General features: G+C 44.5%; 2 protein-coding genes and 1 long non-coding RNA gene across 3 annotated transcripts; 2 read left to right on the top strand and 1 right to left on the bottom strand.

Moving 5' to 3' along the window:
• Nucleotides 1-4,681: 4,681 nt before the first annotated feature.
• Nucleotides 4,682-7,795, top strand: GPR3 (G protein-coupled receptor 3). Its single transcript, XM_028512852.2, has 2 exons — nt 4,682-4,784; nt 5,784-7,795. The coding sequence occupies exon 2, from the start codon at nt 5,789-5,791 to the stop codon at nt 6,779-6,781; it is 993 nt and encodes a 330-aa protein (XP_028368653.1). The 5' UTR covers nt 4,682-4,784; nt 5,784-5,788; the 3' UTR covers nt 6,782-7,795.
• A 7,432-nt stretch (nt 7,796-15,227) lies between these two features.
• Nucleotides 15,228-37,120, bottom strand: WASF2 (WASP family member 2). The gene is given in 10 exon segments (XM_036025579.1): nt 15,228-19,163; nt 20,115-20,271; nt 20,273-20,630; nt 22,548-22,700; nt 25,353-25,483; nt 26,480-26,597; nt 28,729-28,882; nt 29,398-29,532; nt 35,501-35,676; nt 36,829-37,120. Coding segments are annotated over 9 exon segments (1,497 nt in total). The 5' UTR covers nt 35,634-35,676; nt 36,829-37,120; the 3' UTR covers nt 15,228-19,005.
• An 11,495-nt stretch (nt 37,121-48,615) lies between these two features.
• Nucleotides 48,616-68,598, top strand: LOC118500546. The gene is made up of 3 exons (XR_004903112.1): nt 48,616-48,627; nt 58,136-58,146; nt 68,460-68,598. It is a non-coding gene; the product is annotated as an uncharacterized LOC118500546 (long non-coding RNA).
• Nucleotides 68,599-72,089: the final 3,491 nt, after the last annotated feature.

The raw sequence follows: 72,089 nt of genomic DNA on the forward strand, positions 1-72,089 counted from the left end.
TCATTTCTCCCCTGACTCCATCTGTCCGACAAACTAATCCTTCGTGACACCACACTAAAGGGCCACCTCCTGCAGGAAGCCCTCTGTCACTGTCTCAGAGCAAGGCTGAGCTGCTGCAGCACTTGTCCCAGCTGGTGGATCTGAAGCCATCTGCTTCCCCGCAGCAGAGCCCTCCCCTCCTCACCATCTCTTGTCTGGGTGACTGCAGGATTCCTGGTCACGCTCCTGCCTCTGCTCCCCCCTCTACTCCCCCTTCGGTCTGTTTCCCACTCAGCAGGCAGAGCAAACCTTTGCAAATGGAAGTCAAGTCACATGACTCTCCTGCTTAAGCCCCCCCAGTGGCTCCCATCTCCCTGCTTTCCACGACTTGCATGGTCTTGCCCCGCCTCCCTCTCCGAGCTCGCTCCCCACCCCTTTGGCTGCAGCCTCCTCTCTGTTCCTCAAACACGTCAACTCTGCCCCCTCAGGGACTGTGCGCTTCCTGTGCCCCTTCCCGGAAACTCTTCTACTCTCTCTCCAAATGACTCACCCCATGGGCTCCCTCCGTACAAGGGGTCTCTGGGTTATTCTACATCATGATACCTTTTTTTCCTTTAGAACTCGTATCAGACTACTCTTTTGTTTCCTAGGCTGCACATGCCATGAAGGCAGAAGCAATGTTTACCTTCTCCCACCGTTAACTTGCTGCACACACAGGGCTGAGTAGGTGTTTATGAAATAACCACTCCGGCCCGTGCCGTGACTGTTTGTGCACGTGCTTGTCTGTCTCGCTGGTCTGTGAGACCCTCCAGGGCTCCTGCTCAATAATAAATTAAATGTGTATTTTTGGATTATCCATCTCTCCCCATTCGAATGGAAGCTCCATGAAGACAGGGACTTCTGTTGATTGCTGTATTCTCTGTGCCTAGAACAATGCCTGGAAAATAGCAGTTGCTCAATAAATATTTACTGAATGCTGAAACACAGGAGTGTGGCCAGATTCTCTCTGTCCACAGCGCCCGCCCAGATCCAAGCCCAGGGGAACTCTCAGTGAACATGAGCAACGGGTGTGTGCTAAGAATGTGTGCACTGATGGTGCCCAGATTTCTGGGGCTTGGACAAGGAGTTCATGTGGATCTTATCTGTGTCTCATATACACAAACCTCCCTTGAGAGCCTACTAGAGGTGTCCAACCTTTTGGCGTCTCTGGGCCACACTGGAAGAAGAATTGTCTTGGGCCACACATTAAATACATTGTGACACGTGGTCACAAAAAAATCTCATCATGTTTTAAGTAAATGTACGCTTTTGTGTTAGGCCACATTCACAGCCATGCTGGTGGCCGGCAGTCCGCAGGTTGGACGCTCCTGGCCCTTGATCTACAGGAAAGAAGTCTTACCTGGAAGTGATCGCTCACAGCCATCTGGTGGTCACCTAGGGAAGTGCAGGTACTGTCAGCACTGGGATGGTGGTGACTTCTCCGTTAGAAGGGGAAGGCCCCCTGGACTTGGTTACAGATAGCCCTGGCTTCAGATCCCAGTTCTGTCACTTACTGTGTGATTTGGGGCAACACTTTCTGCTTCTCCGGGCTTCACCTATGAAGTTGGAACGCAGGGCTGTTGTAAGCACTGGGCTCTGGTTTGGCCCCTGGAGGTGGGACTGGGGAGGGTGTTGACAGTGGGGAGAAGCAAGGAGGCAGGGCAGAGGGCATGAGGAAAAGCGAGAAGGAAGGGCTTCCCCTTCCTCCAGAAAGCAAATCTCTGGGGAGGAGAGGCCTGGCTGGCAGTGACGGCCTCAGCTGCCCTGCTGGCATGGGGCGGTTTTGGAGCGCGAGAGTGCGTGTGTGAAAACCCGCAGGCTCGCCGAGTCTCTTGGATCTCAGGGTTTCTCAGGGTTAGAAATATCACTGTGCTCTTTTCCTCCCTGGCTGTCTGAGGATCAACCTCCACCAAGAATGACACAGTCACTGTCGAGATCAGCAGGTTCTAGAAACCATGGTCTTCACTGTCCTTCCCCCTGGGAAGGCAGCTGTACCTGAGACAGAAATGTGGGACAAGCGAGCCAAAATGTCCAAGACCGCACCAGATGTCATCTTTATATTTAGAGTTAGAACTTATTTTGGTGGTGGTAAAAAAAAGTGGCCTTGACATAATTTGCGATTTCTTCATTTATGTAAAGAAAAATGAACCCAAACACAAGCTCGCAACCATGGCCTGTATGCGGAGAAAAAGACCTCAAGAAAACGGCGGATGGGACATGTGAACAGAAGGAAGGCGGTCAGGGCTACGGGAAAGGCCGATGTTGGTGCAAAAAGAAGTGAAGACTCTGCAATGACTTCATCTCTTGTCATTGTGCAGATTTTTTGTGAGATAATTAGTAAACTATGAAAACGTTTCAAAAACGTTCACTGCTACTCAATACAGCAGAAGATAGTCTACTATACACCCCTTCCCTGCCAGGCTCCCAGCAGCGCTCACCCCTCTCGGAGACCATCTGCACAGCTGTTGGGACCCAGCTCTGACCCGGGAGAAGGTGGATTCCTAAGTCCTGGCGCACCGAGACCCCTGTGTTCTCTCTCTTGGACACACCCCCTTCCTCGACACCGTGGGTACTACTACCTACTCCCTGTTTTCCTTCTCTTTCCATAGATGTTGCTTTTTTAGTTGAATTATCCAGACAACCAATATTTGTTGAGCATCCACTACATGCCAGGCACTGTAGGAGAGTGCTAATCTAGGAGAGAGCTCAGGGAAGCCTGCTTTGGAAGAAATAACTTGGGTGCAGAGACCTTAACGAGGGGAAGTGTTCTATTGTAGACAGAACAGCCAGTGCAAAGGTCCAGGGACAGGAACGCTGTCATCCACAGTCTGTGCCCTCCATGCTGGGGTCCCCTAAGGCCCTTCACTCTCTGCTCCCTCCCCTAAGCGATGCCATCTACCCTAGAACTTCAGTTGCTCCCTGTGTATGTATGTCTCCTGGGTGTCCTCCTCCTGCCAGACACACCATCGGTGCCCACACGGCCAGTGCTGCGGACATGCCAGGCCCCTCCCAACAATCCTGTGAGGTAGATACTAACACTATCCCTTTCTTCCTGATGAGAAAACAGGCACAAAGGGTCTAAGAAACCCGCCCAAAGTCACACCGCTAGGAAACGGAGGAGTTGGGGTTTGAGTCCAGTCTACACCCCTGACCGCCTCCACCTGCTAAGCACCCCTACACTCACTGTATCCAACCTAAAAGTGCCTTATCTTCCTTAGCCCAGTCCCCTCCTCTTCCCATGTACCCTGCCACTAGCTGGTCACCCCCTTCCTCCTTCCCCACCCTGACTGTGGGGACTACAGTGGTGCTGTGTTGGGGGAGAAGTCAGGTGGGACCTGGGGACCTGGGTCCCTCTGGTTTCCTAACCTGATCCCTGCCCCCTGCCCCCATTCCACAGGGCCTGGGTGATGCCAATGAGGATCAAAGCTAGAGACAGGGAGGAAGGGCAGCCCCCTCCTCTCCCCGAGGACTGGCCACATCTGACCCATCTGGAGAAGCCTGGGGCTAAGGACAGACAGGGTCGGGAAGATGGAGCTCCATCTCCATGACCAACCTGCCAGGATGCCTGTGATGGGAAGTTGAGAGGGGCCTGCCCTGGGGTTGAGCTGCCAGGTTTCTGCTTCCAAGTTCTTCCTGGCTTCCCCTCTCCAGCTGCTTCGGGGAAGCGACCCCCATATCCGTGCACGCTGCCGGCTCTCTAGATCCTTGAATGAATAAATAATTCAGGTTTTGAAATCTGGCCAGGCGCTGTTAGGGTGCCATCGGCTGCCATGAGTGAGGTCACCCAGCTGCTTATCTCAGCCTCCGCATCACAAAGACCTGCCCTGGCAGCAACTGCCTGCCTGGTCACCGTCAGGCCAACCCTCTACCCTGTCCCCTCACCCTGAGGCCCTCTCCCCACAACCACCTGGTATCTCCATTCCAGGATCCCACAGTCCTCGTCACTTAGGTAGCTTTGTCACCTCAGTACCTCAGCACTTGTGGCAGGGTTAGGGTGTCCTGACATCCCATCACCCGCACCATCCGTCTTCCCTTGCCACTACCTCTGCCAGCCTGGGATCTCTAAATCCCGTCATGCCAGAGTCACTGTCACACCGGTATGGTTGCCTGGGGGCTCCCCTGTCTACGTCAGCATCCCTCAGCCACCATCCCCCAAGATCCTGTCACCATGCTCATACCGTCACTGCCACCCACCTCCCTGCTCCCTTGTGTCCCTGTCACCATCACCTCAGAGTTCTGTCATCTTCACCAGGGACACCCATTCAGCCCCATGACTCCGTCTCCATCACCTGAATTTCATCAGCCTGCTTTACCACTCGAGGGTCCCACCACCCCCACAGCTTATCCGGGTCCCCTTTTCGTTTCCCGCCCCCCACATCCCCCACAGCCTCTCAGACTTTTCCAAGACTCGTCCACCTGTGCCCCTAAAACCCCCGGCCCGCAGAGGGCGCCGCGTCAAGGACAGCGCAGGCCGAGTCGGAAGGGGCGGGGCCGCGGCCACGGTCGCTTTTTATGAATGGGGGAGCAGGCGGTGCGAGGCCTTATTACTATGCCGCGCAACACGCTCTGCGCCCCAATGAGACGCGCCCATTGGTTAGCCGAGGCGCTGACGTCACTGAACCGGTGGTCGGGGGCGGGGCGAGGCGGGGTGACTCACGCCGCTTCTCCCCTGGCTGCGGGGGTTTGTCGGGGTCCGCTCACACCCTGCGCTGCCCAGACCTGAGTGGAACCTTCTCGCGCGGCCTGGCCGCGCCCAGTCCCTAGAGGTGAGTAGTGGTCCCTGACACGGTCACCGGGCGTCCGGGAGGTCATGCAGTTGCTGAGGAGCTGGGCCGATGGTCAGGCTCCCAGCGACGGGCCAGGGTCGGAGGTCAAAACCTGGAACCCAGATTCTGGACTAGCAGGTGGGACCCAGCGTGCCAGTACAGAGCTCCATCAGCGGGGTGACCCGGCGCGGGGTGAGCACTTCTACAGGAACCCGAGGCCCTGGAGGGACTGATGGTTATCTGAGGTTGGGCCAGCAGGAGGCGGCTGGGACAGGGACCTAGGCGTCGGAGAAGGAGGAGGAGGTGTCTTACTTAAGGGATCCAGACATCCAGGCAGGAGGGGTCTGACTCAGGTATCCAGGCTTCCTGCAGAGGATATGTGTTCCAAAGACCCAGAGGTGTAGCCGGAAAGAGGGGTCTGGCCGGGCATAAGTCTGGGCGGGTTTGTGTTGCAGGGACGGGGCGCTGAATTTCAAGGTGTTGGTATCCCCAGGAGTGCAGGGTGGGAGCGGCGGGAGCTTCACGCGCACTCCCTGGGGGCGGGGTCTGGGGCTGGCATTTCTAAGAATCCCGAAGGGTCTGCTGAGCCTCAGAAACTGAGCATCATCCTTCCTGCTAGGCAGGGAGCAGAGCTGCCCTCAGCCTTAAGATGTTTCCCTTCCCCAGTCCTGGCCTTTCCCTGCATTTCCTGGATCTTACTAGCCCCATCCCTTCATCTGGTGCTCTTCTGGTCACACACGTGGGAGGAAGAGGCCTGCAGGACCCAGGGAGTTGGAAGGGAGATGTAGAGACCTAGGACAGGGATCCGCTGGGGACATGGGAGAGGACAAATGTCCTCTGGGAAGGAGCCCTGGGGCATAAGTTGGGGACAAGACATTGGGACCCAGCTAGCTATACTGAGAGACTCCCACCAAGTATCCAGATATGCACTTCAGCTCTTGCAGACCCCTCTACCCAGCACCTAACCCTGCAGCTTCTCACAGGGCCTTTCTCCTACAGGTACCATGCTGTGGGGTGCAGGCACCCCCCTGGCCTGGCTCTCCACTGGACCAGACAACATGAACGTGAGCAGCATGGGCTCAGCAGAGGGGCCCACAGGCCCAGCCGCACTGCTGCCCTCACCCAGGGCTTGGGATGTGGTGCTGTGCATCTCAGGCACCCTGGTGTCCTGCGAGAACGCGCTGGTGGTTGCTATCATTGTGGGCACTCCTGCCTTCCGTGCCCCCATGTTTCTGCTTGTGGGCAGCCTGGCCATCGCAGACCTGCTGGCAGGCCTGGGCCTGGTCCTGCACTTTGCTGCTGTCTTCTGCATTGGCTCGGTAGAGATGAGCCTGGTGCTGGTTGGTGTCCTGGCGATGGCCTTTACCGCCAGCATTGGCAGCCTACTGGCCATCACTGTAGATCGCTACCTTTCTCTGTACAATGCCCTTACCTACTACTCAGAGACAACGGTGACACGGACCTATGTGATGCTGGCCCTGGTGTGGGGGGTTGCGCTGGGCCTGGGGCTGCTGCCTGTGCTGGCTTGGAACTGCTTGGACACCCGGGTCACGTGCGGTGTGGTGTATCCACTCTCCAAGAACCATCTGGTGGTCCTGGCTGTTGCCTTCTTCATGGTGTTTGGCATCATGCTGCAACTCTATGCCCAGATCTGCCGCATCGTCTGCCGCCATGCCCAGCAGATTGCCCTCCAGCGGCACCTTCTGCCTGCCTCCCACTACGTGGCCACCCGAAAGGGCATTGCCACACTGGCTGTGGTGCTTGGCGCCTTTGCTGCCTGCTGGCTGCCCTTCACCGTCTACTGCCTCCTGGGCGATGCCCACTCCCCATCCCTCTACACCTATCTCACCCTGCTCCCTGCCACCTACAACTCCATGATCAACCCCATCATCTACGCCTTCCGCAACCAGGACGTGCAGAAGGTGCTGTGGGCCGCCTGCTGCTGCTGTTCCTCTTCCAAGATCCCCTTCCGGTCGCGTTCTCCCAGTGACGTCTAGTCGCAAACTGGCGAACCTTCCACCCTGACCACTACAGAGTTCCAGAAGGTTAGGTCCTCCAGGACTGTGTTCCAACCTCCCCAGCTCCACACCCCCGAGACCCAGCTGGTTCTGGAGCTCTAGGACATTGGGTGTTTCACAGGATTCTGTTCAGATCCCTGCAGGGCCCAGCTGGCTCCATGGTTCTAGAATGTTCAGACGGTCAGGGTTCCACTCAGAAATGTCCCACAGCCCAGCTGGCTTGGAGTTCCAGAATGCTGCTGGGTGTTTTACCGTGCCATTCAAGTCCCTGGGCTTCTCCCTCCCTTGACCTTGACCATGTCACTTTTTAGTTTCTGAGCTAGAGTCAGAATGTTAGCCACTCAGTTGCCTAGATAGGAGAAAGAGAAAAGATTTATCTATATATATGTGCACATACAGAGAAAGTATCTATTTATTATTTATTTATTTGTGAATTTATTTATGGGTATAAGGGGAAAAAAGAGACCAACACCTTGAAATCCAGGCCATACCAGGGTACCCCCAGTCCCCACACCCCCATTTCTGACCTCAGTTCCTAGACGGGGGAAAGGGAGAAAGAGAAACCACGTATTTTGTTAATTTTGCTTATTTTTTATTGAGAGATCATAGAAACCAGAGCCTTCTCCCCAGACCTGCCCCTCTGGGGTTTGTGAGGGGAACACACCAGCCTCTGGTTTTTTATTTTTTTAAGAAGCCATCTCACCTGAGCAACCGAGAATTCCTCTGCGCTAGGGGCCTGCTGCCCTCTGGTGGCGGTTTGGGGGAAACCAACCTGGCCAAGCAGCCAGGACCAAACGTGGCAACCCCAACTCCACTCCAGCCTGGCATCCAGCGCCACAGCCATTGCCTGGGAGCCAGGCCTCACCCCGAGGTGCCCTAGAGGAGGCAGGATGTGAACCAACACCTGACCCCTCTGCCAATCTGGGTACAGCCCCCAGTGCATTCCCTATTCCTGTATCTGACCCAACCCTCAATAAAAAATAATTTTGTAATGTTTCTTTCTGTGTGTGTGGAGAGAGTGGAGTGGGGCCTGACATGAGAAAGCATGGAATGGGGGGACTAACCCACACTGGTGCCTGTTGGGGGACATGGGAAGCTGGAGATCCAGAGTGGAGTGTGGCTGGCAGGTGACACAAGTGACACTCCCATCCCAGGATGGCAATCTGATGGGCCCCACTGCTCAGACGAGGGCACTGCCAGATAAGCACCCTCATCTGCCCCTGGGGGACAGGAGCCAGGAGGCTGGACCCTTCTTGAGGTCACCCACATTCTGCCCACTAGCTTTAGCTTTAGTTTGGGGCTTTGGCATGAAGTACGTGCTCAAAGCATGTCAATTTCCTGAGCAACAGCCCCTTCTAATCATGGGTACGTACCATGTGCTAGGCCCTGTGCCAAGTTACAACGTGCGTTACCCCATTTACGCCTCTCCAGCCTCCTAGGGCACCGGCAGTATCTTGTCCGTTTTACAGGTAAGAAAACAGAGGCTGAGAGAGTATTGGTGACTAGCCCAAGGGAACGTGTTTCCAGGACCTAAGCTCTGGCCACTGGCCAATGGCCTCTCATCTCCTTTTCTCCCAAGCCTGGGGCCTAGGACATTCTGGACTCTGCTTTGTGTTGGGGTTCTTTCTCAGAGTCAGTGCCCACATTTGGGAGGTGGTTGGACAGGGTCTAATTCTGAAGTTGAAATAGCTTATTTTTTATGCAGAGTGGAGTGACAGTAAGTATGTACATTTGAAGACATAAGTGTGCAGGACCCTGAGTTAGGAGTTTTGGGATCAGAAATGATGTGTTTGAAGGATAAAAAAGAAAGAAAAGAGCACTGGCTGGTGTAGCTCCATGGATTGAGTGCGGGCCTGCGGACCAAAGGGTCGCTGGTTCAATCCCCAGTCAGGGCACATGCCTGGGTTGGGGGTGCCCAGGGGGCATCCACATATCGATGTTTCTCTTCCTGTCCTTCTCCTTCCTTTCTTCTCTCTCTAAAAATAAATAAAATATTTAAAAAGAGCCCTGGACAGGGGCTGCGAACCAAAGAGTCATCAGTTCAATTCCCAGTCAGGGCACATGCCTGGGTTGCAAGCCAGGTCCCCAGTGGGGGCCACGTGAGAGGCAACCACACATTGATGTTTCCCTCTCTTTCTCCCTCCTTTCCCCCCTCTCTAAAAATAAATAAGTAAAATCTAAAAAAAAATCTATTTAAAAAGAAAAGAAAAGAAACAATGTGTTCACCAGGCCAGGGCAAGAGCAGGTTTGGGGTGTGGCTGAAGAGGAAGAGTTGGTGCAGAGGTGGCGAGCAGGCCTGGCCCAGCTACACAGGGCTCCAGTCTGGGCACAAAGCGGGGAGGCTCCACCAGGGCAGAATCAGCCGTATCTTCTTTCCCCGCCTTCCTGGAAGGTCCCTAGGAAAAGACCCCCACTCATCAAGCTTTGGGGCAAACATTTCACACAATATCACAGGACCCATTGGGTGGTACTGTTGCTCTCCCCATTTTAAGAAGAGTAAGTTGAGGCTCTGAGAGTCATGGGTGTTCGTTCATATACTGCTATCCTTGTGGACAGCTTAAATTCTAGCTGGGGAAGACAGTAATAAAGAGCTAAATTTAAAAATATGGTACTAGCCCTGGCTGGTGTAGCTCAGTGGATTGAGCGCGGGCTGCGAACCAAAGTGTCGCAGGTTCAATTCCCAGTCAGGGCACATGCCTGGGTTGCAGGCCATGACCCCCAGCAACAGCACATTGATGTTTCTCTCTCTCTCTCTCTCCCTCCATTCCCTCTCTAAAAATAAATAAATAAAATCTTAAAAAATATATATGGTACTATCAGAGAGTGATAAGTCCTCTGAGAAAACTGAAGTAGGGAAGGGACACGGGGAATACGTGTCATCTTTAAACGAGGGTGCCCAGAAAGACCTTACTGAAACTGACATTCGATTTACCTAAAGTTACACAGCTCATAAGAAGTTGAGCTGGGATTTGAACCCAGGTCCATTTTACTTCAGATCTGTTCCTTTCCTGGGTGAGGGAGTGGGTTTCAGGAGCAGCTCAGAAACAGCACATAAGGAAAAAACAGTGCAGGGAGCCCTGTCTCTGGGTTGGGGAAGAGCTGGGGGTCTGCAGGATACCCCCACGCCTTTGAGAAGAGTGGTGGAGGGAAGGGCCTCCTTACTGCCTCCCCATGCTCCCCAGGAGACCCCACCAAGACCAGAAGGAGAGGGACCAGTGGCCAGCCTACCCTGGGTGGGCTCTGCCCTTGGCTTCAGCATTCCAGCTTCTGGCTCGAGGGCTCAACAAGCTTAAGGCTGGCCAGCCTCCTATCTTGGGGTGGGGCTGTGGCGGGCCCCAAGCTGTGAATCCCCTGCTGTCTGTCTGGGTATAGTTGTGTAGATACGAGGTATTTCTGGGGGCCTGCATCTGGAGTCTCTGCTTGGGATCCCCGGCCCACCCTGAGGGGTGTCCGAGTCTACCTGGGGGTTGAAGCTTGTGTGCCCATGTGATGGCTCCTCCCTCCTCCCAGGTTCTTCAGCTACATCTCCGGATCTCCCTGTATACCACCAGGAAGCGTCCTTGGCTACGCTCTCATGCAGCTGTGAAGATGTGGTTTCTACAACAACACACCATGCTCCACTTCCCTTGAGTAGCCATTTATAGAAGAGTCTTGCCTTCTTTGTGAGAATGGGGGCCCCTGAGGTAAGGCCGTGCATCCTCCCTGCAACCTAGGGTCCCTGAGGGAAGGGCCATGTCTGCACCCTTAAACTGAAGGCTTCTATGTCTCTTTCAGCCTTAGACTCACCTGGTGCCCAGCCTGGGGCTGCTCAGGACAGCATGCTCGTGTGTGTGCACGCGTGCATTTTGGGGATGAGTAGCTAAGACCTCCAGCCTCTGCCTCTGCCAGGGAGCCCGCATGCGCAGCTGGGCTGGGGCAAAGGCTGGGCAAAGGCTGGGGCCCAGAGCCCTGCCTTCTTGCTGGAGTAGGCCCTGGGGTGGAGGTGGGGACCATATCTCCTCCCCTTCTTACCAGGTCCTGTGTGGGGAAGGGGGGCAGCCCCCGAGTGCTGAGCCCCTGCTGGGGCCATGACCGCCTCTCCCTGCATTAAGTGAGGAGACAGCAGCTATTAATATAAGATGAGTTCACGGGCTCACAGCTTCCACAGGCTGGAAAACAGGCTCTCGGGGCCGGGGGCTGCAGCAAGTCTTGTCTGTCAGATTCTCTCCTGGAGCCTGCAGCTCTCCAGCCCCGCATCCCCCTGCTCCCTACATGCTGAGACCTGTGTGTACACAGGCACACACACGGGCACGTACAAGACACACACAGGCAACACACACAGGCATACACGTGGGGGTCCAGGCCCCTGACTGTTCAGAGAACACACACATGCATACTCACCCAAACGTGCATGTATAACCATATGTATCTGCACAGTGGTACAACATTTGTGCACACCAATATATCGCTGCACACATGATTGCTTGCAGGAACACACACTTGCCCTTGTACATGTGTGTACATGCACAGATTTAGACTTGTATACATGTGTGCATATGTGTTTGGACATACATACCTAGACCCATTTGCACACCATTGCACATCCAACATATATACAGATACGAAACTGCACCTGTATATACAGATGGCATCCATAGTCATGTACACACACTTGCATACAGGGCATTTAATGACTTGAAGGCCTGTACGTAACCTTTTGCACACAGTGTACACAGTTGCACAGGCTTCCCACTGCTGGCAACACTCAGCAATCATGAATTCACAGGCGGACCCTTGATTTCTAGCACCACCGAGCTGGTTCAGCCTCCTCTCCCTGCCTCTCCCCTCCCCCAGCCTCATGACAGGCAGCTCCAGCTCCTGCCAACCCCAATGCCTGCCTTCTGGCTTCCCGTCCCCCGGGGGTCCCCAGATCCCTGATTAACCCCTTCGCTAATTGGCCACCAGCCCCTTGACTTTGCTGCAGGCCTTCTCAGGAGCTGGGAGCGAGAGGCTGCAAATTGGCCAAGCAGGATGGATCTGGGGAATAGAGTGCAGGGGCAGGGTGGGGGTGCTGTAAGCCCAGTGCATGGCTGCAGCCAGGCAGGCCACCCCCTACAACAGGGCTGGGGGAAACACTGACATATTTTCTTGGGAGGTCACATGTATACAGTCCCAAGAAGCCATCCCTTCATGCGCATCTAAACACACACCAGTCGTGTGCATGGACATGCCCCACCCAGTTCTTCACACAAATGAACGTGAACATTTGCACATGCCCCAGTACACTCATGAACACACCCAGTAGGCATACATGCAAAATCTTACATGTACATGAATGCACCTGGCCAGATATGCCTAGACCATTCATATATGTGTATACAAACACACTTCACCTAAATGCACAAATGCAGTCACATGTACAGCTTGCAAAGATATCCTTACATGTAACACATGCCTATGAATGTGCTCCTTAGTTGCAGGCAGGCACCATACACCCACATGTGAGTGCACACCGTGGAGTCCAGGCACACATGTGCGCCCCACTCACGTGTATAAATACTTGGGTGAACAAGCTACCAGGTGACCACAGCTAGGGGAAACCCCTGTAGCCCGCCTCTGGCTTTGCAGAGGGAAAGTTTAAGGTTGGTGCAGTCTACTTGAAGGGGTGGCAGGGTGGCGCCCACCCAGATTCCAAGTTGCCTTCCCTACCTCCATGTTAACGCCTAAGCCTGGGACTTCCTCTGAGTTCCCCTCAGCCTTCTCAGCTTCTAGACAGAAGGGCAGAGCTTCTGGCTTTAGCCTCTACAGTTCCTATCTCCTTGGCTCTGGGCCCGAGCCCACAGTGGGTTCTACTCTCACACAGCCAGCCTGCTCATTGGAAAGGTTTCTATTTCCATGCCTGATGCCAACTTGCTGTGTGACTTTGGGTAAGTTGTGCCTCTCTGTGCCTCATTTCCTCAACTGTAAAATAGCAATAAAAGCTTTGGGTTGGTAATCCTCCAATGGACTGGTCTGAGGAGTCCATGGGGTTGTGTTTATGGGTGCCTTACTCAGGCACACGAACCTAGGGGGAGGCGTCAGTCCCCAAGATGGTGAGGTGCCAGAGTGGACGGAGCTGCCTACATCATCATGATCAACTCCTCGTTGAACAGGCGAGGAAGCTGAGGCCTAGAGAGGGAGTGGTAAGGTGGGAGCTTCAAGACCTGACCTCTGACCTCAGCCAGTCTGCTCCTCTTTCTAATATAGTGTGTCCACAGTTTCAGAGGTACAGTAACGACGATTCCATCATGAGATTTCTTTGGGTGTGAAAGGTTTTTATTTTTTTTCTGGTCCTCCAGCTTCAGAACCCCCTCTATACACCCCCCTCCCCTGGGGCAGAGGGGCAGTCCATGGTGAGCACCTGAAAGTGCTCTCAGCCTCCTGATCTAGGAGGGAACTAGCTGACAGCCAGCCTCAGAACTAACGGAGAGAGCCAGGTTGCCCTGGCCACCGGGCGGCCAGGAGGGGGCAGTGAGGAACTGGCAGTGCAAAGGGTGGGGGGGGCTCCCCAGCACTTTGCCTGCAATTATGTATATTCCTGTAACTGTGTGCAGATCTGTGTCCTTGTCGGCACAAGACCAGGGCTCTGCGTGCAGTGTGCAAGAGTCCCTGGGCCTGGGTTCTCAAGTGTGCCCACTGATGTGCTTGTTTGCATACACATATGTGCATGAATGCGTGCATCTGAACAGGTGTGTGTGCTGTACTAAGCAGGGTGTGTCTGTGGGAAGCCCCAGGCTAGGGAAAGATACCTTGGGAAAGATTCGGGTACTTTCAACTCCGAAGGTCTACAATGGCCAGGCCCTCAGTCCAGACAGACCGCTTGATTTTAAATCGAAAGCTAAATGAACCATTACTTGTAAAACTGGGCACCAGGAAGTGGGTAGACAAGGAGGGATAACCTTTACTATGCCCCTTGCAACACCAAGGACCATGATTCCGGATGGAGAGCTTCTGAAAGCTGGTGCAGTTGCATGGTGAACAGAGCACTAGTTCTGGCTGGAGACCCACGTCCGACTGTGGCTCTGCTCCTGGCCAGGTACATGATCTTAGGAGGCAAGGTCACTTGACCTCTTTGAACCTGTTTTTCTCAAGTGTAAAATGGGGGGCCCTTGCCTCAAAAGGCTGAAATAAAGTGGGTGCAGTTTGGGACAGGTAGTAAGTACTCAGGAAATGCTCATTCTTCTCAAGATTAGCCCAGGAGGGGAAGCCACTTGCATGGATAGGGTCACAGCTCCAAGTGGAGAAGCCAGAATCTAAGCGCAGGCCTCCCGCTTCCCAGAGCACATTCCTTCCCTCCAGCTCCCCAGCAAGGGCGGCTCCAGACACCACCATTTTGTCCTCTCCCAGGGCGGGCGTCTGGCTGCCTGTCAGTCACCGGCCTTGGGAAGCCAAGTGCTGACTAAACACAGGCCTGAGCAGGAGGGTGGAGCGAGGGGCTCCACAGGGGTGAGCTGGCTCCCGCGCCCCCTCCCCTGCACCCCCACCTCCAGCGATGAGCTCAGAGCGGCTGGCGCAGCAGTTGCTGACAACTCAAAACTTCTGCTCCCTCTCCTGGGACGCCAGTGGGTGACTCGCGGAACAGACCTGACCAGCAGTCACCAACCCCACTCCCGCCCCTCTCCCGGACCACCTCACTGCTTCTGCTTGGGCCCGGAACTGGGTGTCTCTTTGTAAATTACCCCCAGGGACAGTTACCCGCAGCAGCTGTGCTCAGAACAAACACAACCGTTGCTTCCTGGGTAGGTCATTTTTGGGGGTCAGAATGTAAACCCAGCTCCCTTACCTGGGAGAGGGGCTTGGGCAGCCTAAACCTTTTCTTGGATTCCATTGTAAATTGCTCTATTTAAGGGAAGTTGTTTGGGTCTGAGAGGCAGACAAGATGCTGGCCAGATGCTGGGAGGCAGCATCAGCATTCCGCCTGACCCAAGGAGTTCCCAGCAGCTCACTTCTCCTGGTCCCAGCACACTCCTCTCAGCAGAGGGGAGTCTGGGGATCTGCGCCTCTAGGTCCCTCAGTTTGGGCTTCCTCCTAAATCAGAATGGCTTCTGGCCTTCATCCCCACCTTCCGAATAGGGTGCACCATCCACACCCAGAGGCCTTCTGAGCCCGCCCACACTGGACCTCCCTCTAGAGCTCTGGCCACCACCTGTGACTCGCAACAGGCCCCCTTCTCATCACTTCTCCCATTAAAAAACACACACACCACAGCCCTGGCTGGCATAGCTCAGTGGATTGTGCGTGGGCTTCGAACCAAAGTATTGCAGGTTCGATTCCGTCAGGGCACATTCCTGGGTTGCAGGCCACGGCCCCCAGCAACCGCACATTGATGTTTCTCTGTTTCTCCTTCCCTTCCCTCTCTAAAAATAAATAAATAAAATCTTAAAAAATACACACACACCAGAGGTGGTTGAGTGGCTACAAAGATTTTATCAAATTATTTAAAATATTGGCTTGTATACAGTTACATGGAATCTTCGGGTCACTGGGGAGCTGATGTGGTAGGCACATGAGCCTGGCTCGGAAGCGAGACCAGGCTGGGAGCCACAGGGCTTTAAAAAACTGGACATGCTTCTGAGGACCTGAGTAGTAGGGCAAAGGGAAAGGGCCGCTTTGGGGTTTGGCTGAAGCCCACTGCTCAGATCCCCACTTGAAGCTCCTTCTCCATCCTTGGGGAAAAGGGACCCATTTTCAGACTGTGTCCCCACTACATGTGTGCTCGCTCCCAAACACCTCGATGTGGCAAACACACCCAAGAATCCACTGGAATAGGTCCTTACAAATATGTTTATATCAGAGAAAAGAAGGCACTTTGGGAGCATTATGGCTCACTCTCCTACATGTACATCATTCTAGACAATAAGTGAAAACTGGTTAGTTTCTCAAGTGAGTTAACTGAGTAAAGTTAATAACATTGTTCCCTAGCACTCACTGAGGCAAGGTGTGTCTCTGAGCAACACCTGGTCCCCAGGTCAGCAGGACCCCAGTAGAGCTCAAAGCCTGATGCCCCTAGGAAGGCTGACTCGTCTCCTGAGCACAAGCCCCTGGCTTTGGGGCACTGTCCCATCCCCAGGCCTTCGAGTCAGGTGAGGGGTTTGCAGTGGGAGGCATGCTGAGAGCAGAGCCAGGACACGATGGGAATGCTTAAGCAGGGTCACCAAAGCCACAGAGACCTCAGTCTGTCCAAGCTGGCGCTGCAGAGCCGGAGGATCGGCGCCACGGGAAGAGATTTCACATTAGCCCTGACAACACCGCCTCAGCTCTGCGGTGACATTGGCCAGGGTCGTTTCTGAGGGCGCTCAAGCTTCCGGAGGCAAGCTGGAGCTTGGGGTGGCTGCTCTGAGCTTCCAAGGGATCAAGGGCCTGCCCCCTCCCAGAGGCTGCTCCTTTGGAATGTACTCGTCTCATAACTGGGGCAAAGCCACCAGTCACTCCTAACACGGCCTGTCCGTTGGAAGCTGGGCCCCAGGGCCATAGGAATGGGGGCGGGTCCCCTGGGCTGAGCAGACCAGGAAAGGAGGTGGCTCGTTGGCTTCAGTGCTTGAGTCCTTACGGGCCCAGTATAAATAATCACTAAACTTTGCATTCTACAATTACAAGAGTCCAAAGACACATGATTACCTGCATAGAGTCCTTTATCATCTTAAAGGACTCCAGGTTTAAAGAAGCATTTGGGGGGGGGGATTTGCACATATGCGTAAGCAGAGCCCAGAGGGCCTCTCAGCTGACTGGGCCCCAGCCCACCCCCCAGCTGAGGAGGCTTCCCAAGGCCGGCTGCTACAAAGCTCCGAGCTTGGCTGCATAGATTTTAATGAGAGCGTCAGGCAGAGCTGTGCTGTTGCTCTCCGGGACTTGCAGATCATTACCAAACCAGCTGTAGGATGAGAACACAGCACATCGAAACCCTAGGAGGTCACTGAGCTAATGATCTAATCCTACCTTCTGCAAGCAGTGCCCCCCCCACCCCGCCCCCAGACCTTTCCATCCTGGACTGTCCATTCCAGAAGCCAGGCCAACACCGCCCCCTTCAAGGTCAGGAATGGCACTGGCTCCCCCTTTTTCCGGAAAGGAGGGGGGTGGGGGTGATTTAGTCAAAGCCATTAGGCCCAAACCCTGGCCTGGCCAGGCCCCAGGACTCCTATTTGGGAGAACCACTGCCCTCTGCCTGTCTCTCCAACCCCTCCTGGGCTGCAGCCAGGGGCACCTTCAACGGCCATTTTAGGGTTCTGAAAAATGTACCTTCAGCTTCCGAAGTGCAAGGTGGGAAGCGAGGGAGGGGCACACATAGCCCAGCATGCTCAGCACCAGAGCCAGGTGCTGGCCCCGTGCCAGGGACACCTGACCTGGGGAGAGGGAGGAGGGCACACTCCAGAGCAGTCCCAACAGGAGGGCACGCTGGCCCTACACGCTCAGTCTCGGCCCTAGTTCAAGGGAAAAAGGCAGAGGGGGAGCGTTCAGCCAGGGCACAGCGGCAGTACCCGTGATTACACACTCTCCTCGAGCCGGAGGGGTTTATGAAGGCTTTGGCAATTACTACAACCATTTGCTGTGCTGGGTAGAGGCAGATCCTGTTTCTCTTTGTTTCAGGGCTCTGAAAGCAGGAGAAGCCAGGAGAAGCCGGTTTCAGCAGAAGAGGCTGCACAATAGTTAGGGCAGAAGAGAAGAAGCCTCACTGCCGGCCAAAGCTGACCAGTTTTTTCTGAATAACAGCACCTGTGTATTAGCTCTGGGAAAAAAGGGGAGGGAGGGAACATTCCCGTGTGTAGTGAGGAGGGGAGCTGGAAACAAGACCCAGAGCCCCTCTGCTTTTCAGCCCTCCTCACGGCTGCCAGGCCCCCCAGGCAGCTACCTGCGGTGGTTGCCAGCTCGAGAGACTGAAGTTTCTACAGTTGGCAGAACCTACGCTTAAATTGGGGAAATAAAAGGGGGAGGAGTTGCAGAGGAATTGAAAACAGCACCTGTCAAAGCTGCCCACCCCCTTCCTTCTCTCACTACCTCTAGTTCCCCAGAGGGGCAGCTCCCAAGGCCATGTGGGTGGCTAGTGGTCGCAAAGAGGAAGCAAAGATTTCCGAGGCTACACAGAAGGGTCTGAGAAGCACTGACGAGCCCGGCACAGGCCCTGGGCCCTCCTGCCGGGACCCCCACCTACGGTGAGGTCTGGAGCAGCACAGAGTCAAGGCTGCTCTGCCCAGGCTCCAGCAGGTGTCCACTATTTGGTCCCAGAAAGCACAGGTGACTTGGAATCAGAAACCCTGGGCTCTAGCCCTGTCACAATCCAACTGTGTGACCTTGAGCAAGTCAGTTCCCATCTCTAGACTTTAGCATCATTAAAAAGGCAGGACCGAGTAGTCCCCCCATCTTCCCCGCCCTGCAGTCCCAAGTCTTAAGCTCGGCTCCTGACATCCAGCAGAGGCCCAGATCCCTGTGTGTCAGGGCCAGTTTGGTCATAGGTATTAAGAGGTCATAACTGGGCTACAGTGTCCAGAGGCATCTGACGGTGAGAAAAGGGCATATAAAGGACACCCAAACACCACACTCAGGAGAGGCAGCCTGGGAGGGAGGCAGCCACCTCAGTCTTCAGAAAGGTGTCATTTCTGGGCAGAGGGGTTGAGACTTTCTTTAGGGGCACGATGGCTCCTGGAATAAGGGGGATCCAGACACACAAACAGCCTAGCAAAAGGCAGCCTCCCCCTGCTGACCGGGGCAGAAGGGTGCGGCAGTCTGGCTGTCGGGGCACGCAGCCTGCGCTGACCTCTCAGTGCACGGGAAAGGGGCCAGCTGTGTCCATGCAGGCTTTAGGGTCAGAAGGTAACTGGCATTATTCGAAGTGGCTGAGGGCAAGGATTTTGGGAGGAGACCACAGTTGAAAATGGCTCCTAGGGAAAGGCACCAACTCCACTTCAAACCTACTCAAAAGGATCAGCTTTGGGGTTTTCCCTTCTCTCCAATATGCAATAGTCACTTGAAGGGAAGAGGGAACACCTCAGGGCCCCGTGGGGCCTGGCCATGGGAGGTGGGAGATGCATGCTGATTTGGAGGAAGCACTTGGATATATCTTTGGTAGCTTCAGGGAAGGCTTTGGCCCCTTGATATTCTCTTTTTTCCTCCCCTTTCCCCCCAGGGGACTGCTGGGGTAGGCATCGAGGAAGGCAGGTAGGAAGAAAAGAGGTGGGAGCAGGCAGAAAGACTTAATCCGACCAGTCGTCCTCATCAAACTCGGAGGAGTCATCTTCTGAGTCACTGTACTCAACAGCAATACGACGGGACAAGATGGTGGCCACATCATTGCCCACAACATCCCGCTTCTCTTGCTCCTGCTGTTCCTCAACCTTGCGCAGCTGAAAGCCTAGTGGGAGAGAGAGAAGGGTTATGAAGAAGGTGAGTCAGTCTCAGAACCCATGCAGGGCTAAGAGGGGGGAGAATGGCCGCTGACTGGTAGAACATGGGAAGGGACAGCAAAAGAGAAGGATCCTCAGGAAAGGAGGAAGAAGGAAAAAACAAAAATGAAGGTTTATGAAATGGTGGCCCTGGTGCCACAGGTACGACTGAAAGACAGCCTGTCGTCCTTCCCCGTTTCCAGCACTAGGGCTGGTGAGGGTGGCAGCCCTCACGAGGCTCCGAGTGGGGACTGGCCACCACAGCCCCCTGAGCAGGCACACAGCCTGCCCGACTCGCTGACGCCCACAGAGCCCCGGGCTGTCCCCTTCAGACAGTGCTCTCATTCCCTGAGGCTCGCAAACAGGAAGCCACTCTAGCCCCCGGTACCCGGCCTGGACTCTGACAGAAAGAAAAAAATGCTCCATGAGGGTCAGAGGATGATGAGAGGAGGAAGGAGGGGAGAAAAGGAGACGGAGGAGGGACAGGGTTGGGGAAAAAATAGGGAGAAGGGAATGAGTGGGAAAGAGGGAAAGCGAGTAGAAAGGAAGGATATGAAAGGCAAAAAAGTGAACAACAAGGACTGGGTTCAGCTGAAGAAGTACCTGTTATGACAGTGATTCTTGTTTTTCTCTGGGGCACAAAATGGACACAAACAGGCACAAAGCACAATTTTCAAGGAGTTCAAAGATCCCAGGTTAAGAATTCTTTACTTTAAACCAGGGTGGAAAAAATCTAAATCCCCATATTTTTAGAGTAAAGTCTTTCTTCAGGCTGATCCGAGGCCTGAGGTCCCCACCTCTCTCCCTCCAATGAAAGCTATTCCCTGGGAAGGGAACAGAACCCCTCGCCCACCCTCCAACCAGTCACTCAGTTGCAGAAAGACAATGCTTCATGGTCCCGGACCACCACTGGGATTTACCTTGACGGATGGCTGAAAGCAAGTCGCTGCGGGCATCACTCACAGGAGGCAAGGAGGACTTGGACTTGGGTGTATCAGAAAGTGGTAGTGGTGGTGCAGCAGGCTGGCCATCTGGATCATAGCAAAGGTGAGGAGGTGGCCCAGGAGGAGGGGGGGGGAGGGGGAGGAGGAGGAGCCCCTCCTGTTGGTTGGGATGAGGGAAGTGGTGTGAGGGTTGGGTAGTCAGCTGCCGGTGGCGGGGGAGGAGGTGGAGGGGCAGCAAAATCAGGGTGAGGTGGGAAAGAGGGTGGTGAAGGTGGTGGTGGGGTCACTGGGGATCTAAATTCTCCAAGTGGCGGTGGGGGTGGGACATTTATCATTGGAGGTGGAGGTGGAGGGGCAGAGGGTGGAGCAAAGCCAGGCTTGGGGCCTGGTGGAGTGCCCAGAGGAGGAGCTGGTGGTGGATGGCTTGGGCTGACCAAACTGGATCTTTTGGGTCCAGCTAAGCCAGAACCCCTTTGGTTGTCTGCTGGGTAGCTAAAAAGAAAAAAAAAAAAAAGGCCCACCATTACTTTCAGGATGCAAATATCCACCTGTAGGCAAGTTAGTTAATCTACAAGCCTAAATTCACTGTGATTGACTATATCATTTCATTTTCGATCGAATGGAAAGAATAACCTGGAAATGGTCAGAACAGACTAACAATGAAATGGGCAGCCCTGTAAGGTAATGAGCTTCTCATCAGCAGAGGAGTCTAAGCAGAAATTGAGAACAACTACCTGAAGCAGTAGAGAGGGGCTGGTCAAGATCATCACCTAGGTTTCAGCTCTCTAAGAGAAGGTCCTCTCCTTAACCCTTCCTCTAAAAGGAACAGTTAGGCTTTCAAATTAAAAAAAGAAATTATTTATTTTTAGAGAGAGGGAAAGGGAGGGAGAAAGAGGGAGAAAAGCATCAACGTGTGAGAGACACATTAATCACTTGCCTCTCGCAAGGTCCCAAGCAGGCACCTTGCCTGCAACCCAGGCATGTGCCCTGACCAGGAACTGACCCGGTGACCCTTTGGTCTGGTCCAACCCACTGAGCCACACCAGTCAGGGCAGGAATAGTCAGTTTAATCCAGGAGCCGGGAATATGAAGACATGCAAGGTAGAGCCACCACCCACCCACCTTCTGTTCCTCAGGCTATTAACATTCACTAGATCGTACAAGGGCAGGAAACCCTAGCCAAGCTGACCAAACCTGAGCGGGGTACAGATTTAGGCAAGGTATTTTCCGAGTTCATGTGTAAAAACCTGGGAAAGAATGGAGGGTCTGAGGTCAGCAGAGACAGGAAATGGATGTGCCACCAGACTTGAGCTGGGCTGAGAGGATTACGGTGCACCTCTGCGGGGTCAGGCATGCTCAGCTGCAAGGTCTCAGGCCATGTGTGAGGCCGAGGGCTTCTTTTTCCAAATTTGTATCTGCCCTGCACTAACAGCTGCTCCTTAGAAAAGCATCCATCTTGGAATTTTCCACAGACCTTTGAGCCTTAGCTGCATCTGACACAAAAACCGGCAGGAAGTGATTTGGGAGGCAGAAGGAGATTTGGGATTAGTGGTTTCAAGAGCCAAGAAAAATGGGTTGGGGGGTAGGAGGGATGTGTGGAGCACTGCTTTGGGTTTCCAGCTGAGGGGTCCCCAACATATCCAACCTCTGACAGAACAGTGTCCAAGGAGAACAGGGTACCTGGCACCAGAAAGTTAAAAGTGACTGTGAGGAAACCGAAATACGAACACACCTAACGGCCCTTGCCGGCCAGCACTTGCTAACTCTTTTCCCTGTGTACCCCTGCCAGGGACACTGACAAATATCAAAATAAACAGGTTCTCAATTCATCTCTCCTTTCTCTTTGTTTCATTCTTTCTGGAGAGTCTATCCAACAGGGAAATGAACCAGGAGCAACAGGAGAAAAAGGTGACTGTCTGCTAGGTTCCTAGATAATTGGACAAGGTGTCATAAATATTTTACGGATAGTAAATTATACCGCTTCAGTTCGTGCTGAGTTAAAGCTAAGTAAAATACAAGACACTAGTTTGGTGACTTCTATTTTTTCGGGTGTAGCTCGCAGTACAGAACACAGGCTCTGGAGTCACAGAGCTGCTTTCCAATCACCCGGATTCTGCCTCTTACTGGCTCTGTGCCACAGGTAAGTTCACTGAACTCTCTGTGTCTTGCCATTTACTCATCTGTAAAATGGGTACCTATCTCAAAAGGACTCTTGTGAGAATTTAGTAACATATATACCATTTGGCACAATGCCTGGCACCTTAGAAACACTTGATAAATATTAATTATTTCTATTATCTAGACAGAGTTGCTTGACATTATGTTAGTGGTCCTGGCCTAGATCTGGAGCTCTGGTTTGTTCTTGAGTTTTTAACTACCCAGAGTAGATGGAAAGGTACCATCGTTTACCTGAATTCCACGGGAGGCGGAGGCAAGCTGTCTTCTGAGAAGGAAGAAGGTGGAGAGGTGGAGTCTGACAGTGGTGGTGGTGGGTAGTTGCTTGCATCCATATTTTCAACAGAGCCGATGCTGCCATTCTGGTACACCAAGGTGGGTGGGTACCTGACAGTGGACCCAACATGAAGACTGTCATTTAAAAGGTCAGTGATACTTTCATTTTTTTCTTTTTCTTTTAAAGATTTTATTTATTATTTTTAGAGAGGGGAAAGGAGGGAGAAAGAAAGGGTGAGAAACATCAGTGTGTGGTTGCCTCCTGTGCTCCCCCTACTGGGGAGCTGGTCCACAACCCAGGCATGTGCCCTAACTGGGAATCGAACTGGCAACCCTTTGCTTCGCAGCCCGGCACTCAATCCACTGAGCAACACCAGCCAGGGTTCTCATTTTCTTAAGAGACCCCTCAAAAATGTATCTGGTACAAAAGCTATCAGGGGGAAATAAAGTAAGTATATTCCCCATAGTTTTTGTTATACTAAAATTTTATACTAAGACTAAATATGCTATTGTTACCATCTCCCAGGTATTTCTGCTGGATTATTTGTAGGAATGGGATTCAGCCCAGACTACCAAAATTATGCTAATCCTTTCTCAGTGTTGGCTTCATCAAAAACCCAGCAGTTCTGCCCTGGCTGGTGTGGCTCAGTGGCTGGAGTATCATCCTGTACACCAAAAGGTCACAGGCTCCATCCCAGTTAGGGCACATAACTACCCTGGGTTGAAGGTTTGGTCACCAGTCAGGCAATGTATGGCAGGCAACTGATTGATGTTTCTCTCTCTTTCCTCCCCCCCACCCCCTGCCTCTCTCTCTAAAACCAATGAATAAATATATCCCCAGGTGAGGATTAAAAACAAAAATAAAAAAACCCAGCAGTTCTTTTAACTCCTCTCCCAAATGTTAGCCTTTGGGTAGGAGTAGCCTAACCCCAAATCCCAATGTCTGTCTGGTGGCAAAGGGCTAAGCCAAGCCCCAAGGCTAGTGAGGCTAGTGAGCTACAGTCACGTGACTGGTGCACAGCCTGGTTCTGAGGCCGGCAAGCCTCCGGAGTGCTCAAAGGCCAAGGAGGCATCTGACCGCAAAACCAAACTGAGGACGAGTGCAAGGTGCTGTGTGGTAGTCAGACACTGCCTCTGTGTCAGGACTCGTATCAGTAATGAGCTGCTGATTAGAGCAGGGTGCTAAGGCATGGTGCTGGGGCTTGCCTCGTGAAAACCTGCCCCTCAGAGCACTGGGCCCTGGATGAATTTGCTCTGGGTGAACAATAAACTTCCAAATAAACAAAAACAAACAAACAAACAAATGCCAAGCAGCAGCTAGCAAAATGTGGCCTGTCACACCCCACCTCCTTCTTGCCACCATTGTGAGGTTCTAAGGAACGCGTTTAAAATAGACCCCAGGGAGAGGAGAGTTGGAGGGAACTAACGGAATCGAAGGATGCACTGATGCGGAAAACCCCCACGGCCGGGGCCCTGCGAGCCTGGCACATCTCTTCACAGGTTCATCTCAAGCACAACCCGGCAGACAGCCATGGAGCCCGATCCCAAATCTCTTTGACAACAGGGAAATGGGAGGCAAAGTCCTTATTTTTACCATCCCCATTCCATAAAAAATGTAAAAAATTAAAAATAATTTTTAAAAAGCAACCCCACAAAATAGTTGGCATATACTAAATATGCAAGCTTCTGGCTTTGGAGTCACTAAACCTACGACAAGGGCCTGCCTGAGCAGGACGGGACCCCACAGAATCAAAACGGCCCTTTCACTGGGAGGCGAAGGTAACCGAGGCGCCCTCAGGGCCGATTCCCTGTAGAGAGAAAGGCTCGTTTTCCCTCTCGCCATCTTCCTCGCTCTTTAGAACAAACCTCTTAATCCAGGAAGAACAAGTGTCAGAAGTGTCAAGATTTTTAAAAGTCAAGATTTTCATGGTAGAGTTATTTCTAAAAGCAAGAACAACTCAACTCTTTCCTTTCATCATTCCTAGACACCCGGCACCAGCTGGCACGGTTCTCTGACAGTCAGGAGGCAATGTATTTAGGGGAAAAGCCAGGACGACACTCCACCAAGCAGTCGTGGTGACTTGACTGTGGATGTCACACAGGTTGGACACTAGCATAAGCATCAAACCGAGTTTTAAAACCATCCCCCGCCCTTTTAAACCTCTAGTGGGGCCTGGTATTGGGAAATGGGCTCAGACTGACACCCACCATGTCTCTGTGGAGATACACGGCCTCAGTGCCGGCTGAGTGACCTCTGCCACACTGCCTTGAGGTCCGCTTCCAGTCCCTCGGCCCGCCTCTCTCCCGAGACGGGCAAAGGCTGACGGAGAAGCTGCTTCAGAGATGTGCACGGATTCTCCGCCTGGCCGTCCCCCACTCCGGTGGAAGGCCCGGCTCTCAGGCACTACTTTCAAGCCAAATGCTCTGGAGGCCAAGGGCTCCCAGGACCGCTTTTCTTTCCTTTCCAGTATTTCCTCTGAGGCCCTTGGACAACCATCGTCTGGCAGAGTCAGGGACTAGAAGCCACAAACTCTCTTTTCCAGACCACTTCGGTCACCTCATTTAAACTGTGGAGCCTTGATTTATTTACCAAATTTTAGTCACCAGATGGGTGCACTTCAAAGTAGCTGATTAACAGTGGTATCGAGTGGAGCCACACAGCCAGACACCAGGAGCTGTGAAAGGCGTCCCACCACAGCAGTCCGACTGGCGTTTTCCAGCCCCTTCAAAGACTGCCACCGACAGAACAGAAGCATCACCTACCCCGAAGGCCCCAGCTTTTCTTTGGATTCCACAAATTCTTGTCCCATCTTCATCTTCTCCCACTCTTCCTTACGTGTCTTGATTTTACGTGGGTTTACGTTCCCTCTATTTGGATTATCCTTCTTTTCTTTCTATGATGAAAAGAAATAGAACATCCTTTGTAAAACATTTTCCAAAGTTCTCTAAATTCCACCCACCCTCACGGATGCACCCCCCGCCCCAGATGACTTGCCTAGACAACATATAGTAACTACAGAATTTACTGGGTTTCGAGTGACACAGAAGTCACTTAATCCAAACTACCTTCTGGGCTCAAACACCTCTAGTGATGAGAAACTCACTACCTTTTTGCGTAACTCATTCATGTTTTTGAGCAGCTCTAATTGTTAGGAAGTTAGTAAATAGCTCCTTGTTACTGACTCTGCCACTAACGTTAGTCAAGAGAAATGAGAAGTAATGATAGCTGTAGGTATCTGAGGCAGGTATAAAGAAATAGTTAAAACAAAACAAAACAGTCAAGGAGGGATTCTTCAGCCTGTGTGGCTGACTAGCCCCTGGCACTCTCTTGGGCCTCCTGTCAGCCATGCTAATGGGATTGTGAGGTTGTAACTGGTAGGTCATATATGCTTATATACATCACTGGGGGTCCAAGGGGAGAGGAGCATCTCCTGAAACTAGGCCTATGTCCCTCCCCTGCCCCACCCACCAGTAGTGAAGGTGTTAAGTGCTCCTGTTGCAAATCAAACACTGTACAGCCTTGTGCTGATCTCTGAGAAATGAGCTGCAAAACTGGCAGGGAAGGGACCAGCCTAGCTTGAATGTCCAGCAGAGCCAGGTGCAAATTGCAAGAGAAATAAATGGTGAATAGAAAAGTCAATTTCTAAAACTCAGCCTGAATATACTCAATTGTTAATAGCGCTGGGGGGAACAAACACATTTTTGGTGTGATTTATACTTTCATCTTGGTTGTGCTTGGAGTGGACACATTTTTTTTTTAAAGAGTTTCACCTGGCATCCAAGCAAGCAACCACTTGGAATGATTACTTCACATAAGACTGGCTTCCTTTTTATCCCCCCTCCACAATCGTGCCTACTGATGTGTAGAACAGAGGCCCCTTTCCCCTCACCCTATGCTTTCTCTTCTCTTTCATGATATCCTTGGTGTCCTGCAGCATCTTCTCCTTCCAAAGATCAAAGAAGTACGAAGGGTCTGTGTAGAATTTGAGTGCCTCTTTCCCATCGTCCCTGGGATAGAAATGAAGATAAGTAGCTGTCAGTAGACAGATGAGCTCCTAACCAAATCCAATATTCCAAATACCTACCAGTTAGCAGTTTTTACACTAAGGAATCAAGAAGTCATTCAAATTGATTGCACACTTCCTCTCCCATACCAGCATTCCAATGCCTCTTGAATGCCACCTCTGTATTTATCTGGGTTTTAAAGAACCTTAGCCTTACTTTCAATTCCTGGTAGAGGAATATGCATGGTCAGGACAAAGAATGGGCTACAGCAACAGGGAATCCTGATTATTTCTAATGATCTGCATGGCTACAGCCATCTTCCTGAGGATATCTGGATACCCTGGCACATCAGAGGGGGTTTCTGCCATTGGTTCTCTTCCCTCGCACCAATTTCCCTGGACCCTTTAGAAAGCATTTGTGGCTTCCCACCCACCTGAAACCTGTGCACACGCGTAGGTTCACATTTGTACACATGTATACATATATACACATCAATGTATATAAGTGGGCAGCTGTTATTCCTCTGAAAAGGGATAACCACAGCACTCCACCTTCTTGTTCTCTTCTAGCATAGCTCAGCACCTGCCCCCAGCTCCCCAACCACTAGGGGGCCCCATTGAGAAGATGGCCAGATGTTTTAGATGGACAAGCCACAAGATTTAATTACCATCTTTTAGTGGCTGTGACAGAATAGAGTGAGTTACTGAGTGTTAGGGTAGGAGTTACCTTTTAGACTCGATCATACTGGTTAGAATCCTGCACTTTGGCACCAGTCTCTTTCACTTTTGAGAAAGCATATGCTTAGGGGTGGACATTTATTTTAATACTATTCTGAACTCAAAGAATTAGAAAGGCAATTCTATGCCCTGGCTTCCAATCCTATCACAACACACAGAAAGCAGGTCCAAATCAAACACTAATGATTTTTATATTAAATCTTGTTGATTTAGCTACACCTTTTCTCATTTCTGTTAGGCAAAATTCAGATAACTGAAAGGAGAAAGTTAAAAAGGAAAACACCATTACCTAAAAAACAAACCTGTTTTATATCACTTGCTCATCCTACCCTACAGCACCCTACCACACTCCCTTCAGTATTAATCAAGTGTGTGCTCCCTTCTGCCCCACAACTCCTCTGCCCGAAAGCAAGCAAACGATAAAGGCTGCAGAGTCAAATCTCTGTCCAACTATGCCAGCTAGCCCCTTCGAAAGCCAAGAGACACAGTTTTACACAATAATAATATAGGAGAGATGCCATAGACGTTCTCGGTATCTGGGTGAGAAGCCACCATGCTCCCATCCCAGGCTCTCCGGATCGGGTGCGTGTCCTTGAATCTCCCCCCATAAGCTCTACTTTGCTGTATACCCATGTATCACAGAAGATACCTGCCTTCAGTTATCTGTAATTACTTTTTACCCATTCCAAAGATATTTATGGATGCAAGCAAGATAAATATTTGCTTTCTGCCCCTGCTTGGTGGTTATTTGCAGGATGGTAACACTACCAGACCATGAGAGGGGAAAGGCTTGAAGGTGTCTATAAGGCTACCTTCTTTTTTTAACATCCAGCCAGCAGTATAGGTCCTTTCAGAGGGGAATGCTGAAAGGATGTTCAGAAAGTGAACAATACTCATTTGGAAGAATGCCAGTCACTCCTTAAGCTCTGGAAGGACCCACAGGGCCCAGAGCAGCCAGTCCACAAGGCTGGCCCCACTAACGCGCCCAAACATCTGGTAATCTAGTGGTTTCCGGGTAAGTGGGAGCCTTGCTCGAATGTTGCCCCTGGGATGCATGCTACAGGACTGTCTTATAACAAAGTCCTTTTGGTTCTGTAATAAGTAAATTCCTTGGATGGAATCCAAGATGGACCTGGCCACACCAAATTAAACTCTGCAGCATGCAATACTACAGCAAACTTTCAAAATATATTACATTTACTATGAATTTCAGAAACCTGACAATAACAGGTCACAATGTTTATGTGGTAAATGTTAGCTTCCACTGCCACAAGCAACTCTGGGGTAGGTAATAAGCTTTTTGATACAATTCTCTGATGAAAACAATATCTTTAAATAAAAAGACAATCTAATATTTTAACCACAGGCCAAAAAAAGGGAGGAGCTAGCCAGGTTACCTGTAAGGGGTAAGGTTGTTGAGAGGTGGAGGGGCATCGCAGGTGTTGTATGTTTCCAACACAGGCACTGGGAGAGAGTTTCTGTCAAAAAGCTTCTGGTCTTGCGTGGTAGAGCTTCGGAAGGCCTTCCGGGTGTTGATTCCCTGCAGCGACACTGAGAGGGGAGGGGAGGCATCAGAAAGTGGACGGCAGGCTTTCGGAGCAAGCACTGAGTCACACCAGCCGGAGAGGCCTCAGCTGCTCCGTTTCTTGGCTGCGGCTGTCTGCAGCCAGGTTTTTTTCTCGGCCTCTGGGGAAGCCCCACAAGGCTGTCAGCAGCCCAGCCATTTCACGACCGAGCAAAAATGAGGCAACACAAAGGTTTACTATGTGGCCAGATCGCCCAGGCCTCTCCTGAGGAGAAATGAATCTTCCAAGTACTTTTATGGTAGCAAAGTAAGACTGGGGGAAGGGGGATTTGAGAAAGGGAATTGGGGGAATGGGAGAGGGAGTGTGTGGGAGTGTGGCAGAGCTAAAAAGGTTTCTCTGCCCCACCCAGACTGGTGTCATTTCAAAGCAGAACTCCATAGGTTTCTGCGATTTTTCCCCTCACTTTTCTTTATAAATCAGGAAAAAAATTCTAAGCAACTGTTCAACAGAGCCTGCAAATGCTGAGCTCAGCTTCCTTACCTTCTTCTTCCTTGGGATCCAGCTGAGTGACTTTAACTTGTAGGCGGTCAACCCTCTCAGCAAGGGAGCTTACCCGAGAGGCGAAGGTATTTGCCTGAGTAAAGAGCTCTCCAAAAATATCCTCTGCATATTTACCTGAAAGAAGAGAGAAACCAAGTCATTAGTGGATAAAAGTGACATAAATGGTCAAAAAACTGGCTATTAAAGATCATATTGCCCACCCCTCCCCACGCCCCACCTCAAGATGGGTTGGGTTATATGCAGGTGCTTGGTCTCGGAGGCGGGGACAGATCCTCCAGAACATGGACACTGCACATGTCCTATAACTAAGGGTCTTCTTGGCAAACTCTGTTTCTGAGCAGTCAGAAACCTCAAAGCAGGCTGCACAGGAAGGTGTAATACAAAAAAATGAATCCTGGAAGGGGAGATAATATGTCTACACGTTTACCTATAGCCCTAAGCCCCTTGCTACTCTGTAAAAGCACCTTGTAAAATGGTTCTGGAAAACAGATTGGTAGTTAGAAGGACCTTCTAGCTGTCTACAATTAACATGAAAAATAAGAAATTATACCCTCAGTGAAGCCTTAAAAGTATATTGAACAACCATGATGAGTAATGCTATCTTCAAGGAGCCTCAAACTAACTTATGAGCAACTCACAGCAAAGACTTACAACTTCTTCTAAGGAGTGAAAAGCTTATTTTATGTTTTATAAGCTACAACTTTGGAAGTCTTGCTCTATAGTCCTTCAAATCTACATCTCAGGGAAAAAGAGAAGCTAAACCTCCCTGAAAAACAACATACCAGTGCTCTCTTTCCACAATGTCTTTTTTTTTTTTTTTTTTTTTTTTAAGGAAAAGAAGAGTTCCGTAGATTTCTGTATTTTCAACCCTGGAATGTAAGGAGAATTTGCAGCCAAAGAAACATAATAGCAATTTGATGCTACCTTCATATTGTCATTCCAAGCCACAAAGCACATTCTTGCTAGGAATGAAAAGTGGTTCATACAAACATACCATCTGAGTTTTTTACTTGCACGGTGAAGGTAGGCTTAAGTGACTGTGCTCAACCAAAAGATAATTTCTTTGAGAACTATTTAACGTGGGCTCTGGTTTTTAGCTTCTAAACTTCTTTTATGCTTAATCCACACTTGACAAAAATTAGTCCAAAAGGCCAAAACCCCGCCATCTCAGGCGAACTGCAGCTCACCTTCCTAGTGTCACCTGAGAGTAAGGATAAGACCAATCAACTACATATTTTGAACTGCTGGTACATTTCGTCAATAAGGAGTTCCTATTCAAGGAAAGGAGCAAGTCTTTGTACGCTGAATGGTTTTGTTACTGAAACAACCATGGGAAGCTCCTGGGCTCAAAGGACTCAAATTGGCTAACAAGCTGCACTTCTACTGGTCAGGCTGAGGATCCTACCTGATCTCTGTCCATAATATGGCAAAGTTCCTGTAAAAACCACATTGCACCATGCTCGTCCAGGTAACAGAAAACTATGAGTGTAAGGTTAAAGCAGAGAAACATGCAACATTACTTGTGGAAAATAAACCAGGCTCAAAAATATCTGTTGCCCATATAGCTGTTCTGGAGGAAAAGAAAAACCCAAATTAATTTACCTTTAGGTCACCAAGAGAGCACCCAGAATTTCCTGCTGCTCGGGGAAGGGAGAAGTGACAGTGGAAGTAGAGACTTACTATGGCACAGGGATTTTCAAGATAAAAATCTCACAAAGAAACCCAACGTATAAAAACAGTAACATGGAGAATGCTATTGGAAAGAGAAAGTGGAGTGGTGTGAAGGTTTCCCCACCATCACATTGTACCGTGCCCTAGGCATACTTAGAACTACAAGATGATACATGGAGAAGCCATGGACTTCAAAATATAGATTTAAGTCTCAGTTTTTTCTATTTACACTTGTGTGCTCTTCAGCAAATCACAACCTCTCAGCTTCAGTTTCCTCATCGGTAAAACAAGGATGACTGAATCTACCTCACCGAGTTGCTGTTAAGATTAAATGAACTAAAAATGTAAGCTGTTACAATGAGATTCTTCCTTATATTGCTCAACCATATCAAATGACTTTTAAAAGTGGGAATTAACTAAATATCCCAAGTTGTATGCTTAGAGGAAATTTTAAATACAATTCCAGTCAGTAATTTGATAGTCCCTATTCTTCAAGTATTAAAAATTAGTCTGACCTCAGGAGAAAACCAGAGTGCCTTGTTCTGAGTTAAATTTCACTCATTCAGGTTACAAGATGGATCCACTATGACATCAGGACATTCATAATAGATACCACACTTTGCAAAAGATTTTGGAAGCAGTAATCAATTTTTTTTCCCTTTGCAGTAGAACTCTTCAAACAAAATCTTATGTTGAACTAGAACAGGTGAAACTGATTTAAAAAAGGTGAAGCTCTCTTGTTGAAGTCTGAGTAGGAGCCTTGGAGCATGCCCCTCCCCCCCCACGTGCACACACGCATGTGCACACACACACACACACACGCACACCATGTCATGGCCCACTACACATGGTTAGAAAACCCAATATCAGAGCATGATTTCTTAATGACCCTTGTGGGGGTCCCACTCACCTAGGTGGTTAACAGTGTTTGCTGACTGGCTGTGCCTTTATTGCTAAGATATGGCAACCTAGTATGTGAAATACCAATCTCACTGCACTAAGGGAAAATAAGAATTCTGGATATGCTATCACGAAGCAATCCACAGCTGTGGAATTTTCAGTTTTGCGCTTTATCCATTCCATAATCACACTTTCTTTACTAGCCCGAGCACTTGTGGTTCCAGTACAGTGCATGAGGCCAAGACCATGACCTCGAAGCACATGTGAGCCCATTCCTGTGCCCCTCTCTGCTAGATGAAACCCTAGCATCTTTCAAAACCTGGTTCAAATGTAACCTTTTCTATGCGGCCTGCCATGACCTTCCTTATTCGCACCTGGGCTCCCACTCCCTATAAACAGTATTCATTCCTTCCTCTTCTGTGTTCGCTGTGCACCAACAGCATGAAATGCTGAAGGGAATACAGGTATGACATTCACAAACATTTACTGAACTCCAACAATACACGATTTCTGCCTTCAAAGAACTTTTAAGAGATATAGATAATTTTCAATATAACATGGGAAGTAATAATATACGAATGTAACAGGAGCTCAGAGGAACACTCAGTACAATTTTAAGGAGAAAATCCCTAAGCTGGGCCTTAAAGATCAGCTATAAGGATGGCAAGGGCTCTCCAGGCAGGGGGAACAGCAAGGGCCCTGCGTGGAGGCATGAGAGTATGCGCTGAGAGGAATCTCATGTAGCTGATAATTCATTCTTTCTTCTTCCCTTTTCCTCCCCTCTCTTTTTTCCTTTTAAAAAAGTCTTTTTAAAGACTATAAAATGGAAGAAGGCATATTGCAGAAAATGAGGCTGGAAAGGAAGGCCGGTCTTGAAGGGTCTTGAATGCCAGACCAAGAAGCTTAAATAATTCCATAATGAACAGGGGAGATAGTTACTAACATTTGCACTCTTAGTTTAAAAACACTTTTTAAATGACAAAAGTAAGCACAGTCTTAACTTTTAAAAATTCAAACAATTCAGAGTCATAAAAATAGAAAGTGAGATTTGTGTTTTGGGCAGACCATTGTGGCAGGGGTACAGGTTTAGGATTTTTAAGATATTTAGATTTCTAGATTTAAGGGGGTTGATCAGAGAAAGGAAGGCCAGAGGGAGGCTAGGGTAATAGATTAGGAGAGAGTCAACAAAGGCCTGAACCAGGGCCCTACTGACAGAGACGGAAGAGGACTGAGATGAGAAATCCTTAGGAAGTCTGACCTGCCTCTCACTGGCTGTTGTCTCTTTAGGCCAGTTACTTATTTTTTTGAGCCTTCATTTCTTCATCTGAAAAATGGGAATACTACCACCTACCCTCACAGAATTATTGAGGATTAAATGAAATACGTTATGCCAAGATCCTATTTAAGCCTGGCATAAGGTAGGCAATTACCAAATATGAGTTCCCATCTCACCCTCTGCCCATTCTCCCCTGAGGAACTGTTTATTTCTGTCTCTTCTGGTAGATTATAAGCTGCTGGAAAGCACAGATCATTTCTTTTTTTTTCTTTCTTTTTTTAATTTCTTGATCTTAGGGAGAGAGGAAGGGAAGGAGAGGGAAAGGAAAAAAGAGGGAGGAAAAGGGAGAGAGAGAGAGAGAGAGAGAGAGAGAGAGGGAGGGAGGGAGGGAGGGAGAGAGAGAGAGATCGGTTTGTTGTTCCACTTATTTATGCATTTATTGGTTGCTTCTTGTATGTGCCCTGACCAGGGATCAAACCTGCAACCTTAGTGTATCCAGACAATGCTTTAACCAACTAACCAACAGAGCTACCCAGCCAGGGGCAGAAATACCATTTCTTATTATGGCTGTATCCCTCAGCATTTGGCACATAAAATACGTTCAGTACATGTTTATAGGATGAATAAAGGGTTGGTCAGCTGCAGGATGTAAAGAAATCTTGTTTCTGTAGGCACAAGCTGACCCTGGCCCTCAGATCAGCTTCCTTCAGATGGAAGTGGTCTGATCACAAGTGGAAGAGTGAGAATGGCATCCATCACCACTATCCTGAAAAAAACACCTGAGAGAGAGCATAACTCCTGCTGAGTGAGAATAAGAAGCATCATTAGCTAGCTGTCCTTTGTCTTATGGAGAAGGAACCAGTGTGTGATTGACTTCCACCCATTTGGCCTTCTCAGGGTGACAGAAGCAGAAATGATGCTTTTAAGAAGCAGTGAGGCTCTCTGCAGCCTTCATGTGCTTCCTTGTCAGCCGCACTGCTGTTGTACTGCTGTCAATGTTCCTTTGTGTAAGACAGGCATCGACAGGGTTTCATTTCTTCATGACACCCCTCCAGGTTTCCCTAAGCCCCAGATCAACCAAGATGGTCTCTGAGCTGGGTGAAGGCTTAGGAATCTTGGACCCCGTATATCATCTGGTCACTGAGCTCTGTCTCCTCAGGCCCCCATTTTAAAGGCAGGGCCTATTACCATCTGGGGGAATGCAGGCTTTCTTGATATTCCACTGCCTTCACTAAGGGCAGTGATGCGACAGCAGGGGTGAATGTCTGAAATAATTCACACGAAGATGCCTTTGCGAAAAAAGATCACTAAAATGGCATTTTGACGGAAGTTCTTATGGGGAGCTGGAGTGGCACTAGATAAATGCACAGCCTATCCAAGCATCTGTCCTCCCCATACCTCAACTTCAGGCAAACAAATTCAGCTTGATTCAGAATGAAATCCAAACCACATGCATGTACCCCACCCAACACAGTCTCATTCATTCTTGCCAATTAAAAAATAAATTACAGTTAAGCTGGCTTTCCCTCAGCTCCAAAACAGACTGGGCTACTCCCCCATCTTCCTCCTAGAGAATGGCTACAGCTACAATTTGTGTCACTGTGTGCTCACGCAGCTTGCAAAACTCCCAATACCTCAGAGACTGCAGAAGTAATTTGTACCCTGAACTTGGACCTGGGGGCTTGCAGCACAATTAAATGTGTACCATGGTAGACAAGTCTGCCAGAATCTCTCTGAGTGCATGTTTGCTTTACTCCTCTTTGGGAAGAAAGGGGAGGGGGTGTGGAATGTCGGGTAGATAAAGCCTATTGGCACATTTGAGGCTTCAACAAAAGTCAGGCTACATCGAACAGCTCGTGCAATTACAGACACATTCCCTAACCCAAGATACTGTTCTGTGAACCTCCCACTTTACACACAGAGAATTCTGCTCTGTCATTCCATCTGCAGTTTCTGCTGCAGCCCTTCCTGCCACCCTTCCCACAGATTTCTTCTGAAGCAGGTGGAGAGGGAGGTGGAGGGAGCCTAGAGGGTGGTAGCAGATGAAGACAAGGTTGAGGGGAAGAATCTGTACCAAAAAGGAGTCTCTCTTTGGGGAAAGGGAAGTGGGATGCATTTTTGCATTACCTAGGGAAGGCAGATGGGGGAGAAATAGGAACACGGGAGGAGAGGGAAACTAAATAAAGAGCACCAACGACCCCTGAGGGCAAAGCACAGGCTCTCTGCGGCACTCACTCAGGCTGCCCAGCTGTCGGATGACATTTGCCAGGCTGATGTTGGTCACGCATTCCAGCTCCTCGCTTCTAACGCTAGGCAACGTCTGACGGCACAGGTGCCTTGGCTCGATGTTCCTCGTTACTAACGGCATGGTGGACCTGCTTCAGGCAATGTTCTAAATGATGAAAAACAACCTAAAAAAGAAATAACAGGAAAGTATTACTCAACCACAAATTCCAGGCACACAGGGCTGTGTGAGTCTCTTTCTCTTTTGTCTTGATATGATCTAAAACAGCTTTTAAAAAAAATCTTCTCTTTTGTTCTCTCTTTTTTAAGACCCATCCTCTATTCTCCCCTGCCCCCCTTTTAAGGTTTGCTAATAGAAGGCTTGCTAGATAAGTTTAGAAATTCTGAACTGGAGAGTGCTGGCTAAGGTACCACAGCAGCATAAAAAACCTAAAAACCTTAAAATAACAACAATGCTTCAACCAACAAGAATCTCCAGAGGCAAGGAGGCATGTTCAGAAAACAGCCCATTCAGCAGATTCTAGATGTTACAGATCCTGTCCTTGGGGAGTCCATAGCAGGACAGAGCGGATTCCAGATGATCAATTACAAGGATCAAAAAAGAGCTTCTGTCATCTGATGATTTCCACAATGACTAATAGTGATTCCACTAATCTACATGAGGACGTAACTTCTCCAGTTCTTCCCTAATGAATGACTGTTAATATACGACTAAATACTAGCTGCCAGTATCCATTAACACTACTAAAGTTTAGTCTGTAAATTGACAGAAAGAATATCAAGGAAAATTTTACATGTTCAATGTCAAACATGACGCTGAGCAAACCGTGCTTTAAGATTCCTTAGTCCTTTCTCTTCTGCCCAACAGCTCCCTTTCTCCCTCCCATCCGGTCCAACACACCTGGGCCAAAAGGCTCTTGAGACAGCAGGAAGTGTCTGGAGCAGATCCGGAAACCTTCTAGTTACTGTTTCTTCTCCTGTCAGCTGAACCTTTCCCCCAGGAAATCCCCCAGCACTTCAGGTTCACGCTGAGCTATTGTTTTAGAGTTAATTAACAAATTCCTAGCTTTACAAGGATAGGGACGGGTTTTAGTCTCAACAAAATGGCTATGACTCCAGCCAAGGCACACTGGGCTGTGGTCCTGTTTCCCTATCTTGTGAAACTAAAGACATCCAAAACATCTAGTGATTTTCGTGCTAGGGGAAATGGCAGATTCGCTTCAGACAAAAGAGGTGAAACATTAAGGTAACACACCCAAGTCCCCAATATTCCAAATTCTTCTTAAGCAACAAAAAAAGCAAAACAGAGGTTTACTTACATCAAATCTTATAACACCAGTTCATCACCAAAAGTTGATTGTGGATACAAAATGCTTACACCAAGCTAAATACCATAGATCTTAAAAGCGAACCAACATACTACCAGACCAACGTTTTTTAAAAAGCCCTTCAGCCTCCAAGAAGGAGTAGAACCCCTTTGAACAGACTGCTCCTTGTTATGGACATTCTGATCTGCTAAGAATAAAAATAAAACAGGAAGCTAGCAGCTTGGGGAAGAAGATTTCCTGTCACCAAGAGCAACAGCCCAAGAACCAAGAGAATCAGCTGTTTGCTCATAACTTTGAACCTCCCTTTAATAGGCACTGTGTGGCAGCTGTGCCTATCTTTGGGGTGCAGAGGTGTTTCCTGAATATTTGTCTACTGTCTAAGGAAATAATTTTCATTCCGTTCCTCTGCTAAGTTCCCCTTTGACTCAACGGGTTTTCTAACCCAAACTCTGGACTTTCCCTTCCAGTCTAACTCTTTCCTCTTTTACTTAATGTAAAGGATATAAGGTACTAAAATTCAATCTTTAGTAACTCATGGTAAAAAGAGAGTTTAGAACAGCAAAGGAGGCAGGAGGTTACAAATAAAAGAATCTCACAAGGCTCTCTGTACACCATCTCGGGGATGCCCTTAGACCCCCATTAATTCAAGCTTTCTGAAAGAACCAGACATTCAGAGGTGCAGCCAGAGATGACTGAAAACAGCCACTGTGATTCCCCCCATTAGCAGTAATTTCAGTCTTGTTCCAGCTTCTCAGGGGAGCTAAGGGGCCAGATCTCCTTGAAATTCTGTGTTGAATGTGACCACTGACAGGGAATTCCAGAAGTTCTCTCTGAACACCTAATAGAAACTGGATCCCAGATGGCTAGGTAAATGCCAGACTGGGGAGGCAGGGGGTCGGGGGCAACTTCTATGGCCTTGGTGCTTTAGCATTTATGCTTTTCCAAGTGCTTTGGGTAAGCATACACAAATGAAATCAACTCTATGTCATCTGGGTGGGATTCACCTGAGACCAATTTTCAATAGTAAGATGGCTTCCTCTTGCCCAAAAAAGCCAGTTCCTATAACTAGATAAAGAGTACTCGAGAAATGACAATAATTCAAGGCCCTGGCCAGGTAGCTCAGGTGTCGTCCCAATACACCAGGGCTGCAAGGGTTGCAGGTTTGATCTCTAGTCAAGGCACATACAAGAATCAACCTATGAATACATAAATAAGTGGAACAACAAATCAATGTTTCTATCTCACCCATCCTCTCTTTCTCTAAAATAAATAAACAAGCAAATAAAATTTTAAAATATGACAATAAGGCAATAACCATTAAGCCAAAACAATTAGAAAAGTGTATCTGTTATTAAAAACTCATTTAATGTTTCAGATCCAATGAAGAGAGACACAATTCCCTATCAGATGGGATTACCTGCATCACTGTTCATTTTTGTTTTGGATAATCAAGGTTAGTTACATTTTGCATAAGAAGTATGGAATTAGGCCCTGACCTGCATGGTTCAGTGGGCTGGGTATATTCCGGCAAAGCAAAGGGTCACCAGTTTCAGTTCCTAGTCAGGGCACATGCCTGGGATGTGGGCCTGGTCGCTGACTGGGGCACATGCAAGAGGCAACCAACCGACATTTCTCTTGCACACTGATGGTTCTCTCCCTCTCTTTAAAAATAAGTAAATAAAATCTTAAAAAAAAAGAAGTATGGAGTTATGAAAGATATAAATTACAATAGTAACTTGACCAAGAAAAAAACCCTACCTTCTGGTCAAGATAAACTTAGAAATGAGCAAAGACTTCTAGGCTCTTGACTCTCAACTTCAAGCTGTAGAACAGAGTTGAGATATATTGGGTCAGTACACTGACTCTGACATTTGAAGCTGTGTGATGTTGGGCAATTTTCCTACAGACTAAGTAGTATACTATATATAAAATGTCCATTACAGAGCTTAAAAAAAAGTAGTTATTTGTAGTTCATGAACCCCAGGCAAATCTTCCTGGAAAATCAATTTTATTCACTGATAAACATTTTAAAAACACTTTTAACCCTGGACTTATTATGTAATAGAATGCAATAGTCACACACATTTAAAGATGAAACCCCAGACTTCAATGAAATGTGTTGGGTTTTTTTCTGGAGGTTGTTCCAAGTCATGCTTCTGGACCCACTGAAGAACATACATTTTTTCTCTCCTCCATTCCTACTGGGTTCCTCATTTGAACCACAGAACAAAGAAAATGATTAGAGTTCTATTTTTTTCAGTTCTCAAGATTGTACATAACTAGCACCATCCCAGACGCAGTGACAAAAAGCTAACACATTTACATACAATGGATGCCTAATGGCATCAGGGTTTAATTCTCTCCTGGAAATCCAGTTGAGCAGGGCTCCTCCATCATCAGGAGTCCTTTACCAGAAAATCTGTGGAACAATGGGTGTTGAGGAACCACTGAATAAAGAAGTTAACACGATAAAATTTGCATTTTACACAAGTCATTCTAACAGAAGCAAAGAATTTGTATTTGGGCAGGAAAATGCTGGAGGTAAGAAGACCAGTGGGGAAGCTGTCACTCACAGGCTAAGAAGGAGGTAATAGAAATGGAGAGGCCCACCAAAGCTAGCAAATATGAACGGAGAAACTGAAGACAGGTTATAGGGGTGAGTCCTGCTGTCAAAACTCCTGATAGTTTTGTACAGTTATACACAAGAAGTGATAAAATGTAGGTTTATCTATTAAAAGTTTCATAGAAAAAGCTGAGTGCTAGTGCCAGTTACAGAAATGAAGAGAAAGTGAAGAAAACCAAGAAAGTAGCGATTCTTAGCTGAGAAAAGAAGTTCTGAATACATGGAAGAATACAGAATGCCCTGTCTTTACAGAATCAATAAAGTTCTTTTTCAGTTATACTTTAACTTAGTTAAGGAAAGTATATGATATAGTGATATTTGCTAATTCGGGGACTTGAGAAGGTCTTGCTTTGGGGGATGTTACATAAGAAAGGAAGTAAAGTAGAACTACTGAGAAGATAAAAGCTACAGGGAAGCAGATTTCAATGCAGTTAGCTCCTTTTAATTAGAGCTGTTCTCTCTTTACAAATTATGATTTCCCTGTATCATCCTCTGGGTGACCAGCTATCAGGCATGCTGCAGGAGACATTCCTAGACTGTAAGAAGATGCTGATGCTGACAGGTCAGACTGGATGGCTTCTACACTGCCTTCTAAATCAAAGATGAAATCATTCTCACTCTGGACTACAGTTTCCTCATCTTCAAAGTCCCTTTGGACTAAGCTAGATAATCTTTAAGCAGCTCTAAAATTCCTGGATTTGCTTCTACTTAAGCTGCCATAACCTCCTCACGTGGCTAATATCTACTTGCATTCTGCACACAAGGCCAGAGGCAGGTCTTCTCCAGGTCTAGATCCATCTAGTTACTAGGACCTGCAGGATCCAGAATGGTCCAGAGGATGGTCCCCACAGAGCCCTAAAATTAAGTTATGTATACCTGAAAGGCTCCCTGACTGATCTGGGAGTTGGCTACCCAGATAAATTTAAAAACAAACAAACAAACAAACAAACAAACAAACAAACCTTTGAATCAGTTTCTGACACCCAGCCAGACTCAGCCACATCCCCCATCTTTAGCCCTGGCTATTTTCAGCCTAAGGGACTTGTGATAAATGAGAACAAATTAAAGACTTCAGGAATCCCTTCCTAGCTATGGCCTGGCAGTCTAGACCAGTGATTTTCAACTTTTTTCACCTCATGGCACACATAAACTAATTAATAAATTCTGTGGCACACCAAAATATATATTTTTTGCTGATCTGACAAAAAAAAGGTATAACTTCAATTCATTCATATTGGATGGCTATTGTTGTGTTGGTTGGTGTCATTTTTTTATTTGACAATCTAAGAGACAAGAGATCAGTGCCCTTGACTAAACAGTCAGGTATCGTATGTTTTAAGAAGGAGCAGTACACCAGTTGCAAACCATCAGTGGTCTAGACTGTCAGTACCATGACAGGATTCATGCTTTGAAATGGAAACTGGATGAGGTGTTCTATCAGATCCCTTCAAACAGTAAGAGTCTCTAAATCTGTATATTTGAAGTTATAGGGAATATTTATATAGCACATTTGGTCAGTGTAAAGTCAGAAGACGACACTGACATCCACCCTACACTCCGAACTCTCACAATTCTGATCCCAACAGCCTGGGGCAGGAGTAGGGTGAGGTGAGAAGTAGGGATTGGGAGAGTAGAGGAAGGTACTAAAGGAAGGCTGACTGTGAGAGGGAGGACGCATTTGTACCTCTTACTCTGAATTCCTGTTATTAACAAGGCAGAAGACAGATTGACTGCTTATTCTGGCAATGATGTTAATTACTAGCTGTTTATTATAAATAAATGAATGACACCTCATTTAGAGTCAAGGTCACTGATAACATCCGCAGATTTCTATAGTCACATCCAAAAGCAAGTATATCTGAGCTACAGCAATAACCATAACAACAAAAACGCTTCTCAAGGCAGTTCCTCTTTGACACATACCCCCAAAAGCTGATCAGCAGTAGCAGGGGATGACAAACAACGTGTAGGGATGTTCTATGTGTGGCAATTAGGACTTCTGCTTTCACTTCAGCATTTCCCACTGTTCGACAGTTAACAGCGTTTGGATGGGGGCATACAAGAAAAGCTTTACTTTGTCAACCAGTTTTTCTCTTTTAGGAGATAATTTTTTTTTTATGTTAAGGAATATGCATTCCACCCTTGCCAGGTGGCTCAGTTAATTACAGCATCATCCTGTGCACCAAAAAAGTTGTGGGTTTGATTCCCAGTCAGGGCACATACCTACGCTACGGGTTCAATCCCTGGTGAGGGCGCGTATGGGAGGCAACCAATGGGTGCTTCTCTCACATCAGTGTTTTTTTTCTCTTTCTTCCCCTATCTCCAAAATTCATAAACATATCCTCAGGTGGGGATTGGGGGAAAAAAAAAAGAGACTATGCATTCCAAGGGTGGTCAAGAATTTCAATTGAGAAGTCAAATAATCATTTAACTTCAAAATGAGAGCCAACACACAGGCTTAAACTGTAATCTAAGTTTGTCTACTACAATGTTTAAAGAACTATGAATACTGTTGTATAAAGCCATCCTGACTACCATGCAACAACCACAAGGAGGAATGCCTCATTATAGCCTTAAATACTCACACACTTCCTGTTGAAATACAGGGTGGAGCTGAACCTACAAATATAACCAGACTATATCCAAACCCAAGGTGTTACTGACAAATTAGTTTAGGTCACTAGAGTAATGTCCAAAAGAGCCAGTAAGACAGAAATGGAACTCCCAGGGTGGGCAGAGGAAGTATCTGATTGGGAGAACCAAGAAAGAGAACTTACTGCTTGTGATGTAAAACAAGGAGAAATTTCTAATTTCATGAAGGAATAACGGACCTACATTTAGTAAATGCAAGGTTCCTTCTTGTCCTGATTTGGTTTTGGGAAAGTAGCCTAGAAAACAAGACTCCTAAACTCCAGTATCTTACTTCATGAGCACACTGTACATCTTACAGAGACCATTTACACCTAGTAATCCTGTAACTTTCTATTATCTTTTGGGGGCAATACTACCTTTTGTTTTTACCTTTATTACTCTTCAGGCTCTAATCATAGCTTTGCTCTTAAAACTAAAATTGAGGGATCACCTTTTCCTTCAAAATTGGTTTCTTCTAGTACCAACTATACCACAGAAAACTGCCTCTCAAATGGCCAAAATTAGCCTTTCCTTTTAGTAGGATCCATCTGGTTGTCCAAAAGAAAATACATTTAAATTGTGAGTCAGAAACCTGGGTTCCAGTCTTTAGTCTAATGATGACTGGCAACTGGGGGCAAATTTTCAGTTCATCCTTCTAATTCAGCTGTGAGCCGCACTAGAAAAATGCTCACCCTGACGGGTGTGGCTCAGCTATTTGGTCATCATCCCACAAAGTAAAAGGTTGCTGTTTGATCCTGGTCAGGCCACATGCCTGAGTTGCGGTTTGGCCCCCAGTCGAGGGCATACAAGAGGCAACTGATAGATATTTCTCTCTCACATTGATGTTTCTCTCCCTCCCTTCCACTCTCTCTAAAAATAAATAAATAAAGCCTTTCTTAAAATGTTTAAGAGATGGCCCTGGCTGGTGTGGCTCAGTGGACTGAGCACCGGCCTATAAACCAAAAGATTGAGGTTTGATTCCCTGTCAGGGCACAGGCCTGGGTTGCGGACCAGGGCCCTATTTGAGGGGGAACAAGAAGCAATCAATCAGTGTTTCTCTCCCTCTTTTCTCCCCCTCTTTCTCTTCCTCCCTCCTCTTCTCTCTGAAAATAAATAAATAAAAATTTTAAAAAATATTTAGGAGATGGTATACGAACTGAGCTTTTGTTTACAAAGTATTCTGAACTCCAAAGAAAAGATTTATTCACATAAAATACTTCTAGTAACTCTATCTTGGCCCAGGTTCTCTGTTATGGATCCACTTATATCACACAAGGTCAAAAATATTATCACTGATGACTTTCAGTCACAAAGTTCATTTTACTTTCCTACCTTAATGTCGCTTTCTAGCAATACCCAATTCATCAAAATGAAATGGTTTAAAATATTCCAAACTACCCATGTAAGTGGGCTTACTTTTACTCTGATTAGATAAATATAAATCATGAATGATTTTATTTAGAAATTAAGAAATCTCCTGGCTCGTGTAGCTCAGTGGATTGAGCGCGGGCTGCGAACCAAAGTGTCGCAGGTTCCATTCCCAGTCAGGGTACATGCCTGGGTTGCAGGCCATGACCCCCCAGCAACCGCACACTGATGTTTCTCTCTCTCTATCTCCCTCCCTTCCTTCTCTAAAAATAAATAAATAAAATCTTAAAAAAAAAAAAGAAATTAAGAAATCTTATTCCCAACATTTGTGGATACTCAAGTATCAGATTTCTTTCAGCTATAATCATCAATTGAGCATTATATTCACAGAGGAGTTCAACATGAAAAACAACTAAGTTGCTCTGAAAAACAAATACCAACACACAAAAGTATTAAACTTCAACAAACCAGTTCAGAAGATTACTAGAAATATGTCAATAACTTGCAATATTGTGATAATAGACCCCAATAAAACAGTCTTCATTTTTAAGAGATTCTTTTCTAATTTATAGGCAGTGACAGAAGAGAGTGATCTTCAGTTGATGGTGCTCAAAAATTCGAGGTAAGAGGACACAAAATGCATTCTTCTCCCAGTACCTGGGAGGAAGCCAAACCTGGGCATGTGCTACCATACAGGAAACGCACAGCTGGTTTTTAAGGAAGTGTCTAATCCTACTTTACTACATTACTCAGAGACGGAGAGGATGGAGCGAGGCTGTAACCTTTCTTTCCTAGTTCCTGCAAGGAGCAGTGAGTGCTGCACTAGGTTAAGCTCCCCTACAGACAAGGTACAGGAGCACCCACTGGTGGATTAGGTACAGAAGGAGGTTTGAAAATGAGGGAGGGAGGAGATAATCAGAGCCGAACCCCACACCAGGCACCAAGTAAGTCTCATTTCATCCTGCCAACTGTCTAACCATTCATTTTAAGCTCTATGGTGCTTCATTTCATATCTCAAGTTTCTCTGCAGTAACTGCTCCCTCTCTGGGATGGAAAGGCCAAAAAAGAAACTGACTTTACACAACTGAGAAAGGCCAAGGAAAAAAGGTTGAAGTGCAACAACAAAAAAAGGAAATTCAGCAAAATGTTTTGCTGACAGCTCAAGGCAATATACAAACACACCGTGTGGCCATGGAGCAGGCAGAAGCAGCATTCCTGGATGTGACTGTTAATATACCAACCTAAGTGAGGGTAGAGACCTAGCAATCACAGCTACATCTGAACACTAGGGGAGGAGAATTATGGAGCAAAGTGACATGCAATTCCATATCAACTACTCTATTCTGCGAGCTCTAACAAAAATTCATTCCTGAAAAAGTGTCACACACTCATCTGTCAGTATCGGCCAAGTCACCAGCAACAAAGAGCACCAAAGGGCAGCTGTATATCTACTTCCTCTCACAAGTTCTATTCACCACTCAATACATAGGATTTATAAGGAAAGTCCTTGAGCAGAGGGGAAAGTAAGTACCCATTCTTTTCCTTCTACCCTCCATTTACTAGGCTATGACCAAAGCCTTCATAATCTAGTAAGCAGTAGCACAGAGCAGTGAGAACACCAAGAGTAAGAGACAGAGGTGTGGGTTTTAACCCACTACAACCAAATTTTAGCTTTGGGATCTTGGCAAGCATTCATATCTCTATTTCCTAAACTGTTAAATTAGGATAATAATTCCCAGTTTGTAAAGTTGTGAAGGAAGAGGAAATAATGCATGTATAAAATGCTTCACACTGCCTGGTACAGAACACATTCTTGTAGTGGTGGTGGTGGTGATAGTGATGGTGGAAGTGCTAGTTCTACAGCCATGTAGCATTTAGCTATGGGCCAGGTACTGTTCTAAATGTTTTATGTCAATGAATATTTATCAAATAGGCACTAGAAAACATAAAGAAGTATAAAATCCCTCCCTTGACTCCGAGAGCTTATAATTAAGGAAACAGATAAAATCAAAGTAACAATACAGCAAATAAATAGTTCAATTACTAAATAAATGATGCAGTCAATGATGATAATAGAAAGGATGAAAAGATCACTATAAATTGAAGGGAATGAGAAGACTTCCTAGAATAAAGATTTGATCTGGGCAGGATTTAGATATAAAAATTTAAGAGGGAAAGGTTTTCCAGGTGGGGGTAATATAAGCAGAAGCCTTGAACTCTACCACTAAGCATTTACGGAAAAGCCACAATTTGGGCTTTTATCATATTTCATCAAGTCTAAAATGCCACTGATTGTTAAGATGCATCATGATTTAAGAGACATTAAAACGTGGAGAAGATGTACATCTCAAAAGGGATGAAATATATTTTTCTCTATGATATGAGAGGGTAGACAAGATAATCTTTAAAAAGTTTTCTCCAACCCCAAAATGCTGATTCTATAGCTCTGACTTACAATATTCAAATTCTACCAATCAACAACATGGGAAGGACAAAAATAATAGATATGAGAGAGATGAACCATACTCCAGTATTTACTTGCAAGGCTAAACTAGTATTTTCATTTTCTCTTTTATAGTTATAACAACTATTTTAATATTCTTACCTGTTAATTCCATCATCTGTCATTTCTGAATGTTTCTACTGACTGATTATTCTCCTAGTATAGGCTACATTTTCCTGGATGTTGGACATTGTGATTTTACAATGTTAATTATCTCCCACTGTTGTCTTCATTTCAAGAGTGTTAAAAGAGTAGGCAGTTAAGTTACTTTTCATTCAGTTGGGTACCTCCTGAGGGCTTGTTTTTAAGTTTGTTAGGGTGGGTCTACAGTAGTCTTTACTCTATGACTATTTTAACCCCAGTACAAAGCTGTGGCCCTTCTACCAGCTCTTACTGGACACTCCCAGTGAGCAACATGGGCTCTTCACTCTGGGTGGCAGGAACTGAACAATGCATCGTCCCTGCTCTGGGGACCAGTTAGCTCATAGATCCCTGGTCCTCTTTCCCAACCTCCTGCAGTTTGATCCCAAGCATGTGAGAGGTCAGCAAAGACTCAAGGGGACTTTGAGGAGATTCCTAGAGCAATTTTTTTTTTCGGTATGGCTCCCTCCTTTCCAGAACTCCACCCCACTGCTTCCAGATGCCTCAGCCTCCCCCAACCTACACAATCTCTCTCTTCAGTTCAGCAAGACCAATGTGCTCTGCTTGAGATCCTCTACCCTGCTCCATGGTTAGAACATACATTTAGACAGAAAGCCAGGGTAATCCTGGGGGTCTCTCCTTTATTTTCTTTCTACGAGGGATAATAGCCCTATGCTTCCTATTCAAGTCGGGATTGATTTCCACTGTAGTTCTGCAAGACCCCCAACAAAATCATAAAGAGGTGTTGTAAAATTCTTAAAGTCAAATTAATTTCAAATTATCTTCAATAAGTATATATCACAAATACTTTTAGAAGAAATAACAGGAAAAAGTAGGTGTCCTGAAATCAAATAAGAAAGTATAGCAAATAGAAAGGATATTATCACAAGTATATAATATTCCTGAATATCATATTTAATCTTTTTAAATGATCATAATTGAAAACAATGAAAGAAAACTTGTCTTTTCTTTTTTAAAGTTAATAGTCATATAGGTGCTAACCACATTAAAAAAAAAATCAATGGTGAATCCAGAAACACATTCACTCAAGGGAATCAAGGATGTTCTGAGCCACTAGTTATATGACGTTAGGCTTAATCTCTCTGAGGCTCATCTGTAAAATGGGAAAAATAAAACCTACTTCATAGGATGGTCCTAAGGATAAAATGAGATAATACATGTACGCCTTCTAGAGGGATGTCTAGTACCCAACAGGGACTCAGTAACTGACAGCTCTCATTATTACTAATTCAAAGGAACGCTGAGTTTGTTTGGAGTCACCTCCTCTTGGTAATGAAATAATCTAAGGAGAGCAGGTCAAATTAAACAGTGTTGAGCATTACACAAAGGGCTCTCCTAATTGGTCCTCTTTTCTTTGGCCTCTGTGAAGACCTGGTAGTAGATGGACCTCTTCCGTTCTGAGACAGGCTCTCCAAAAGTGTGGAGACAAATACTGAAAAAGAAATGGATGGCCTCTGCTTATATTATGCCAATTTTAAGGATTAAGACAAAGGGTATCAGTCTTACAAATCATAGTCAAGAGTCAATTCAGTATTTTCACTTTAGGTACTTTGAAAGCAAAATAGTCTCAAAGGGACTATTATCTGAATTGTGGCATTTCTTAAAAAAAAAAAACAAAAAAAAAAACCCCTTTCATCTTAAAGGCCCAAGGCAAATGTCACCACTTCTAAAAAGACTTCCTTGACTCTTCTAGTTGGAAGTCATCTCTCCCTCTCCAAAAGTTCCAAAGAGGTATGCTGAACCTTTTTTAAATGACAGTCACCACATTCTATTTTGCAGCAAAGGTTTTTGGAGTATACAGCTCTGTGAGTACAGGAACTAGAAAACAATATCTTAAACCTAACAGAAGTAGTAGTTGGAACAGCAGCTTACCTGGAGCTGAGGGAGGAATTCTTAAAACTTGTTTGTTTCCTATAGCATCTACTCAATAAATATTTGCTGAATTCTAAAATGTGCCAGGTATTTATTAACGTTCTCTTGATTATCTCTAATCATCAAAACACTTCTTTAAGGTTAAGTAGTAGTATTCTGATTTTATAGATGAGAAAACGAAAACTGAGCTTAGTTCTGTAACTTTATCACAGTCAGCTTTTAAACCCAGGCCCACCTGTATCCAAAGTTCATGCTCTTGCCTTGACATCACACTGACTTACCACAAAACATCCAAACTAAGAAGTTAGATAAATATGCCCACACTTCGCATTTTCATATACAGTACCACCATACCCCAGACTAGTTCCTTCCCCCTAGAAAAAAGACTGCAAGCTAAAACAAGAAAGCCTTTCCTGACATATTTATCCTAGAACGGAAATGGTGTTAATGAGGATAACACACTGCTCTCTCCCTCTCTACACCCAATTTTAGCCAGCTGCTCAGGGGCTTCACATCTTTCACTTTAAACAACATAAACACTGGCTCATTTAAAGTGCCAGCCTCGGATAACATGTTCAGATGCTACTGCTTCTCAAACAAATTCCTGTTTTCAAACAGCTAGGCATTTGGGGTCCTGTCACTTCTGATGGGTTACTTTTATCTACAGGATCCCTGAGAGTCACTTTAAGTTTTATTCTCTGTATACTGTTCGGCACATCAAATCTTGTCATTGGAGACTTTTTTCTTTTAAACAGCTAATCTTTCATCTGCTTTCACAATGAACCAAAATACATTCCTATGGGTAATTCCTAAACTGTATATGTATATTTAAAAATAATATTCTTCTGACCATTCTTCTAAAAAGCAGTTTTCTTTTTTAGCCCAAGTGAAAATGATTATATCAGAAGTGAGTTTCCCCCATCTCTTTCTGCATGTGGAGAATACTGAAAAGGTAAGTTTTTTAAAATTATTAAATGTAAATAGCTCATTAAACATAGCCAATTACTTGAATTTTAAAAAGTAATTACAATTTGTATATGTAGTCTTGCCTAGATTTAATATCTCAAATTAATCTTTTCAGCATTAATATTTTAAAATAACCTTTGACACGAGCAAAATGCAAGGAATTGGTAATATATCTGTACTTTGTGGATCTTTGTTGTGATTTTACCCACAAACAGTTTTGGTGGGAACAGCCCCACCCCCACAGAGAGGGGTAATCAAATACCACCTGCCCTAACTGAACTGGTATTTCTTGTCTGCCATAAATCATGTTAAAGGGTCTGTTTTAAATTCTGATGCCTTCACAGGACAAGAAGCCAGCAGATGAATTTTGTGGCATCCCAATCATCACAAACACTGAGACAATTTCAAGCCAAAATTTGTTAGGTGCGTGTCTTTAGTATAGTAGCCTAAATTTTCCATTACCTAATTTCCATTCTGTTACTACCAATCACAGCTTCCTGAGACCATCCCCCAGCGTTCTTCTTGCTCTCTAGTCTCTAGCCCCTCAGGTTTGCTATTACATTTCCCTCAGCAGCCATCTGGTTCTTTGGTGTTTACTCTTTCTTGGTGACCAAGGGTAAATAAATTGCATAGCTGAACCTCTACAAGCTGTTTGAAAATGGGCTCTGCCGTGGTCGGAACACTGAAGAACTTCTATTAAAATGGAGCAGGGAAGGCACCAGCCTGTTAGTTCAATTGATTAGAGCATGATCATCCCGATACACCAGTGTTGTGGGGTTCCATCCTGGCCAGGGCACATACAAGAACCACCAGTGAATGCATAAATATGTGGAACAATAGGTGTGTGTGTGTGTGTGTGTCAAAGTCAATAACTTTGAAAGAGAAAAAAAAAAAAAGGCCCTGGCTGGTGTGGTTCAGTTGGTCCCTGACTGGTGTGGTTCAGTTGGTTGGAGTTGTCCTGTAAACCAAAAAGTCGCCGGCTGGATTCTTGGTCAGGGCACATGCAGGAGGCAACTGATTAATGATTTTCTCCCTCCCTTCCCACTGCCTCTAAAATCAATAAACATGTCCTCTGGTGAGGATAAAATGATTAACTTTAGAAAGATGTGAAATTTTTTAAAAGATATGATTATGTATTTAGAAAAATGAAAATTTGATTTGTATTAACACAAAACTTTTTTTCCAAACTTGAGAAATAGCAAGAACTGTACAAGTATACACGTTGTGCAGGTAGCAACTGGAATCCTGTCTGTACACCACTTTCCCTCCAAAGTAGAAAAGTTCTTTTTCAAGTACTACAAAGCATCATGTGTTTCCAGCACTCTCAAGGATTTCACTGAAATAGATTTTCCTGTTCAGACCCTGTATTAATGAGCCAAAGGTACAGCTCTGCCTCACTGATACCATTTCCCAAAACAAATGAATGAAATGGAGGAAGCTGACTATGAGTAACTCCTTTGGTTATTCATGCCGTAGCCATGTTGGAGCAATTCCTGACTGCATAAGGCTGGCTCCTATTGCCATCCAGGCTGACTATGGAAAGCTATTTTATGATCTGAAAGGATAGTGGCATGGGTCACTGTAGGTTCCCTCATCCCAAACACTGAACAGTTACCAAAGATTAGCAGAAGAAATGGAGCCAGTATCTGATGATCACAAACCTTCTGAAGGACAGGGCCATTAAAAGACAACAAGAATTTTACAGGTAAAAGGTGTACCAGCAGCTAAAACTAAGCCCCTTCCAAGATTTTAATGATTCAAGTTTCATCTTGATAAACTGGTATTTTTATACAAGATATATCTTATTAGGCTAGCCCTTGAAAGTTAAAAAGGTGTCTTTAAATGCCTGCTGGCCTAAAATTGCCATGCTCCATGCTTTAAAAGGGCTGATTTTCTGGAGGACAATAAGATGCCAGATTCCATTCAATGCAGATCAGAATACTATTTGGTGAACCTATTCTGCACCTGTGGAAGCAAAAGACTGACTGACTCACACACCTAAAAGGGAGGATAGTATTTATGTGAGTTTTCCCTATGACCTCTTTGGCAGTAAATGTTAAAAAGTCTTTTTTTGAGACTAAGGGGCAGGCCCAGAACTTTCAACTACCCATTCAAGCAGGGTTACAATTCCCCTCCTCCATAATTAAGTTCCCTTTCCCACTCTCCATGCATGCATGAATTGCAGTGACATTGACATGGGGGCCTGACATTAGTCTTGGAAGGCCATTTAAATCTTCCTCCTTTCAAGCTGCCTTAAAAGCTATGCATCATCCACTTCATAGTGCCTGAGTATAGGGTTTGATAGATGGTACTCAAAGTGGGGTCACTGGGAGCACAAAAAGAAAGAGGGCTCCAAATTCAGACATGATAAAACTCAGTTGCTCAAGAGGCAACAGTAAGAGAAACACTAAACACCTAACATTGAATGAATGAAAACACTTCTACTTGGCAATCCCTTTTATTTAGGAAAGTAGAAAAGGTCATTCACAATATGGTCCCTTTATATGGCTCCAGTCTCATCTCCTATCACATCTTCATATGTACATACCCTCCCCTGAAGTCCTATACACCTTCCCATAACTCCCTATTACATCATGTTATTTCTTGTCTTCATACTTTTGCTCAAGTCTGACCAGCCACCACAACCCTCATCAACTTCTAAGGTCTTCCAAGACTGAGCTCAAGTGAAATCTCTCTTGACAAGCCTTACACCAAAGGTTGGTTCTCCCTCCCCTGCACACTCTTTAAACTTCCACAACACCCTGTGGAATGCCTAGCTCATCACACTGCATTAAAATGACTGATTTTTCTGTCCTGGCTGGTGTAGCTCAGTGGATTGAGCACTGGCCTGTGAACCAAAAGGTTGCAGTTTTGATTCCCAGTCAGGGCACGCGCCTGGGTTACAGGCTAGGTCCCCAGTTGGGGACGTGTGAGAGGCAACAGACTGATTTATCTCTCACACATGGATGCTTTTCTCCTTCTCTCCTTCCCTTCTCCTTTCTCTAAAAAAGTAAATAAAATCTTTAAACAATAAAAATAAAAATTAAAAAAATGACTGATTTTCTTACTTCCTCTCCCACTAGACTTGAATTCTTTAAGGGTAGTGATCAGTCATCTCTTGTCCTAGTGCCTACCACCATTCTAGGTGCAGAGAGAATGCTCAATAAATACTTATCAAATGAACGAAGCCACCATTAGTGGCTCTTATGGTTTGGCCCTTATGAAGGTGAGGCTGTGGAGGGTAGTCTGGACCTCCAGTCTTACAGCACTGCTTCCCGAGAGAACAGAACCCTATCTGAACAGTCCAAGTTCAGCCTCTGTTTTAGAATTAAAGTTCCTAGTAGTTCTTCTGTTTACAAGATAGGATCTACATATACTCTCCAAGTCCTAGAAAATGATCAGGGGTCTAATCTGAGAAGATTAGAGATGTCAAAAATTAAAAACCAAGGCCACCCTGACCAACTGACCTATCTACCACCTTCCTTTTATTCCTGCACCTCAAAGCTCCTACTCCCTAATGTAAAGAGAGAAAAATTATAGTGTTATCAGCCAAAGGAGATAAATTTTCAGAGAGGCTAAGGAAGGTCAGAATAGGGTAAGTCATCAAAATCAGCACATGTCCAAAGCTTGAAAGAAATTCACGCTGTCATTAAAATCACCAGGCACTTGGCCCAAAATGATATAAGCCTCTGAACCTTTCCTTCCCCTCCCCAATTATAGCTTCCGGCTTCCCTTTACTCAATATCCCCTGCCCCCTCACCAGCCTGCCTTTCTCTTTCCCTTTCTTTTTCTTTCCTTCCTGCCTTTATAAATAGGGATAGCTTTAGTAAGAATCTAGCAAATAACTTCAAACTATATGTAGGATTTGTATAAAGTGATATCCAATTATTTGTTCATTCATTCATTCAATGAACCTTATGTACCTGGTACTGTGCCACACACAGGGGATATAATTCAACATGAAGCTCAAAAGCTACCCCTGCCCACATGAAGCTCAAAAGCTACTGAAGGTGACAAATAAAGTGGACAATAATACTCTATAACAAGTGTGACTACAAATGTAAGTTCAAGGTGTTACGGAGGCATCTAGCTCAGGCTGGGGGGGAGGAGGTCAGTTAAGAAAGGGTATCTTAAATGACAAAAAAGGTCAGTTAAGAGAAGTTTTAGGTGGAGGGAGTAGTGTGTGCAGAGGCAATGTTCCAGGAAGAGCAAATAGCTTGGTGTGGCTGAAGAGCAGCAAGCCGTGAGTGATGAAGTTAATAAGGAAGACAGAAGCCGAGGCATAGAGAGCCTCGTATGCCACACTATCTATAGCACCTGGAGTGTGCTGAAGGCTACTGGGAACTATTTAAGATTGAGGCCAGAGAGTGACATGATGGATTTGCATTTAGAAAGGTCTCTGGCAGCAATGAGGAGAACGTACTACACAAAGGGGTGAAAGACTAGGGCAGTAATCCAAGTGGAAGCACTTCTAATTGATAGATAGAATCTACATAATGGGAGAGTTGCAACCTAAGATGATAGAAAGTGCTGTATATGAGTTTGAGTTTGAGAGCAGGTGGTCACTGATAAGCCTTCTCTCTTGAACAATTAATCTCTCTGGGCCTCAGTTTTTACATTCTGAAAAATATGTTTATGTATGAGAACAGAACTAGGAGGAACAGCAGATCAGGTATTACCAATCTTCTCTTAGTATTTTAAAATTTATAGATATAATATTTTCTAAAGTATATGCAAGGTATAAAAGAACAGTGATATAGCCCTGGCTGTTGTGGCTCAGTGGATTGAGCACTGGCCTGAGAACTGGGGGAAGAGGGGAGTTGGGGGTGGGGATAGGATTGTGGGGGGGTCGCAGGTTCAATTCCCAGTTGGGGGCACAAGCCTGGGTTGCAGGCCGGGGCCCCAGTTGGGGGTACACGAGAGGTAACCACACACTGATGTTTCTCTCTCCCTTCCCCTATCTAAAAATAAATAAATAAAATCTTAAAAAAAAAGAATAGTGATATAGTAAATATTAGTGTACCTATCATCTAGGTTAAGAAGAATATTACTGGCCCTGGCTGGGCAGCTCAGTTGGTTAGAATGTCATCCAGATACAGACGCCAAGATTGCGGGTTTGATCCCCTAGTTGGGCACATATAAGAATCAACCAATGAATGTGTAAATAAGTGGAACAACAAAATTCTCTCTCTCCCCCCTGCCCTCTCCTTTCCCTTCCTCTTTCTCTTTAAAATCAATAAATTAAAAAAATGTTTTGAAATACCACAATTCCCCCTTAACAACTGAGGAAACAGAGGTCCAGAAATGGGGTTGCCCAAGGTTGTGAAGCCCGTTATTGGTGGAGCTGGGACTAGAACCCATGGCCCCATCTTGGATCACATGCTTCCTCTAAGTGGAACAAATCAAAGTTTTTCTGTCCCCCCCCCATCAATTTAAAAATAAAAATTAAAAAAATATCACCATTAGCTTTAAAGTCTCCTGCATGACTCTCCCCCAAACCCATCTCCTTCCCTTTTTACCAAGAGAACAAAATTTTGAAGTGTTTACTGTTTTACTTTGTTTTTCTTTATAGTTTTACCATGTTTGTATCTTCAGACATTATTTTTAATTTCACATTTCTAAACTTCATATGAGCCTAGTCATAATGTACATTCTTCTGCAACTTTTCACTCTGTAATTTGAGATTCATTCATGTTGCTATTAGCTGCAATTTAATCATTTCCACTGTTATACAATATTACATTGTACTGCCATACCATTATTTATTTATCCAATATAAAGCTGATGGATACTGGGATTTTTCCTAGTTTGGGTGTTTTGTTTTTGTCTGTTACCAACAGTGTTGCTATGGACATTTCTGTATATGACTTCTGGTATATGTGTTCAACAGTGCTCTAGGGCAGATCCCCCAAGAGTGGGACTGCTGGTTCATGAGGTATGCCCACCCTCAGTTATGAGATAATCCCAAATTGTTTGGCAAAATGGTTGTACCCATTTACACTTCTGCTTGCAGGGCTGATTGCTTCACGTCCTTGCCAACACTTTTTGTCAAACTTTAATAATTGCCAATCTGATGTACATAAAACAGTATGTGCTTATAGTTTTAATTTGCATTTCCCTGACTGCTACTGAGGCTAAGCATCCTCAATCCTTTTTGTAGGAAGAAGCTAATTTTTATTTTTCTAAGACAATGAGATCAAGTCCCTTCTCTGAAAGCCTAGAATGGCTATAGTTCATTCAGAATGTTGTCTCCCAATAAGTAATCAGACGAAGACTGGTCTTTTTTAGCACTAAGTTAACACTGTATGGCCAGATCTCAGGCATATTTATACTTGACACAGAGGCAAACCTGAAATTTTTCATGTGAAAACTGAAGGTGAGAAGAATTTTAGAAAGACTGAGGTTGAGACAGAAAAATCAGAGAGAGAATGATCAGGGCAAATAATGTGACATTTAAAGCCTTTCACTATCTGACATTGACATTAATTCTTTAGCCTACTTTCTGTCCATACCTTTCCAGCGCTCTCCACTTCAGCCACTGTTCACCACAGAGGCCCGCCTGCACTCTTACGCTTCTGTGATTTCATTCAAGACATTTTCTGCTTCCTGAAATACCCACCTTTTTTGCTTTTTTCCCCACCTGCTTCTTGAAATTTTATTAAACCTTCCCTAACCAGTCTAAATGTAATTTGCTTCCAGAAAGTCACCCTGACCCTGTTGCCCAGAAAGAATTAATCAAGCCCTCTTCCGCTTCACAAGCACTCTGTTATTCCTCTATTGTAACATCCATCCCATATTACAGTTGTAATGGGGATAGACTATGAGCTCTTTGAGGGAAGGTACGATCTTTTAAATCCTGAGGTGCTAAAATAAGCAGCATTTCTGTCACCCATCAATCCTTCATAAAATACTGGCTAAGTGGATAGAAAAATGAACAGAATCTACTGAGAAAAAAAATCCTCTAAACAATGGGAGGGTCCTTTCTAATTCTGACTATGAAGAAAAAAATATCATAGAAAAAGCAAGGAAGGAGAAAGGAAGTGGGAGCTAATGAAGAATAAAATGTGACAATTAGCTGGTACCCTTAACAGGGCCCCATGTCAGGAATGGCAGGAAGTGAAAAATGTAAACCATACCATCACTTTCTTACTGGGGGGCAATAACATAGAAAAGTGGAATTTACAACTGATTCTAAAATTTTAGACTGTATCTTGAAATTCATGTGGAAATTATTTGGGTATGGTATTTTCTGTAGGAGAAGTTGCTTAACTAACTACAATGTCAATTTTCTTAAAAGTGGCTTTCAATTTTTTCCTCCATCATCTTGGTAAGTCATCTTTTGCTACGAGTTTGTCCATTTTATCCAAATTTTAAAATAAAATGACACAGTGATCATAGCATTCCTTAAATTGATTAGCAAAACTTGTTAACACAAAATGGCTAGAAGAATGAAATAATGGCAGAGAAGAACCTAAGACATAAAGATTTGAGATTCCACAATATTGCAACATTTTTGTGTGTCTTTGTGTTCCTACAACATAAGCTTCTGTAGAACAACAGGGGATCATGTCTAGCATAATCATTTGTATATAATGTGTTCTCAAAAGTATTTGATTTTCTATTAACAAATAAAAAATACAAAATTGATAATTCAATAGGTATTTTATTATTTTAATAGTTGAATTTGATTAATACATGGTTGACCTGAATGACATTTGCAGTTATCTTTAAAATAAGTAAATCTTTTAAAATTAAGTAAATCTTTTAAAATTAAGTAAATATTAGTTTGAGGTCATTCTCATTCATTAAATTAGATATAAAAAAAGTTTTCCCATTTGAATACAACAATTCACTGAATTTAAAGAAAAAAATGGAAAACTGTACTTGAACAAAGATTAAAATTTAAAAAAAATTTAAAAAAGAAGAAAATCAGCAGGTATAAGAAATCTAATAGCTTTGAAATAAAATAAAATGTAATTATTATTAAAATAATTGTTACTATAAAAGCATATTTCACGATTTAAGAAAAAAAGTCATTTTAATGATTTTTTTAAAAACAAGTTATGCTAGTCCTTTGTTTTATCTACTTCCCCACACCATAATACCATAGTAGTTAAGTGGAAGGAAAACTCTGGTTTAAATTCCAGTGCCCTTGCCCTGTACCACCCTCTCCTGCCCTAATGGATTATGTACTTAGTTAAATATATTCTATATGAGGAAGGAGAAGCAAAGAGGTAGTTTGATCTTTAAAAATCCACAGCAGATTGTACTAGAGTAATTTTGAAGGTTTTTTTTTTAGAGATTGACCAAGAAAATATTATTCCTCTATCAGTAAAGTTCAACATCTTTAACTGGACGCAGCTCCAGGAGTGTTATTACAAACAAGTACAGTTAGAAGAATGGTAATGGACACTGCCTGGGCACTAGACTAGCAATGTAGATGTATTTTACCAGCTCCTCTCCTTGTAGAAATCATATTAATAAAGGCGTTTGGGGATTTATGGTTTTAAATGCCAATATTTTGAAAAACTGGACAAGTGTTACAGAAATTTCTCTTGGTATTTTTCAAAGTTGGAGGAAATGGAGTTTGACAGAGTATTTCCCAAGTGGTCTGGAACGGAGCAAAAGAATTAACAAAATTGAGAGGAGAAAATAAGAAAACACATCAGATGAAGGTTTGTTGTTGGCAGGAGAAAAAAAGTGTATTGTGTAAACAAGAATCCATGGTAAACAAAATTCAATTATAATGAAGCAATTATCATGTCTTATCATATTTGTTACAATGTACTCTACCAAGAAGTATCCTTTTAGGATGTCCATTTGTCTTGGTTTATATCAACTGTCCCAAAGGAATTATTAATTGCATTCCCGCTTACTCTTAAAAGTGAACTGGCTTACACAATAAATTATATGAACACCCTATCCTTGAAGAAGCAGGAGGCAGAGCTGCTGAAACAGCTCAACAGTTCAGAATCCAATCATAGTCCCAATTATTTAACATTCAGTATAGGTTTAGCTCATTTATCTAGCACCATGAATAGAACAGCAGAACAACACTATGATTAAGAGCATGGCTCCTAGCCCTGGCCAGACGGCTCAGTTGGTAGAGTATCATCCCAATATGCCAAGGTTGTAGGTTCGATCTCTGCAGGGCACATACAAGAATCAACCAGCCCTGGCTGGTGTGGCTCAGTGGATTGAGCACTGGTCTGTGAACTGAAGGATCACTGGTTTGATTCCCTGTCAGGGCACATGCCTGGGTTGTGGGCCAGGTCCCCAACTGGGAGCATATGAAGGGCAACCAGTTGATTTCTATCACACATCAATGTTTCTCTCCCCATTTTTCCCTCCCTTCCTCTCTCTCTGAAAATAAATCTTTTTTTAAGAAAAGAGAATCAACCAATGAATGCATAAATAAGTAGAACAACAAATGTTTCTCTCTCCCCCTTCCTTTCTAAAATAAATAAATAAAAATGTAAAAAAAAAAAAACCCACTCCAAAAAACAACAACAAAAAAAAACATGGCTTCTGGAACCAAAAGGCCTGAGTTCAAACCTCCGCCCTGCTATATAAATGATGTTGTAACCAACTGAGCTACCTGGCCAGGGCATATAAACTCTTTAGCTGTGTTACCTCAGGAAATTTTTTGTTGTTTTTATTTTGAAATAATTCTAAACTTGGAGAAAAGTTGCAAAAATAATATGAAGAATTCCCCTATGTTCTTCACCTAAATTCACCAATTAACATTTTGCCACATTTACTTTCTTACTTTCTTTACACACACACACACACACACACACACACAATTTAAATTTTTTACTAATTTTTTAACCATTTGATAATAGGTTACAGACATGGTGCTCCTATCTCTAAATACTTCAGGGAGTCAAAGTCAACTCAAGAACAAACTATAGTGCAATTACCACAGTAGGAAATTCAGCAATGACACTATTATCACCTAACATAAAGTCCATATCTAAATTCTACCAGTGTCCCAACTATACTTTATAAGATTTCCCCCCCTCAATCCAGGATCCCAATCCAGAATCGGAGGCAGGTTTCTTAATCTCTTTGTATCATCAGTTCCCGCACCTGTAAAATGAAGATTAATTACGGTATCTACCCTCATGGGATATTGGGAGAAATAGAGGAGTAAATTTACATTCAAAACTTAGAACAACTGCTGGTATTTACTTTAGGGCTTAGCTGCTTTTAGGGAATGACAGATTCCACATAAGGTAGAATTGTCAGATAATGGAAATAACTCTTTAGACACTATACTTTTTGAAGTCATTTTATGAAAATCTCTGTAAAACACATTGTATCTATTATTTCTTAAACAGAATACATTAACCGTAATTTACCCTTCTCCTGGTAACTCAGGGTCTTCACGTCAGCAGGGTACTATGCGATAAACTGTGAGGCTGTGAGAGGCTCCTGAGGTGTGAGGGCTATACACCTCTGTAGTAACATGGCTGTAAAGTTCTGGACTGGTTATCTTTCTTTTTTAAAGATTTTAATTATTTGTTTATTTTTAGAGAGAGAAGTAGAGTAGGAGAAAGAGAAGGAGAGAAATACGGATCAGGTGCCTCTCACATATCCACCAACCGGAGACCTGGCCTGCAACCTAGCCACGTGCCCTGACTGGGAATCAAACCAGTGACCTTCTGGTTCACAGGCCAGCCCTCAAACCACTGAACCACACCAGCCAGGGCTGGACAGACATCTTGAATCTCCTCCATCTATTTTCTTGCTTCTGATCATTAGTATATATTAGTGCACCTAATCTATATAATGCTAATAATGCTTAGGGTCATTCAAAGCTTCTAGTTAAAAAAGCACTTTCACCCCAGCTGGTGTGGCTCAGTGGCTTGAGCAGTGGCCTGAGAACCTAAAAGTCTCTGACTTGATTCCCAGTCAAGGACACACACCTGGGTTGCAGGCTTGGTCTCCAGTTGGGGGCCTATGACAGGCAGTGTCAATGTTTCTCTCCCTCTCTCCCCCCTCTCTAAAAATAAATAAAATCTTTATTAAAAGACTGCTTTTTGAAAAAGGCACTTTCATATCATCTCTCATTAATTCAATAAGTATCTACTATATATTTCATTAATTAGCTGATTTGAATCTCACAAGAAATCTATGAGGTAAAAAGAACATGTATTATCCTTCCCAATTTTAATTACCTTATTATAGATGAATAAATTAAGACTCAGGGAGGTCAGTGACTGACTTTAGGCCGCGGAGCCAACAGGCAACACAGTCAACCCTCACACACTGGGCTCCTCTGTCCCTCAATACACAATTAGCTCTGAGTGAGACCCTAAGGTGGTACTACTTTTGAGGTAAAGCCAACAAGTTTTCTGAAAGCTGTTTGCTGCTGGAAAGCATTTCAGGTTCCTTTTACACGCAAAGAGTTGTATTCTGATTGGCTGAAACTGCCAGATGTCTGACTCTCAGACATTCTTCCTCTGCACTTTCTCAAATATTCTTTCTAAAAAGGCTCTGAATTTTGTAGCTCTGGCTGGTGTGGCTCAGTGGTTGGGCGCTGTCCAATAAACAGAAAGGTCACCAGTTCGATTCCCTGTCAGGGCACATGCCTGGGTTGCTGACACTGACCAGGTTGCAGTCTGGGAGCATGTGAGAGGTAACTAATCAATGCTTCTTTCTCTCTTTTCTCCGTCCCATCTCTCTAAAACTAAATAAATAAAATACTTAAAATGAATAAATAAAAGTCTCTGAACTTTGCAAGCAACACTTTATTAATACAAACTTCACACATGTGAAACGAGATAAATTCAGACCTGAGCTAAAGTTTACCTCTGCACACTAACAATGAAAAGACTGGCTAAGAAAACAATGTAAATAAAATTGCAGGGAGAAATGTTTAATGAGCTGTTTTTAAGCATTTCAGGAGTCTAATTTACATACAATTAAAGTTAAATTGCACATCATTCTCAGCTATTCATTACACCAGGTACAAGCACCTCAATCTAACAAAATAACCTGGTAACACTATTAGCCTAGTTTCAGCTACTGTATGACTCAAAGTAACAGCTGCACCTAAAGAAAAACAACAAACAACACTCTCACTAGGATTTACCCCAATTAGCCCAAATTAATGAGGTCTGATTTTACCTCCAATGATGACCCACAAAACCCATCTTCTCCTCCTGGCCTAGAGTCATAGCACAAATGCAGTTAACCACCTGTCCTAAACAATAGGTAGAGGAAGCAAGACAAAATAACGATGGCACAGAGCTAACAGCCAAGCTAGGGTTCCAGGCCAGATTATGCTGCTAAATCTGTATGACCTTAGTTAAATCTGCCTACTTCTCTAGCCTCCAGTTTTCTCATTTATCAAATGAATGAGCCAGTAACTATGTGGTCCCTAAATACAATGCCTCACTAAAAGGATCCAGAGCTTTTTAGTTAAAGGTCAGGAAATGTACGAGGAGTATGGAACATCGTATCATACTAGAAAGTAAGGAACACTATCACAGATCACTACAATTATGTCCAACTTGTAGTTGGAAATGTGGAGCCAACTTGAAGAGGCTCCCCCTGGTCCAAGATGGAACAAACTGAACATCATTAAGAATACCTTCATTGGATTAAAACATAACAAATACATTAAAACCCATAAAGTCATAATAATGCTTTAGGAAAAAAACTCAATGATCTCCTTTAGAGTATGTTGGGGAACCAAATTATTTTGAAAATGTGTAAATAAAGGAATAAAAGGGGAAGAATCAAGTATCTACCCTGCATTTCCTACGCGAATCAAACCTCAGAGTAACCAAAAAGTTGATAAGGGAGTTTTTCTTTTTTGAAGTTTTTCAGCTAATAAATGAAAAAAGAATGACAGACTTAGAATATCATCCTTTTGCAAATACTGAATGACATAAAGGATCTAAGTCATTGTTATCCATGATCTCTTACAACACAAAAAGAGATACCTAGACATTCTAAGCCTCATGATGGACGAATACACCACCACTTATGAAGTACTGGTATTACTGGCAAAGCAGGAACCTGATTCAGGTCAAGCATCTAGAGTTGTGCTGTCCAACAGGTAGCCACTATACACATTGTAGGTATTGACAGCTTGAAATGAGGCTCATTTGAATTGATATATGCTGTAACACACACCATGTCACACAGATTTACTATAAAAAAAGAATGTAGCCCTGACTGATGTGGCTCAGTTGGTTGAGCACCATCTTGCAAAGTGAAAGGTTGCTGGTTCGATTCTCTATCAGGGCAAAATGCCTGGGTTGTGGGCCAGTCCCCTGGTCCGGACACATGCAAGAGGCAACAGATCAATATTTCTCTCACACATCAATGTTTCTCTCCCTCTCTTTCTTCCTTCCTTCCCTTCTCTCTAAAAATAAATAAATAAAATCTTAAAAAAAGTAAAATATCTCACCCTGGCTGGCATGCCTCAGTGGACTGAGTGCTGGACTGCAGAGTAAAGGGTTGCTAGTTCCATTCCTAGTCAGGGCACATGCCTGGGTTGCAGGCCAGGTCCCCAGTAGGGGGCATGTGAGAGGCAACCACACATTTATGTTTCTCTCCCTCTTTTTCTCCCTCCCTTACCCTTTCTCTCAAAATAAATAACAGCTTTATTTTTTAAGTAAAATACCTCATTAATAATTTTCACATTAATTATATGTTGAAATGATAATAGTTTGCAACCACCGTGTTGATAAAAATATTATTAAAATGAATGTCTTTTTACTTTTATAATGTGCCTACCAGAAAACTTAAATTTCACTTGAAGCCTGAATATTTCTATTAGATAATGCTGCTTTATTTCTTTTTTTTTAATTAACATGTATTGTGGGGCAACTTCAGGTGTTTTTTTTATTTTATTTATTTATTTTTTAGAGAGGGAAGGGAGTGAGAAAGAGAAAGAGAGAGAGAAACATCAATGTGCGGTTGCTGGGGGCCATGGCCTGCAACCCAGGCATGTGCCCTGACTGGGAATCGAACATTGCAACACTTTGGTTCGCAGCCCGCGCTCAATCCACTGAGCTACGCCAGCTAGGACAATGCTGCTTTATTTCTAACAACCAGTTTACAGGGAACACAAGGAGCAGAAGTATATAAATGAATCACAGAAATTCAAATGGCAAAATCCAGAATGAGAAAACTACAGAACAACTTGCTTTCTTCAACAACAAAACACAAAGAAAAAAAAGAGTCAAGAGAACTATAGATTAAAAGAGGCCTAGTAGCCGAATCAATGTATGCACCTTTTTTGGAACTTGATTCAAATAAACCAAATGTTTAGAGATAAAGGGAGATAGGGATGAGGGGAGGGAGAAAAAGAAAGCCACTGTGGACACCTAAAAGTTAACTGGATATTTGATGAGGTTCTATTTATGTTTTTTTAAAGTGTACTTAACTTATACCTTTTAGAGCTACATAATGAAATTATTTACAATATAAATAATACAATGCCTGGGATTTGTTTCAAAAGTTCCAATGAAGATGAAAGACTAGGTGGTACAGATGAAACAAGAGTTGATAACTGTGGAAGCTGAGTGACAGGCATATAGGGATTCATTATATCATCCTCTCTAAATTTGTATAGTTTTAAAATTTTATATAATTTTTTAATAAGAAAAAATTTATCTGTAAGGACACTTTCAACTCTTGAATCTACAAAAATCTATCAAAATAAATCATGGGGTTGGTTAGTATCTCATAAGGTCATTCAATCTAGTTTTCTGCCTCCAGGAACAATATCTGCAATATTATCACACTCAACAAATATTTATTAACTACTAAGTACACAGGCCCTAAAATTGTAGAAGATATACAGAGATACAAGAAGTAATTTCTGTTAAGGAGTTCAGCCTACAGGAAAGATAAGAAAAGTATATAAATATAAAACAATGTAAAAAGTGACCAAGTAAATTCTGGTTAAATAAATCATCGAAGGCATCACTGAGGACTGTCACGTAACTGGGCATTAAAAATAGAGCCTTGGTGGGGTAGCTCAGATGGTTAGAGCATCGTCCCAATATGCCAAGATTGCTATCGAACCTCCGCTCAGGGCACATTCAAGAATCAACCAATGAATACATAAATAAGTGAAATAACAAATTAATGCTTCTCTCTCTTTTCTCTAAATAAATAAATTTTAATAGATTTTATTTATTGATTTTTTCATTTTTTAAAATTTATTGATTTTTAGAGAGAGGGAAAGGGCAGGAGAAAGAGAGGGAGACAAACATAAATGTGCAAGAGAAACATTGATTGGAAACATCCATCATGTTGCCTGTCACACACCTCCAACCAGGGGCCTGGCCTGCAACCCAGGCAGGCGCCGTGACTGGGAATCAAACCGGCAACCCGTCTGTTTGTGGGACTATGCACAACCCACTGGGCCACACCAGTCAGAGCCAATAAATAAAAAGATTTTTTAAATAAGCAGGATTTGGACACACAAAGACAAGGAGTATTCTATCGAAGGTGGACAGACAATGTGAGCAGAAATATAATGAGATATTTCTGAGGAACAAAGATGAGTACAGTATTGCAAAAGCAGTGGGAAGCAAGGCTGGAAAGACAAGTAGGGCCAGATCAGGGAATCTTAAATATCAAGCTGAGTCTGTACTTCAGTCGTTAGATGATTAGAGTCACACAAATGGAGTCATAGATTACAGAATATTTAGGAAGATGTTATACATTTCACTTAAACACAGAACAGAATGCAGCTGGGAAGGGTGACTAGAAGTAGGAATACCAGTCAAGGCAAAAGGTAACACAGCACCTGAACTGGTGTACAGGGAGAAAAAGACAGCGTGGGACCTAAGAGTGTCTTGGCATGAAAAGAGACAGGAAATTCAGGAAAGTCAACAGTAACTAAGGCCCTACATCTGAATGAACTGGGAAAATAGTGGAGCCAATGTTTGGAATGTTAGCAGTCCTATACCAGCCCTAAGTAAATGAATGAATACAAACAGGTGAGTCAGGATAAAGGGTAGCAAGGGTAGCAAGTAATGGAAGGAGGGCTGAGCGGTGGGAGGAAGATAAGCTCACCCTTCACATTTTAACCTATGAGGAAGCCAGCCAAGGTTCTGAAGAAAAACACTGCCCAAGTATGCTAAGCATCTTTCTTAGAAAAGCAAAGGTTCCATCATTAAAACCTGTATAAAAGGTATAAAATCCATCCATAAAACCTATAAACGTATCTTCCAAGCAAGGGGACAAGCTGTACTAATCTGACCACTAGTTCCCAAAAGAAGTCGATGAAAAGCTTGAGATGCAAATGGGATGGCCTGGTGGCATGATCCAATAAGACTTCTAGAATAGGCCCTGGCTGGGTAGCTCAGTTGGTTAGAGTATCCCCCTGTTATGCCAAGGTTGCAGGTTTGATCCCAGTCAGGGCACATGCCTGGGTTGCAGGCCAGATCCAAGGTAGGGGGCAAGTGATAGACAACCACATACTGATTAAAGATATTGGATATCAATATCTCAATATGTGGTTGCGTCTCCCTTTCTCCCTCCCTTCCCTTCTGTCTAAAAGTAAAATAAATAAAATCTTTTTAAAAAGCAAAAATAAAATAAGAAAACAATTTCATTTATAATAGCATCAAAAACAATAAAATACTTAGGAATAAATTTAACAAAAAGACTTGTTACACTAAAGTCTACAAAACATAGGAAAAAAATAAAGACCTAACTAAATGACAAGACATCCCTTTATTAACAGATTGAAAGACTCTGTAGTGTTAAGATGGCAATACTTCCCAAGTTACTCCACATGTTCATTGAAATCTCTACCAAAATCCAAGCTGGCATTTTTTGTAGAAATTGAGAAGCTGAGCCTAATATCATCTGGAAGTACAAGAAATTCAGTATAGTCAAAATAATATTGAAAAAGAACAAAGCTGAAGAACTCACACTTTTTGGTTTCAAAACTTACAACAGAGCTACAGTAAACAAGACTGTGTGGTACCGGCATAAGACATTTAGATCAATGGAATAGAATGGGGAATCTAGAAACAATTCCATACACCTGTGGTCAGTTGATCTTTGATAAACATGCAAGAAAATGTAATATGAAATGAATTGTCTTTCCAACAAATAGAGCTGGGACATCTGGATACCCACATGCAAATGAATAAGGTTGGACACCCTACCCACAAAAATTAACTCACAATGGACCAAAAGGCTAAAAATAAAAAATTCTTAGAATAAAACATAAGCATCACTTCTTGGCCTTTGGCTAATATCAAAAGTAGAAGAAAATACAGGTGTAAATCTTTGCAATCTTAGGGCAATAGTTTTTTAGATATGACACCTAAAAGCACAAACAACCAAAGAAGAAAGATAAATTGTACTTCATCAAAATTAAAAAATTTTGCCCTTGCTGGTATGGCTCAGTGGATTGAGTGCTGGCCTATAAACCAAAGGGTCACCTGTTTGATTCCTAGTCAGGGCACATGCCTGGGTTGCAGGCCTGGTCCCTGGTTGGGGGTGTGCAAGAGGCAATTAACTGATGTTTGCCTCACACATGGATGTTTCTCTAGTCTTTCTTCCTCTCTTCCCCTCTTTCTGAAAATAAATAAAACTTTTTTAAAAAATTAATTTTTTGTGTGTTTTAAACGTCACAATCAAGAACGTAAAAAACAGCCCTGGTTGCTGTAGCTCAGTGGACTGAGCGCGGGATGTGAACCAAAGGGTCACTGGTTCGATTCCCAGTCAGGGCACATACATGCCTGGGTTTCAGGCCAGGTCCCCAGTGGGGGCCACATAAGAGGCAACCACACATTGATGTTTCTCTCCCTCTCTTTCTCCCTCCCTTCTCCTGTCTCTAAAAATAAATAAATAAATAAATAACATAAAATAAAAAGAAAGTAAAAAACAACCCACAGAAATAGGACAAAATATTTGCATATTATATCCAATAAGGGACTTGTACCCAGAATATATAAAGAACTATTACAACTTAATAATAAAAGGACAAATAACTTAATAGCTAAAAGATTTAAATAGATATTCTCCAGAAAAGATACACAAATAGCCAACAAACACATGAAAAGATGCTCAACATCATTACTCATTAGAGAAATACAAATCAAAACACTAGATATCACTTCAAACTCACTAAAACAACAGATAAGAGCCCTGACTGGTATGGCTCAGTTGGTTGGGCATTGTCCCACAAAAGTTAAAGTTCTCCAGTTCAATTCCCATTCAGAGCAGTGCCTAGGTTGCAGTTTCAGCAACCGATGGATGTTTCTCTCTCACATCGATGTTTCTTGCCCTCTCTTTCTCCCTTCCTTTCCCTCTCTAAAACTAAATAAATACAATCTTTTTAAAAATTTTTTTAAAAAAGGACAGATAGGAAATACTGGTGAGATGTGAAAAACTGAATCATACACTGCTGGTGGAAATATGTATAATGGTGCAGCCACTTTGGAAAACAGACAATTCTTCAAACATAGATAGTGCTGTAAGAACCAGCAAATCCACTCATAAGTGTATACTCATGTGAATTGAAAACCTATGTCTACACAAAAAAAGTATACATGAATATTTATAGCACAGTTATTCATCACAGTCAAACGGTGGTAACAACCCAAATTTCCATCAACTGATGAACACGTAAATAAATGTGGTGATCCATACAATGGAATTCTATTCAGCCATAAAAACAAATGGTGTAGTGGCACATGCTTCAATATAGATGAACCTTGAAAACATTATGCTAAGAGAAGCCAATCACAAAAGACCGTATATTGTATGACTGAATTTTTATGAAATGTAATAGGCAAATCCATAGACAAGAGAGTAGATTAATGGTCATCTAGAGCCAGTGGGGGGGAGGTGAATGGGGAGTCACTGCTAATAGTTATGGGATTTCTTTCTGATATGATGAGTATGCTCTGGAATTAAATAGTGGGGATGGCTGTTGCACAACCTTGTGAATACACTAAAAATTACTGAACTACATACTTTAAATGGGTGAAACTGGTTTGGCATATAATTGTATCTCAATTTTAAAAATCAAAAAGAAATGTCCATACAAAGATTTGTACACAAATGTTCATATTAGCTTTATTTATAATAGTCCCAAACTATAAACAACCCAAATGTCCATCAACAGGTAAACAGATAAATAAACTAGTATATTCGTATGATGATTACTTGGCAACTACTGATACTTGCAACTAAGTGGATGAGTGATGCAATGACTCATCCTGAATAAGTGATGCAAGTATGTCTCAATGAGGAGATACTCTATGATTCTATTTATCTAAAATTCTAGACAATACAAACTAATTTCTAGTAATAGAAAGCAGATCAGAGGCTGCCTATGGACTGGGGAGGTGGGCAGCAGGGAAGGAGGTAGTAACTACAAAGAGGCAGGAGGAAACATTTAAGGGTGGTGGATATGTTCATTATCTTGACTATGATGGTGGTTTCACTGGTATATATATATATATATCAAAACTTTAAGTAAAATTGGCCCTAGCCAAGTAGCTCAGTTGGTTAGGGCATCATCCTAATATGCTGAGGTTGCAGATTCAATAGCCAGTCAGGGAACATACAAGAATCAGCCAACGAATGCATAAATAAGTATAGCAATAAACTGGTGTTTCTCTCTCTCTCTCTTCCTCTCTCCAAAATCAATAAAAAAAAACTTACTAAAGTTTACATTTTAAATATATGTGGTTTACTGTATGCCAAATCTCAATAAAACTGTTATAAAAAGAAAATAAAAACACTGTCAGTTCAAATATTTAAACAGCTAGAGTTCTATAGGTTAGATAATTTTAAATAAAAGTCACATTAGTAATGATAACTATCTGAGCTGATGCATGTGTTAATTTGCTAGGTTCTGATAATCATTTCACAATATACACATAGATCAAATTATCATGCTGTATACCTTAAATATATATATTTATATACATATAGAAATATATAAGGTCAATTATATCTTAATAAAGTTGGAAAAAATAAAATAAATAAATAGACAGATAATAGTTACACTAAGTATTGCAAAAATGACAGGGGATGAGAAAGGGTACTAGAAGAAAAAAAATTGGCCATGAGTTAATAATTGTTTAAGTTAGGAGATAAATACATAGGAGTTCATTGTAGCATTTTCTTTACTTTTATATGTGCTTGAAATAATGCATTAAAAAGATTTTTTACTTCTGGCCAAGATGGAGGCATAGGTGGATGCACTGTACCTCTACGCAAAACTAAGATTGGAACAACAACAATTTAGAGGCAGACTAACACCCAGAACTGACAGAAAATTTATCTCAATGGAAGTCAGACAGCCAAGAAGTTGAAATAGACCCGTTCATCCAGACCCACAGGAGGGGCAGAGATGAGCAGCCGGGAGCAGCCGGGAGCACCGCGGCACAGAGAACAGGGAGAATTCGGCATATAAGGCAACCGGGAGTGCCTAAGGCATCTGGGGAGCGCAAGATCGCAGCGGGTGGACCCTGAGCACGCAAGCGGCAGCTGGCAGACCCAGTGAGGCGGCGATTGTGGAGCAGGGCAGAGCACACAACCCAGGATCCCAGGGAAGGGACTGAGGTCCCACGGATAACGGATAACGGGGCTACCACCATTGTTCCCTCTCGACCCCGCCCTCACATACAACGTCACAATCTAGCGACTGGGGTGCCCAGTCCCAGTCAACACCTAAGGTTCTGCACCTCACCGTAACAGGAGCAACCAGAACAAAGAAAAAAAAGAGAGAGACAGAGATGGCTCAAATACAAGAACAAATCAGTGCCCCAGAACTCATCCTTTTGAGCGACCAAGAGATAGCTAACCTATCAGATGCACAGTTCAAAACACTGGTGATCAGGAAGCTCACAGAATTGGTTGATTTTGGGTGCAAATAAGATGAACAAATGCAGGTTATGATAAAAGAAATGAAGGAAAATGCACAGGGAACCAATAGTGATGGGAAGGAAACTAGGACTCAAAACAATAGAGTGGACCAGAAAGAAGAAAGAAACAACCAAACAGGAAAGAATGGAGAAATAAGAATTCAAAAAAAAATGAGGAGAAGCTTAGGAACCTCTAGGACATCTTTAAATGTTCCAACATCCGAATTATAGGGGTACCAGAAGGGGAAGAGTAAGAACAACAGATTGAAAATGTATTTGAACAAATAATAAAGGAGAACTTCCCCATTCTGGCAAAGGAAATAGATTTCCAGGAAGTCCAGGAAGCTCAGAGAGTCCCAAAGAAGTTGGACCCAAGAAGACATACACCAAGGTACATCATAATTACATTAGCCAAGGTAAATATGAAGGAGAGAATCCTAGAAGCAGCAAGAGATAAGGGGACAGTAACCTACAAAGGAGTTCCCATCAGACTGTCAGCTGATTTCTCAAAAGAGACCTTACAGGCAAGTAGGGGCTGGAAAGAAATATTCCAAGTCATGAAAGACAAGGACCTATATCCCAGATTTCTCTATCCAGCAAAGCTTTCATTTAGAATGGAAGGGTAGATAAAGTGCTTCTCAGATAAGGTCAAGTTCAAGAAGTTCATCATCACCAAGCCCTTATTTTATGAGATGTTAAAGGGACTTATCTAAGATAAAAAAAAAAAAACATGTATAGTAAAAGGACAGCAAACTCACAATTATTAACAACCACACCTAAACCAAAACCAAAAGAAACTAAACAAACAACTAGAACAGGAACAGAACCACAGAAATGGAGATCACATGGAGGGTTAGCAACAGGGGAGTGGGAGGAGGAGAGAGGGGGAAAAGGTACAGAGAATAAGTAGCATAGATGGTAGGTAGAAAATAGACAGGGGGAAGGTAAGAATAGTATGAGAAATGTAGAAGCTAAAGAACTTGTAAGTATGACACATGGACATGAACTAAAGGGGGGGAAGTGGGTGGGAGAGGGTGTGCAGGGTGGAGGGGAATGAAGGGGGAAATGGGACAACTGTAATAGCATAATCAATAAAATATATTTTAAAAAAGAAAAAAAAGATTTTTTAACTCCAAGCACATCAGTTTAAAAAAATTTTTTTCAAAACATCCCATTTTACTTAAAAACAAGATTCCTTAGAGTTCCTTCAACAACAGAAGTCTCTTTCCTCATCTCTTCCTTTGGCTAGTTCATGTTCATTCTTCAGCTTCAGTTTGCCACCTTCTCAAAGAAGCCTTTCCTGACCATCTTAACCTAAGTTCCTCCATCACTCTCCATTATAGCACACTGTTAGCAACCTATTACAATCTTTCAACACGTAGTTTGTGTGTTCATTTGCTTACTGTCAATCCAAGCCTCCTTAAAGTACATGAGAACAGGTACCTTGCCTCTCACAGTCACTGAGTTAGCTATATTCCTTGTATTTGGCACCTAGCAGATACTCAATACATTTGTTGAATGTTAAACTAAAAACTCAATACTGGGCATTATCCTATTGTGGATCTTTTTACTTATTGATTGATTTTAGAGGGAGAGGAGAAGGGTTAGAGGGGGGGAGAGATACACATAGACATCAATTTTGTTGTTCCACTTATTTATGCATTCACTGGTTGCTTCTTGTATGTGCCCTGACCAGGGATTGAACCTACAACTTTGGTGTATTGGGATGATGCTCCAACCAACTGAACTAACCAGCAAGGGCTCTATTGTGGATCATTTAATATGACAAAGCCTTATAGAGAACCTACTGTACATAAGGCTTCCCGTACCACATATGCATACCTGAGGTAACAGGATATATAATATAATGAGAATTCAACAGAATTAAAAAAAGAAAAAGAAACTCTACCAAAGGCTAGTAAAAACAGCAAATACAACTTAAGAAGGCTAATTTTTCCTCCAGAAAATTCATTTAGAGACAGAAATAAGAAGTTCTGTTATAGTCCTTTCTCTAGATAAAGATGTATAAACAAAGGGATCCTCCAGGGATTAATGCTGAATGAAACTTATCACAAGTAACATTTTAAGAAATTATCTAGAAAAAAACTAGCAAAATCTTCTCAGTTTGCAGATAATTCCATAGCAATAGCTAAAAATATGATGGTACAAAGTTGCATGTTGAGAAATGTGGAAAACAGCTTCCATGTAGACAAAAATAAGGTAATGCACATAGAAAAACAGTCCAAACTATAAT

The sequence above is a fragment of the Phyllostomus discolor genome, chromosome 5, assembly GCF_004126475.2.
Source record: "Phyllostomus discolor isolate MPI-MPIP mPhyDis1 chromosome 5, mPhyDis1.pri.v3, whole genome shotgun sequence".
In the NCBI taxonomy this organism is placed as follows: domain Eukaryota; kingdom Metazoa; phylum Chordata; class Mammalia; order Chiroptera; family Phyllostomidae; genus Phyllostomus; species Phyllostomus discolor.

Coding starts and splice junctions, on each gene's coding strand:
- GPR3 (XM_028512852.2), top strand. CDS start 5,789: ATGCTGTGGGGTGCAGGCACCCCCCTGGCCTGGCTCTCCACTGGACCA.